The sequence below is a fragment of the Lolium perenne genome, chromosome 1 (genome assembly GCF_019359855.2).
Source record: "Lolium perenne isolate Kyuss_39 chromosome 1, Kyuss_2.0, whole genome shotgun sequence".
NCBI lineage: Eukaryota > Viridiplantae > Streptophyta > Magnoliopsida > Poales > Poaceae > Lolium > Lolium perenne.
The window spans coordinates 83214249-83285960 of NC_067244.2; the positions used below are offsets into that span (position 1 = coordinate 83214249).

The 71712-nt window shown below is 43.8% G+C and overlaps 3 protein-coding genes across 9 annotated transcripts; all 3 read left to right on the forward strand.

Moving 5' to 3' along the window:
- Positions 1 to 8094: 8094 nt before the first annotated feature.
- Positions 8095 to 21480, forward strand: LOC127303640 (uncharacterized). Of its 3 annotated transcripts, XM_071828450.1 has the most exons (13): positions 8095 to 8781; positions 8898 to 8934; positions 9340 to 9490; positions 9570 to 9670; positions 10701 to 10762; positions 10963 to 11029; positions 11112 to 11182; positions 11262 to 11427; positions 12359 to 14336; positions 14613 to 14802; positions 15881 to 16054; positions 16305 to 16494; positions 21057 to 21480. In XM_071828450.1, exons 9-11 carry the CDS (start codon positions 12834 to 12836, stop codon positions 16006 to 16008), a joined length of 1821 nt encoding a protein of 606 aa, XP_071684551.1. In that variant the 5' UTR covers positions 8095 to 8781; positions 8898 to 8934; positions 9340 to 9490; positions 9570 to 9670; positions 10701 to 10762; positions 10963 to 11029; positions 11112 to 11182; positions 11262 to 11427; positions 12359 to 12833; the 3' UTR covers positions 16009 to 16054; positions 16305 to 16494; positions 21057 to 21480. The 3 variants fall into 3 exon arrangements, with proteins under 3 accessions (XP_071684551.1, XP_071684552.1, XP_051190310.1); XM_071828451.1 differs by adding an exon at positions 12118 to 12188 and having other exon boundaries at positions 9340 to 10762; XM_051334350.2 differs by having other exon boundaries at positions 8095 to 8514; positions 8700 to 8781; positions 9340 to 10762.
- A 23371-nt stretch (positions 21481 to 44851) lies between these two features.
- On the forward strand, positions 44852 to 49403 carry LOC127303680 (probable cinnamyl alcohol dehydrogenase 1). Its single transcript, XM_051334392.2, has 7 exons — positions 44852 to 45033; positions 45203 to 45302; positions 47065 to 47178; positions 47314 to 47541; positions 47730 to 48015; positions 48662 to 48812; positions 48999 to 49403. The coding sequence occupies exons 2-7, from the start codon at positions 45214 to 45216 to the stop codon at positions 49193 to 49195; spliced, it is 1065 nt and encodes a 354-aa protein (XP_051190352.1). The 5' UTR covers positions 44852 to 45033; positions 45203 to 45213; the 3' UTR covers positions 49196 to 49403.
- A 2768-nt stretch (positions 49404 to 52171) lies between these two features.
- On the forward strand, positions 52172 to 57182 carry LOC127303648 (protein DETOXIFICATION 29). Of its 5 annotated transcripts, XM_051334366.2 has the most exons (9): positions 52189 to 52587; positions 52690 to 52901; positions 52988 to 53532; positions 53644 to 53730; positions 53890 to 53946; positions 54034 to 54272; positions 55055 to 55173; positions 55270 to 55356; positions 56873 to 57182. In XM_051334366.2, exons 2-9 carry the CDS (start codon positions 52704 to 52706, stop codon positions 57023 to 57025), a joined length of 1485 nt encoding a protein of 494 aa, XP_051190326.1. In that variant the 5' UTR covers positions 52189 to 52587; positions 52690 to 52703; the 3' UTR covers positions 57026 to 57182. The 5 variants fall into 5 exon arrangements, with proteins under 5 accessions (XP_051190333.1, XP_051190338.1, XP_051190326.1 ...); XM_051334373.2 differs by having other exon boundaries at positions 52172 to 52901; positions 56860 to 57182; XM_051334378.2 differs by having other exon boundaries at positions 52173 to 52901; positions 55270 to 55363.
- Positions 57183 to 71712: the final 14530 nt, after the last annotated feature.

Below are 71712 nucleotides of genomic sequence, written 5' to 3' on the forward strand. Positions count from 1 at the left end.
AGAGCTTAGAACCCCCTTACTATAGTTGATAGTATTTACCTTAGTATTAGTTTGCGAGTAATTTAAAGTACTCATGGCTGTGTCCCTGGCTATTCAAATGGCCAGACTATGAAGACGAGTACCAGAACCCGGAAGAAGGACAGCAGGACGTCTACGACAACTAGGATCACTCCTGACGTCAATGATTGCTGTGGAATAGATGGACTACTACTACGCTACTTTCGCTTCCGCTATGTGTTATGTAATGAATAAATAGAACTTCTATTATTGTAATGAGACTGGATCATGTGATCCTTTATTTGTAAGACGATTATGGTATGTAATGAATGATGTGTTGTGATATCAATCTATTATGTCTCGCAAAAACAATATTCCTGGGATTGCGATGAATGGCATAATAGGCATCTGGACTTAAAAATCCGGGTGTTGACAGTAGGTTACTAATGAAATCATCAAACTCTAGCATTTCTTGTTTCACTTTTAGACTAGCGGGGTCAACCCCTAGATCATTAGCAATGTTAGGCATAGAGGGGTTAGGAGATGATACCTCGGAAGATTTAGCCATGAGGCAACTTTCTTCCTCCACATGAATGATCTCATTGGGAGATTCACTTGTTGATGAAGAGTTAGTAGAGAGGGAGGCAAGGGCAACCAATCCATTTGAGGTTGCATCTTCTTCATCATCAACATCTTCTTCTCCGGAGGTATACTCTTCTTGAGTTGATAGCACAATAGATGTGTCCAAGGTGGACCTTGCCATGAAGCAATGTGCATTCTTGCGTTGAGGGTTCTCATTGGGTGAATCAAAGAGAGATGAAGAGGGAATGTTGGTGGTGACAATGGCGGCCACTTCTCTTGAGCTTTCCTCTTCATCATCACTAGCACTTGCAATCTCATCGGAAGAGTATTCTTCATTAGCTACTAGCACAATCCTTGAGGGCCTCTTGCCCTTCTTGTTCTTGTTATAGAATTTCTTGTTGGGGGGCTTTGAATATTTGCCCTTTGAGTCTTTGCTCTTGTCCTTGGGGATGAGCCTTCCACCATTAGTCTCCCTATTCTCATAGGGACATTCGGCAATGAAATGGCGCTTGTCATTGCAATTGTAGCAAGATCTTGTTCTTGGGCCCGAGCTTGAGGGACCCCTTGAGTTGTTTCTCTTGATGTTGTCCTCCTTGGCCTTGGAAGGATCAATCCAAAAGGTGTTTGCATGGAATGCCATGTGGTCATGGTAGTGGTGTTCCAAGTCTTCCGGATAGGTCATGCTCCAAGATGCCCTATAAGATTCTTGAGGAATCACTTCTTGCACGAGGTTGACCACCAAGGCAAGGTTGGACCCTTTTGTCATCCCAATGGCACGATTGCGGGAATCATGATAATTTTGCTCAAGGACCTTGAGAGCTTGCATCTCGTGCACGGCTTGTTGAGAGGTGAGGGAGGCATATCATTCTCTTCCGACAAGAGTCTTGACATCAATAGGCTCGAAAGGCATCATGCACTCAATGTACTTCTCCTTGATCCAAGAGTCATTAATGTGAGAGGCTCCAACAATCCGGAAAGCGTCGGCAACGGTGAGAAGTCTTCCATACATGTCTTCATGATCTTCATCCGGAAGCCTCATGAATCCTTCGGCTTTATTCCGAAGAGCATTATACTTGTTCCTTCTTGTGCTCTCACTTCCAATGCAACCATGACCAAAGCATCCCAAGCATCCTTGGCGGTGGTGAAATGCCGAACACGAGACAACTCCTTTGTCCCCACGGCGGTTTGAATCATGTGCAAGGCGGTGTTGTTGAGTTGACTATCAACCGCTTCTCTTCTAGTCAACTTCTTGGGGTTGTAAGGATTGAAGCCTTCCTCGATGATTCTCCAAAGTTCATTGGAGGCACTGCGAACATGAGAGCTAAACTCAAATTGCCAAGTATCGTAATCATTAACGGAAAACTTAGGTGGGTCGCACCGGATGTTTATATGAGGATGGGGAACCGGTATATCAGGTGATTGGAAAGGTGGAGCTACTCGATTGTAGCTCTCACTTCCACTAGTTCCCTTGGGAGATGCAATGGGGGGTTTGATAGTGGTTAAGTTATCACCATTCATGGGTGCGGTAGCGGAGGGTAATACCGAAGTATCACCCTCTACAACCGCATCCGTGATATTAACCTCTATGGTGGGAGCCACGGGACGAGGAGGGGTCAAAAGCTCGGAAATCATTTTTCTCATGCTTTCCGTTTGAGCATCAATGTATGACTTCAACGAATTGATATCATCCATGGTGACCGGCCTAGTCTCCCCTTCCGATGGTCCATCCTCCGGCATACTCTTAGGCGGTTAAGCCCGAAATAAGAGCCGAGGCTCTGATACCAATTGAAAGGATCGTATGCCGCACCTAGAGGGGGGGGGGGGTGAATAGGTGCTAACCAATTTTTAGTTCTTTTTCAATTTAGGCTTGACACAAAAGGTAAATTCTCTAGATATGCAACTAAGTGAATTTACCTATATGACAAGGCTAACAACTAAGCAAGATATAGCTAGGCAATATAAGAGATAGAATAGGATAGAGGTAACCGAGAGTGGAGCACGCGATGACACGGAGATGATTCCCGTAGTTCCCTTCCTTTGCAAGAAGGTACGTCTACGTTTGGAGGAGTGTGGTTGCTACGAAAGCCAAACCAACAGCCACGAAGGCTTCACTCAAATCTCCGGTGAGCAACGCCACGAAGGCCTAGCCCACTTCCACTAAGGGATTTCCTCGAGGCGGAAACCGGGCCTTTACAAGGTTCTTGGGGCACACATCCACAACCGAATTGGAGGCTCCCAAATCTGTTACAACACAACAATCAACAACAATACATCAACACAAATCAACTAGGGAACCAAATAGGAACACTAGCATGAGATCCCTCAAACAAGAGATGGGGAAATGAGAATCGCTTCGGTGAGGATGTAGATCGGTGTCTTCTCCTTCGAATCTCCAAAGATCAAGAGCTTTGGTTGGGGGAGGAAGGAGATCTTGCAAATCTTGAGTTTCTTGAGGTGGCTCTAATGGAGGTGGCTTGGCAGATTTCTTGTGCAATGATTGAGCAAGCAACCAAGGTAGAAGAAGGGGGGTATTTATACCCCCCCACAAAAATGAGCCGTTGCAGCTTCCGGGGGGCCGGATATTCCGGCCTAAGTAAGGGCCGGATAATCCGCCACCCCCCCCCGGATAATCCGGCCTTCGGGACAAAACCATGACATTATCCGGCCAAATGTCCGGCCCTATGCCAGACTTGTTTTTCTTCCAGTCCTTAGCCAAATTCGAGGGGGCAGATATTTCCAAAATATCCGGCCCGGATATTCCGGCCCTGGTACAATACCGGGACAATATCCGGGCAAATGTCCGGCCCCTATCTTTATGGCTACTTTCCTCATTTGACTTAGCCGAAAACTGGGGGCCGGATATTTCAACAATATCCGGCCCGGATTATCCGGCCTGACCAACTTTGCTGTTTTTCTTTTGACAGACCGACCATATCCAACACACAAGAATATGTATCTATGTAATCCCTGTACCACTTAAACAAACATTAGTGTATCACATATATTGACATCAAACACACAAAACATAATGTGAGAGATGTTCTTTCAGCCCCACAACTCCCAAACGACCGTTAGCCCAGTCCATCTTCTGTGCCGACGGCCAAACCATCGGCCCAGTCGCCTCGCTCGGACAGCCAGCGCCTGCCACGCGTCCCCTGTCCATCTTCTGTGCCGACGGCCAAGCCGTCGGCCCAGGTTCATCGGCCCAGCCGCGTCGCAGCCGCTCCACCCAGCTGCTGGGCGCCACCTTCCTGTGCCGTCGGCTATGCCGTCGGCATAACCGTCGGCACAGCTCCTGCCATTTGGCACGTCCAGGGGGCCATCGGCACAGACCATGCCATTTGGTTTTCCGCGTTATTTTCTGGCACATCACATCAAGCACAGCAAAAAATAGCAGTAATATACATTGAAATGCATCACAAATGTTGCACAACACATAATCATCATCGCCATCATATCAAATGTAGCAACAACATCATCGTTATCATATCAAATGTAGCAACAACATCATCGTTATCATATCAAATGTAGCAACAACATCATCGTGATACAAATATGTGGCATGTAGCACACACGATCATCATACATCGTCGACACATGGCACACACGATCAACGCACACCCGCTAGACACCTAGCTAAGGGAAACTAAGATCAGGGGAACCAACCAACTTCCTGACTCATCCATTCAGGCGTCCGGCCTTTGTCGAGGTAGACTGAGGTAGAACCATGGCCTGAACCATCGCTAGCAGGAGAAACCCTGAAGCACCGGGAGAATGGCGGCCAAGGTGCACCGGTGTGCCCTCGCGCGACGAACCAGGAGAGGATCGGTTCCGCGAACTTCCCGTGCCCTACATGTTTGACAAGAGTTAGCATCTTAGACATGAGAAAGGAAAGTCGTGACTGTTTAGGCACATGACTTACCGGAGTTCGTGCGTAGTATGTGGCCGCGAAAGTTTCCCTTGATGGGCACACTGGAGTCAGCCCCGGTCTAGGTGGCTCCTCTTCCGGAAGTGCGATCCTCTCTCTAGTCTGGAAGAACGTACTGAGCGCCTGCAAGATAGTTTAGATGTCAAGCGCTGCAGAAATAAAATAAATGGGAGGTGAGACTTGTCATGTCTTTGAACCATAAAAGATTGGAACTTACACGACTCGTCTCCTCCTGGTACTCTTCCTAAGCCGCTCTCTTGAGGTCCCAGTCTGCTACAACCGTCAAATACTTCTCATAAGTGGCCGCGTAGGCGGCCTCAAAGTTAGCCTACAATTTCCAAGAAAAGGAGTCATGTCAATTTAGCCATTCAGGAATGAATGTTGGAAAGAAGATGGAAATGAGAAAACTTATATCCGTACGACGGTGTCGAGGAGGCGCGATCGATGGGTCGCCCCTGGTGAGGGTAGACCTGATCTGCGTGAGGGTCCTCTACGGCTTGATCACCCCACTAAGAAGCTTCGTGCGGCCATGCTCCGCGCCGCTCCCCGCCACCATAATCATCGTCAAGTCGGTCTCCCGCTGAATAAGATCATCCACCTGCGGATGAAGACCCTTGAACACCGAGCAGTACTTCTCCAACTCCTCTTCGGCATAGCCGAAGTACTCGGGCAACGAGGGCTGAGGCTGGCTCAGATCGGGTTGTTTCAGCTTCATCTTCTGCCACCCTCCCACCTCGGTGAGAGGCTCCCCGAGTTCCGCCTCCTGCACAGCAAGAGAAATGTTATGTGTATCAAGTAGTAATATGAGGGGAAATAAATGCAAGTTGTTCCATGTATATATGTACCTTGTGCTTCCTGTAGCGCTCAGTGCTGCGGCTTCCCGCACTATGTGTTCCTTCGGTGCCCCGGTTTGCCTTGTTGCGCGCGCTTTTGGCGTTGAAGTCGGCGTCTTCGCCAACCCACCTCGCTACCAAGGCCTCAAATGCGTCTTCCTTATTCTCGCACCATAGGGGCATAACCTGAAAAACCAAAACTCATTTGAAGAACAAATAATGCAATCCCAACTATGCAGCAACATAGAGTCTCATTGAATATTTACTTACCTTCAAGTAATCTTCCTTCGTCAGCTGAGTATCGTCCCTGATATTGTCAGCTTTCTTGACCCTCGTGCCCTACTCAGCCTTGAAGTGCCCGATGCAGGTATGCTTCTGATTGTACCACTATTGCCTTGTCAACCTCTGACAAGCCCTAGTCAGTACCGCCTTCCCTTGCTCAACCATATCATCAAGCACTTTATAATGGGTCTGCAATCATGCATAAGAATAATTGTGAGAGAGACATTTTAGATGATTTTAGAGAGGGAGTCTCCCACCATCAAGAAACGGTGAAGACGTCCAAATTCGAAAACGTAATAGAAGATGCATGCGGATTCCGTTTTCGATGAACTTGGGCTTGTTGTAAAGATAGCAACAAGCTCAAGAACCTCACACAGAGAAACACCAAGAAGCAATAAGGATATGCAAAGTATGCAAAGGATTGAGCTCCCTAAGACGATGTGATCAAATTACCCAACCGAAAGCCCCTCTTAATAGTGCGGCTATCTATCCTATAATCCGGCCTCTCATAAACCACCTTGAGACCGGTAAAAGGAAAACCTATCAAGGCCATACCTTTTCCTTGCGCATCCCGCTTGATCTTGATGATAACTCTTCAAGCTTCACTCAAGCCGGAATGCCTCACTTGATCAATGTTGCTTCGTGAAGACTCACAAATGCTCCCCATACACTATGATGGGAAAGCCCAATTGATGCACATCTTCACATGTCCATTATCACCAAATGTACGGCAAGCTTCAAGCATGTTATCCACTTGAGATGCTCATCTTGAACTTGCCCAACTCAACCTTGTATCTTCTCATACTCTCATAAGATAGAGCATGGCTAATATTGAGTTCCACATAAGAACTCCATCTTCATTTCTTCTTCTTGATCATATCACATATATGTCTTCAAACCGATGATCTTGATGCCAATACACAAGATGTATCTTTATTTACATGGCATCCATACTTGAATCCAACACATGGAATACAAGTAGAAACTATGGAATATTCTTTCATATAAACTCAATGAAAACATTAGTCCATAGGGGTTGTCATTAATTACCAAAACCACACATAGGGGCAATGTACCCTTACATAGTGGTTACTAGGACACATAAAATGACACCACACGGCTCCGCGCGATTTTATGACTTCGTTTACCTCGCCAACTGTGCAAAACGGGGCCGTCGGGACATGCGGTATGGCCGTACCGGGCGCGCGCTTGCACCCGTCCGCCAACGCGCTAAACGGAAAACATTTAGAACATAAAATGATGCGTCATAGACCTAAATTTTTTTCCCGGCATTTATTGAGCGAAGGAAAGTGTGGCCCAAGTTCAAATCCGGTCAGTTTCCAGCGGATTCGGCGGGCACCGCAGGAAGCGAGGGGGGGGGGGGGGGTATCCCAGATGGCTACAGCGCGCATATGGCATGTGATAGGTGGTGCGTAGGAGGTATCCTAACACTGCGCGGAGGTCTCGCGCAATATTGAAATGCGCACCATGTAGCTGCTTCACAAAAAGGCCTTCCGGAACCCCGAAAATGGAAACACCGTCGCCCGTGGGTCGGATTGGAAATCCGCGACTGGGACCTTGCTTCCCATCCTAGGGCCCACGCACGTGCCAAATATGGCCTCGTTCCGACAAACTATGTGGTGCAACGGGCCGTTTTCTACTCATTTCCCCTAAAAGCCATAGAACAATGGACTTACAGCAGATCTACCCCTATAGGTTTTTCCGTGTGACGATGTAACAATGGATTTTTTTATTTGCTTTAGGACATATGTATATGGAAACCATAGGTTGGGCTTACTTTACCATAAAATAGGCTCCGTTTGAGTCGTACCAGGAGTTTCCACGTACAGATCCTGGATTTTCACCAAGTGCTGGCCCATGTCTGCGAAAACCGTCAACGCCGGGTACATGCAAGGTTAGCCAAACCCTACATCACACTTGTGCACATATCCTAGGGACATATGCAAGTTTTTGAGCGGTTCCGACGCCCCGGTGATCTGTATCTTCGGAAACCCTAGGGCGGTGGTCTGTATCTTTTTTATTTGTTTTTCTGTTTTGTTTTATGTTTATTTTTCTTTTTGTTCAAAATCGAAAAAGTTTAAATTTGAAAGTAGTTCAAATGCAAAAAACTTTGAAATATGAACAGTGTTCAAAGTTAAAAATTGTTCGTATTTGAAAATGTTCATAATAAAAAAATGTACAAATTTAAAATATATTCGAATTTTGGAAAACATCGATTTTTTAAATGTTCAAATTTTTAAAATGTTCAAATTTTTTAAAAATCCTCTAAGAAAATTATTTTTTAATGAAAAAGACAAGAAAAATCAAAACTTCCGTATGAAAAAACGGATTTATCTTTTTATTTTTTTAAAATTAAAATATTTAAGCAGAAAAGAAAAAGAAACATAATATCTCTACTACTTATAAAGACACGAAGTTGTGTAGGAAAATACAATCTAGACCGTCTATCCTGGTACATCACACGGTCACAAATCATTTGTTCTCCCCACCCTCCACCCAAAATTTCCGCGTGCAATCATCATCTTTCCCCATGTTTCACGCTCCCCTTCCTCATAGACGGTTGCATACTTGCATCTCATCCTTCCACCTCACGCGCACGACCCTCCACCCCGGGCACCTCACCTCCAAGTGCCGCAGCCAGGCCTGGCCGCAGCACAAGTAGAGCCGCCGCGGCTGGTGGTGCACTGGATGAAGGATCACCATTGTGAGGCGGTGGGGTTGCCGGGCGCATCCGAGGCGCTGCCTGGGCCGAGCTGCCCTTACCAACGGCGCCGTCTCCATCGTTCCATTGGGGTATGGCTCGAGCAGCTTCCTTTCCTCGAGAGAACAGACGATCTCAGATCTGCCCCGCAGAAGAAATAGAGAAAGCAGGTATGTGTTCAGTTTGAAATTGTTGATTCACTGAGTGATCTCTCCATGAGCAACACCTGCGCATCTTCATCCAGTTTAGGTGATTAGTTGGGAAATTCCCTCAATGCTTTATTTGCTTGAAATAAATACACGATCCTTATGAATTGTGATGTATATTCGAAGAGAGTGACATATTGCTTACATAGAATCCGAACTACCTGGATTACCCCAAGTTTCTTTTGTATGTTCTACCGAGGCAAGATGTTGCTTCACGCATGGCTACTGCAGGTGATTAGTACTATTCTTAGCACGTTACTTTCTGAAGGCATGTGTCTTAATTGTTTCTTCATCAGCTGAATCATAACTAAATGGGTTTCTTATTTACTTGTTTGTATTCCTCACAGCAATGTTGCCTGGGCCATCTATCCAAGACCGTCTCAGGTATATAATATACCGTGCAAAGTATGCACGCTGCCGTGTACTGCTTACATCCAGTATCGTATTAACTTGGTCACATCTATCCCATTTTTACAGAATTACAGTGTCTGATATTTATAATTTCAAAATTCTTACTGTTTCTCTTGAGGTTGTTCTTTCGTTGCAAATCTGAGTACGTTCTCATGTACTACCTTATTTCGGTGATTTTATTCACGCCGAGTAATCGTAACATGCTTGCCCTTTTTGGTATGGCAAATTAATTTATTATCCCAATTTTTGGGAAGGACGTATAAAGCAAACCAAATTATTGGATGCCTGCTTGTTACAGCTGGTGTGGTTCTATCTGTAGGAAGGTATGTATTGGAACAACTAGCTAGCTTTGTTTTGACTACTCATTGTATTGGCCAGATGCCTCGAAGAACCGCTGCTGGATGGCGGACCGTCTTGGCCGTCGAGGTTTGCCTTGCCCGGCGGCTTGCCCCCTATGCGGCCAAGAGCCAGAGACGCTTCAACACTTGCTCTTTGGGTGTCTGGTGGCGAGGGAGAACATCAAGGCAGAGTATGATTGGTGGCGTCTCGCCAAGCTGTTTCGCGGCACTTCTTTCTCTTTTCCTGATCCTCTAGATCTACCGTGGCAGGCGGGAGAAGTAGGCTTCGGGGGAAGCCGCCACCTCCTTGTTGGCGCGACAAACTTTGCCTTCTTTGGCTTTCTTCTATGTGACTGATACACTTTTTCAAGGTGTATTCTCACAAAAACTTCTACATTCACAAGGTTTAGTTTTTCCATTAAAGAACTGCAACTGAACTGGATTTTCTTCCGAAAAGTTAGTAGCAGGATGTTCCTGACTAATTTATATTATACAAATTTTAACAAAGTTTCTTTCTTCATTCCAACTTCTCGGTAGCATTGTACGAAATGATGCCTACCAGTGAGCACAAAGATATGATTACTGAATCTCCGTATGAAACATTGGCAGATAAATGGTCTAGAGCTGTGTCAGCTATGGGCTGCAGCTGAGAAAAGACTATACACAAAGTTTTCGTATGAATTTTTTTGGAGGTTGTGGATGAGACCTTGGTTTGATGATGTCTGCATGATAACGTGAATAAGGGATCAACCCTTGCATATGGGACCATAAATGACCGCAAGATAGTTTTTTGATTTTCCAATATGCAATTAATTGCATTTTTTTTAAAATTATATTATTTGCTCTGAATATTCCGAGAAATATTTTCTATATTTGAATGATATTGAATAGTTATTGATTTGAATTCATAATTTTTTCACTATAGAAGTGTGCCTAATGCAGGAGATAAACTTGATTTGAGAAAAAGTGGACAACCTTAGTCTCAAATTTAGTGTTTTGACTTAAAAAGTAGGTATGGTAATTTTTTGGTTCAAACTAGATATATAATACAAAAATAATAATTGTATTGTGGAGACGTGTGTTGCACGGGCATACTAACTATAGTCTATTGGTAGACATAGTGTTGGAAGCATTTATTTTTTTACTCATTTTTCTGAACAATAATGCGTTTTGTTCCAGTAGTATGCTTCCATTGGCTGTTTTGACAAGACTCTTAAGTCAGCACTGAATTCATTATGTTCCCGAAAGATTGTTACGTGGTTAATGTTTATTTTTCAGATAGAATTTTACTTTATCATCAAAAGTGTGTAAGCAATTGGAGATTTTAAGGATGTTATAATTTGGTGATATTACACGCTTTGACAATTCAGATTTCAACTTGAGCACACTGATTATTTGCAGGGCCTTGAAAATTTGGATTCAGCACAGAAGCTAAAAATCTCAACTCTACTGTCATATTTACGGTGTGTTTAATATCTGATCTCAAGCTCCATCATGCTAATGAGATATCCCCTTTATTTATTTTTTCCAGATTCATACATTATGTGTCATAACATGGCGCTAGAAGATATTTGGATCTCCTACAAACGAGTGGCTGCATGAACCTATCATTTTGATCTACTATGTTTCTATCAGTCACTATTTTCTTTTGCCTTTTTGGCAGGGTGTATTTTTTTGGATTCAAGGCTTGTAATCAGACAGGAAAGAGGGAAACTCTGGAGAATGATTGTGTATGTTGCCTGTCCGGTCTAGCTCTGCAATTTTTATGTTTTGATGATTTATTGATGCCAAGAATTCATTGAACATGTACAGTCTAAGAGCACCTCGATGGTGCACATCAAGGTTGATAAGGGGCATCGATGGTAGAGATTTTGGAGGGCAAGGTTTGTGTTTCAATAATGATGCCTTTCATGAATGCATGATACCATCTTATTGACTTACATGGTTATCTTTTCTATGCAGAAAGTCTCATCTTGGAACAAAATACACCTGTTGTATGACTTCTTTGTCGGGAAGACTGCTACTTATAAAATGACTTTCATCTACTGCTGCTCATATTCAGATCTCTCTGGGGTGTGTTCTATGTTCCAAGTGTAATCAACCGCTGAAAGGCTCTTGGATGACAAAGGTAACAAGCATTTAAAGGTTGAAGTTTTAGAACGACAGTAGTACTATTATCTTCAGTTAACACTAGAAAGTCATTTTTTCAATTCATTTCATCTGGTGATCCTCCGGGTCCTCTTTGAGAATGTAATATCATCTGGGTTCCTTTCAAAATATCTCCTTTCCTTTTTCTTCACATTGCTTGTATTGAAACACCCCAATCTTTGACCCCAGTCTTGACGTAGGGGCTGTTTGTTGCTGCACGCTGGTGAGAACGGCGTGGAAAAGTCTGAACTCCTTTTTTTTGCTTATGAGATGCTCGATAGAACGACACGTTTAGGACCCAGTATCTGGGAATCGGCAAGCCATCAGTAGGTTCTGTGCCATATATTTTTCAGATGAAATTTTATGCTATAAGCTTGCATATTTTTCTTTGTAATAGCTATTGGATGGGAAGGTAAGTCGCTAGCTTAGAATAAATCATCCTTGTACTTTCATGAGCTAAGTGATATTTTTGGAAATTTTATGATACCAGCACCAGATAGCTTGTGCAACTTGTCCTTGCATTGGATGTTGATGCCAGAGTTTTCACAATCTAGAATTGAAGAAAGCACAACGAGTTTTCCGTTTATTCTCATATAAGAGATAGCCTCCTGTGTACAATTGTTTTGAGTTAGTAGAAACTGAGTTGTTTCTTTATTTTATTTTTTCTTAGAGGTAAGTGCAAGTTTTGGGACATCCTTGGTTAAAAACCAATTCTATAGAGTGCATTCTGGAGCAATTCAGGTTATTGGAACTTCCGTGTGGTACTTGTCTATTTGTTATTTGCTGGCTCTTGGGTTCTTGTTATGTAGTTTGTGATTTCCAAGCTTCAGTATTCATCTTTATTTCATTTTTGTGTGTGTATTACTGTGTCTTTACAAAGTAAATTTTGGCTCATGCATCTTAATTTTCAGAAATTTGGTTAGGATTGGAGGCTCCTAAATCAGGAGCTGCGGGGCTGCTGAAGCTTTTTGCCATCGACAAGAATGGGAGAACTCGGATTTTTTCAAGAAGAGAGATCTCTATATACAGTGGAGTAGCAAAATGGGTGAAGTTTGCCCGCTCATAGCTAAAAGATTGAAGTTCAGACATGTATCATGTTGATTGAAAATGATACGGAATTGCATATTCTAAGAAAATATTGCACATATTATTGAATTGATTAGTTAAGACGCGCGTGCGCGTGCATAGCTACTAGTAATAAGAAAAACAAAAACAAAAACGAACTTACCTGATGGGCCGAGGCTCACTACACAACCGCCGGGTTGGTGTGTGCGGCATCCCGTCCAACCGACCCGGTCCGTGTATAGGTGGTCCCCGCCGAGTCGAACCATCCCCAGCATTCCATCCCCTTCTTTGCCGGAACCGGAAGAGAACACTTCCCCCGAGATGCTCCTCCTCCGCTCCCACCGCCCCCCTTGCCGCCTTCCTCTCCTCCACCGCATCACCATGTCGTCCTCCTCCTCCACGACCCCGCCGCCGGCCTCGTCAGCGGCAGCGGACTACCACTGCCGCACCAAGCACAGCCTCACCGCCGGCTACGCGCGCGGCCCGGGCCGCCTCGACTGGGCCAACCAGCCCAACCCCTTCCTCCGCTTCTCCCCTTCCTCGCTAATCGCTCTCCCCAACCCACCTCCGCCTCTCTCCCCCGTCCCCTACCCGGCCCTCTTCCACTCCCCGCCGCCTCCGCCGCGGCCGCTCTCGCTCGACTCCCTCTCCGACCTCCTCTTCCACTCGCTCGCCCTCTCCGCCTGGAAGTCCGCCGGCGCCTCCACCTGGTCCCTCCGCGTCAACCCCAGCAGCGGCAACCTGCACCCCACCGAGGCCCACCTCCTCTTCCACCACCCGGAGCAGGAGCCCCGCCGTCTCGTCCTCGCCCACTACGCGCCCCGCGACCACCTCCTCGAGATTCGCACCACAGGCCCCACTCCCAACCCTTCCGCTCTACTGCCACCGCCCGCGACCGCGCTCCTCGCGCTCTCGTCCATCTTCTGGCGGGAGGCTTGGAAGTACGGCGAACGCGCGCTGCGCTACTGCAACCACGACGTGGGCCACGCGCTGGCCGCCGTCGCGGTTGCCGCCGCCACGCTTGGCTGGGACGCCCGCTTGCTGGACGGCTTGTCCGACCAGGACCTTGGCAGGCTAGTGGGGGTGGACAAAGGCTGCCCTGCTCCTCCTCCGGACAATGATGTGGTGACGAGCAGGGGCAAGGCGCCGTGGGTCGAGAGGCATCACCCGGACTGCGCTCTTCTTCTGTTCCCCGTGGGCTCAGAGCCGGAGGTGGACTATGCCAGGATAAGCGATGCTCTGAGGGGATTTGATGGGTTGGAGTGGGCGGGCAAGGCAAATGGGCTCAGCAAGAATCACGTGGTGTGGGACGTCATCTACCGCACGGCCGAGGCGGTCAAGAAGCATCATCCCGAGCCCGGCGAGCAGTTCTCGGTGAACCCATGGCGCAAGAGTGCGGAGTTATCGGAAGGGCTGTATAAGGAACGCACGGTGCAGGAGGTGGTGCGGCAGCGGAGGAGTGCGGTTGACATGGATGGGACGCACGTGATGTCCAAGGAACAGTTTTACCAGATGCTCTTGCATTGCTTGCCTTCAGGCGAGGTTGGCCCGGGGGAGCGACAGGGACCGCAGAGCGCTCTACCATTCCGCGTGTTGCCGTGGGATGCAGAGGTGCATGCTGCGCTGTTCGTGCACCGTGTCTCAGGGCTGCCCAAGGGGCTGTACTTCTTGGTGAGGAACGAGGACCATTTTGATACGTTACGACATGCTATGAGACAGGACTTCGAGTGGGCTCGACCAGAGGGGTGCCCTGATGGCCTCCCACTGTATAGACTGTTGAAAGGAGACTGCGAGAGGTTGGCAATGCAGATTTCATGCTTGCAGGTATGTGAATATGTCAACTGTTAGAAGTTATGGTTTTTTGTTAACATAAGTTATATTTTTGTGGCCGTGTAACAATTATATCAAGGATTTATAATATCCTGTTAGCCTTTACTGTGCTCAAACTGTAGAGACTACCTTTTGTTTATCTAGTTCATCTTTCCTTAGTTATATTATATGGAGCTAATCTGAACACTCAAAATATCAGTTCTATAGTTTATCAGGGAACAGGGGATGACATGCTCTGACCTTGTTATGCATTGCTGATTCTTGATGCAGGATATTGCCTCACACGGATGCTTTAGCCTTGGGATGATTGCACGATTTGAAGCTGTGCTGCGTGACAAAGGTGAATGGATGTATCCTCGTTTATTCTGGGAGACTGGTGTCCTTGGTCAAGTTCTCTACCTTGAGGCGCATGCTGTAGGAATATCTGCCACAGGGATTGGTTGCTACTTTGATGATGCCGGTAAGTTGATGTAGAAATATAAAAAGATCAAGTAGCAATTGAAATGCATCATTTAATTATTTGCTCCATTAACCATACATGATTAAAAAGTCTTACGAGCTTTGTTTGGTGAGCAGTCAGGCCTTTCTTTTTTTGCTGGCATGAAATTTTCCTTCTAAACAACTCATTTTACTGAACACACTTGTGCTCATTATCATTGTGGTAAAAACCAAGCCATAAAGTTGCATTTGTTATGTCCAGACTTGCAGTTAACTTAGCAAGAGTAATCAAAAGATCTGATTGTTAGGTGGACTAACTAAGCTCTCTTTATGGCCCGTTTGCTTAATATCTTGTAAATGCCACACTAAAGTGCACGAAATTTCATGGGTGAGTGAGTACAAGAATCAGCTTTTCAATAGAAAATGAGTCCATGGATTCTGCAAATCTTGATGCTTTATTGGTTTTGGTCACTAAAATGTTATGTGAATAAGCTTTCATCTTGAAAAGAAGAACAAACAGTGCTGGAGTAATATTATTTCCTGGTTTGTTCATTGAAGTAATGGCCCAATCAATTTGATGTTATTTCTACAAGATTCAGTTTTTAAATAATATAAATTTCCATGTACGTTTGAGGCTTGAAACTCATGAAGTATTATGTGGTTGAAAGATCTCGTTTCCAAAAACTTACTAACTCCTTAACTCATTTGAGTTCTTCATTATTTTTTGCACTTGTAATTATTACCTGTAATTTAGTTCTTTTCTTATTCTCCGTATAGACAAGCATGCCTTGCACCCTAATATATGTTTGTTCTTGACAAAACATGTCATCATGTAGTGCCTGCATTTTTCTCAGTTGTTCCTGAATTTGCAGTTTTTTCGTCACATTGTTGTCATCTGCTATAGAATAAATTTTGTGGTCTTTGACTCTGGGGTCGCCTACATTATCATCACTTGAGAGAGAAAACATTTCTGATATTTATATGGAATGCATAGTTACTTTTATGAGAATGCACCCTCCCTGAAATTGGATGATCCATCACCCCAGATGCCTTATAAGCTATTACGGCAATTGAATATATTTCCTTCCATTGTTGTGCAGTTCATGAGGTACTTGGTTTGAAAGATTTGGAGTTTCAAAGCCTGTACCATTTTACCGTTGGCGCCCCTGTACTTGACAAGCGGATTATGAGTCTCCCTGCATACCCAGGTCCAGGGATTGATGCATGATTCGTTCAGAGAGTGATGATTCAGGCCTACAGATCAATGCTTGCACGTATGTTACCAATTAGTTTTTTTTGTTAACATATTTTTGTGGCTGTGCAACAATTTTACCAAGGATTTATAATAGCCTGTTAGACTTTACTGTGCTAACTGTAGAGCCTACCTTTTGTTCATGTAGTTCATCGTTCACTAGTTAATTTATGGAGTTAATGTGAGCACTCAAAATATCAATCTTATAGTTTATCAAGGAACAGGGGATGACATGCTTTGACCTTGTTATGCATTGCTGATTCCTGATGCAGGATGGTGCTTCACATGGATGTTTTAGCCTTGGGATTATTGCACGATTTGAAGCTGTACTGCCTGACAAAGGTGAATGCATGTATCCTTGTTTATTCTGGGAGACTGGTGTTCTTGGTCAAGTTCTCTACCTCGAGGCGCATGCTGTAGGAATATCCACCACATGGATTGGTTACTACTTTAATGATGTCGGTAAGTTGATGCAGAAGTTTTAAATGATCATTTAGTTAAACTGCTTCATTTGTATTTTATCCATTAACCATACTAGGGGGACAATACTATTCCAAAGAAACTCAGATGCATGACAAAACAAAAACATCAGTAATCTATCCACCGAAAACTATTTAATCAGAGCTTAATAGGATGGATCAGAAATCCAGTTCTAACTGAGTTGAATATTCGATATTTCTTGGAGCAATGCGTTAGGGTGCTCCTCCCTCACACATCTGGCCATCACGTTGTGGTCGTCCTCGCAGAAGGGCAGGCCAATCCTCTCTTGCTCGTAGCTCATCAACCTTGCCAGCCCCCCTGTGCCAAAATCAAACCCTACGCCGAAGTTCCGCCAGGGTGACAGACCAAGATCATATCCAAGTAAGCGCTGCTGCAGCATGTCCATGTTTGGTTGGTTAGACACCTGATCCTTGGCATGCTGGATCAAGGTCTATGATGTTTCCATTTGCTACCATGCCACTCTTCGCCGTGACAAGGTGTATGGTTACGCGGTTACCGTAAAAACCCTCCTTGCCCCCCGCATATCTGTGTGCATTAAACATGAAAAGAGCGTGACGAGGGCACCCTGGTCAGAGAAGATTGCGCGCGTCCGGCACCGCTATTGCACCGCAGTCACTGCCCCGAACACCTAGCATGGCTGCCCTTGACTCGTCAAGCACATATGCTTGATGTGGTTGCTTAAACTAGATGGCACAGTGATGTTGAGGAAGGCCCTCGGGGATGGTTGCAGGGTAGCCACAAACCGCATAAAGTCTGGAAAATGGAGGCAAACGGTTTGCACAAACCTAACTCGAGGGAATCCCCCTCTCTGACTGGGATGATAGATGGTGATGTTAGCCCATGGGCAAGCTCGCCCACCACCTGGAAGAACTGCATGAGCCCACTGCCATCACAGAGACGGTGGTTGCATGTTAGCCCCACGATGAACCCGCCACAAGAAAAGACAGTCACCTGCATCAACATCAATGGCTCGGAGTGGCTGAAACCCACATACGGGTAGAGGGCGAGCTCTTCTTGCAGCGATGGGTCGCACAACTCCGGGACGTCCTTGATTGCAAAGTTAGCATGCTGCCGGGTACCCCCTCCCCGGTGCATTTGATGATGACCTAGCCGGAGGTTGCTCCAACAGTGAGGCGGCCCGTGATAGGGTAGTAATGGACGAGTGTCTGTGAGAGGCCCCTTCTTACAGTCTCGGCAGGCTCATGGATGGGATTCTTGAACACAAAGAAGGCTGTGACGGGGCCAGCGAATATTTGGTCATACAACCAAAGAGGACTTGCTGATCAGCCCTATGGTCACACTGTTAGCCTCTGCTTCTTATGTACAGCTGTGGTACTTCTTTTTGAGAGATTATGAGTAGCTATGGTTTCTTTTGAGAGTTCCTGGCAGCCTTGTTGTGTTTATATAGACGAGAGGCGAGCTTTTATATGAAACCTGGGTACCGTTATGTGATGCCCCAAAACCGGTACTATGCAGATTCAAGTGTTCCCGCCCACACGTGTGCTCACAGACAGAGCAGTAGAACGGCGGCCATGGTCAGCGACATGGTCGGGGACGGAGAGTCGCCGCCAGTGTCGGAGGGGGGCTGCTGGCTGGGCCTTTCTGGGCCTGGCCGGTGGGGAGTCTCTCCCTTTTTTATAAACAGTTTTACTTTTATTTATTTTTTCTATTTTCTTTTAAAACCATTTCAAATAGTTTTTATATAGGAACATAAGCAGAGAAAAAAATATTTTCATTTGAGACAAAAAGAGGGGGCTAATTTTAGCAATAAAATAAGGTTTTGTAAAATAATTTTATGGACAAAAATATGCATGATGTCATGATGATGCATAAAAGAAAAAAATAACAAACAAAATCTAATATGGGGATTTTCCTGGGCCGCTACACGTTACATTCTACTGTAGAAAGAGATAGATTAGGAAAGCAAGTGCTGATGGGGAGGTATTAGTAGGTACCGTTAAATCCTAGCGTAGAAAGAGGTAGATTAGGAAAGCAAGTTCTGATGGGGAGGTATCAGGAGCTACCGGTACCTCCTAGTGTACAAAGAGGTAGACTAGGCAAGTAAATGCTGATGATGCAACGGGAGATGATGATTTACCTCCTAGTGTACAAAGAGGTAGACTAGGCAAGTAAATGCTGATGATGCAACGGGAGATGATGATTTACCTCCTAGTGTACAAAGAGGTAGACTAGGCAAGTAAATGCTGATGATGCAACGGGAGATGATGATTTCTCCTCCTTTTATGCTAACCGGGGGTGGCTACAATATCGTGTCAAGAGCAGTATTATCTATGTGCTTACATTGCTTAACACTGGCAAAGAGCCCGGGCGTTGGTACGGAACTTACTAAAATCACCATGATTAGTTGGTCGGAGTATATAACTTATATTTTACAAATAATTCTAAAATCATGAAAATTCACATAGGTACGTGAGTGGTATATCTACACGATATTCTTGGGAGGTACCTCCTCATGTAGAAGGAGGTAGTACCTGTTAAATTTGTAAGTTGATGTCATCCTTAAGTCCTTGCTGTGTTCATATAGACCAGATGCGAGCTTTTCTACGGCACTTGAGAGGTAATTGCCTGTTCCTCCTCATGTAGGAGGTAGATTCGGAAAGCGAGTGTTGATGGGGAGGTATCAGGAGGTACCGCTACCTCCTAGTGTAGAAAGAGGTAGATTAGGAAAGCAAATGCTGATGGTGCAGTGGGAGATGATGATTTCTCCTTTTATGCTAACCGGGGATGGCTACAATAGCATGCCAAGAACAGTATAATTCGTGTCCTTACATGGTTTAACATTTTTCTAAGCAAAAAGGAAATCTACTTGAAAATATGTGGATGGGTGATGTGGGTGACTGAGCACCACATAGTTCAAGAGGAACGTGAAAAGTGTGGCTAACTTAGCTGATGACCAAAACATGATGAAGTTACTAATCAAGCCCCGCGAAGTCTTCAAGGTAGCATAATAACCTGATAGACGATCAAATATCCTTTAGTGTCGTGTTAGCCTAGGTTGCTAATGGTTATCTCTATGTCAGGATTTCATGGTTGTGTTTGAATAAACCACACTATGTGTATAGTGTGGTTTTCAGTCTGATGTTTGCTGAGTTTCACTCTTACCAAACTTTACAGTTTCGATGCATATCAATTGGTGAGATTAAAATTTTCCTTTCTGTTACAAAGGCATTTCCAAGCAAGGCATTACCAAGCAGAGTTCCATTTGTTGTTAACTTAGCTAACGACCAAAATGTGATGAAGCTATCAATGAAGAACCACAAAGTCTTCGAGGTGGCTTAACAACCAAAACAACTAATGTGTGTACGGTTAAACATGAGAAACTTGTGTTAGCCTAGGTTGCTAATGGTGATCCCATTGTCATGTTTTTTGCACAACTGTGTTCAAATCAATCACGCTATTTATGGTTTTCAACCCTTTACTAAACTTTACAATTCAATGCATATCAATGGGTGCGATAAAATTTGCCTCTTAATCAGAAAAGTTTTTCAAGTGGAGTTCCTTTTGTTGTTAACAATTTTTCTAATTAAGTACATGATCAATAAATGGTTAACAAAACTAGCTATAATTTTTTGTAGTTATCCGATTGGGATAACCGTACCTCAATTAAACAACGTATGAAATGGAGTAGTAAATACATGTACCATGGCAAGGTTAGAAGCAACGTAACCAAAACTAACACCACTGTTGTCCAGTTCACTTTCATGCTGTTTCCAAATAAAAGGATATTATATTTTGCAAACCCAGCAACCCTTTTTTCTACCAAAGATCATATCTGGGAGTTACATTTCCATCCACGGTGGACAGACTAAGGGGTACCACAAAACACTAACCATCCCCACCTTCCGCGTTGAAAGATCTCATGTGATGTTGATACTGACACCCGAAAATTAATGAAGTCAATGTGACTTACCAACTAAAAGATGGACTTGCATGATAAAGTTTTGCAACAACTGAGAATAAGACTTTCCATCTTGAATAACAGAACTCACAGTCCCAGGGTAATGTCATTGCCCAGTTTTTTCATTGATTAATGGTCCCAAATCAATTGGATGTTATTTCTGCAAGATTCAGTTTAAAAAATATATAAATTTTACAATATGTTTTGAGGCTTGATATTCGTGAATTATTGTGTGGCTGAAAGATCCCGTTTCCAAAATATAGACAAGCATGCCTTATACAATATATAAGTTTGTTCTTGAAAAATCATGTCATGTAGTTGCCTGCATTTCTCTCAGTTGTGTCTGAATTTGCCATTCTTTGTGCTATTTTGTGGCAAAGGTTTTAAATGTAGCTGTCTGTTAGGGACTAGTAAATCTTGTGGTCTTTGACTCTGGGGCGGTCTACATTATCATCAATTGCGCGAGAAAATAATTGTGATATTTACACCGATGTATGGTCACTATTATGGAAATGCACCCTCTGTCAAAATTAATGATCCATTATCCCAGATGACTTGTAAGCTATTACGACAATTGAATTTGTTTCCTTCATTTGTTGTGCAGTTCATGAGGTACTTGGTTTGAAAGATCTGGAGTTTCAAAGCCTGTGCCATTTTACCGTGTGTGCCCCTGTGCTTAACAAGCGGATCGAGAGTATCCCTGCCTACCCAGGTACAGGGATTGATGCGTAGTTCGTGGGTCGAGAGAGTGATGATTCAGGGCTACCGCCTACGGATCAACATCCAAATGTCTGGATGAAACGAGGAGTCAGCAGCATGTTTTTTCTTACCACTACCCTGGATGTTTTGTATAGTTGTCGTCTTCTGAGTAAAGGAGCCTTATGACACACAACGGCAAATGCTCCTATGAGCCAAAGTGAATATCCGGTGGCAATTTGGCTCATAGGAGCAAATGCTCTCATTATATAAAATAATTAAAAAACAATTTTAAAAATGTTAAAAAATTCTGATATAAATTTGTTGGTGTACATCGTGACATTCTATGTTAGTGCACAAATTTTTGTGTAGAAACAACATTTTATATGGCGTGTACAAAAAAGACAAAAAAAATATCTTGTACGTAGTCGTGTTATAGCATCAAAACTTGTCTTTTTTACAGGAGCCACAATTGTTTTTAGTTTTTTTTTGAAAACTTGTGTACGAACATAAAATATATAGATGTACATAGAAAATTTTATTTTACAAATTTTTGACACTTCAAAATGTTGATTCACACAACGAGAGCAAATGCTCCTATGAGCCAAAGTGAATATCCCCTTACGATGACAAGATGGAGTGTAATCTGATCTTCGTACATGATCAGCAATCAGGATGGTATTAATCGTGTGAGCATGAGAAACAAAAGGGATGCTCATAGATAGAATTAATCTTTTCATGGATGAATTAGAGCCGGAATTACCTGCCACTGGCCTATCGTAGTGCAGATTGCCGCTCTCCTCCCCGTCGCATCTCCGTTGCGATGTCCTCTGATGAGGCTCTTGGAAGCACCTTCCCTAAACGATGGGAACACCTCCGGAACAAGATTCAGTCAGTGACTGCCCTACAGCAAGTCACGCGGTACCTGGATCTCTTATGTGCCTCACATTGTTCATCCAATGGTTGCAATTGAATGATCCCAAAATTTTGCTAAATTTGTCTTTTTTGATGCGCCTAAAATACAAATCATTTTTCATTGAAATATTTTCGTATTTACAACATGATTCGTTGACAACATGTATATTTTTAGTTTTGATTTTTTTGATGATTTTCAAAAACGAAAATTCAAAATCATCAAAAAATTTAAAATTAAAAATGTACATGGTGCCAACGAATCATGTTGTAAGTATGAAAATGTTTCAACGAAAAATACTTTATATTTTAGGTGCAGTAAAAAAACAAATTTGACAAAATTGTGAAATCGGTTGATTTGAGCCGTTGGATGGACAATGTGGGGCGGATGAGAGGTCCAGTTACCACGTGACTTGCTGTAGTCCAGTCACTGAATCTTCATCCAACGCCTCCACCCTCCATGGCAGCATCCCTCCCTCCCCTTGAAAGTGTTGTAAGTAATCGGGAGAGAATCGAGTGAGAGAGATAATGAATCAACTGTGTTGTTTATTCCATTGACAATCAACTATTTATACAAGGTGAACCGTCGCCTCAACAAACCGACATAAGGAGGCGGAGTTTCGGGAGAAACCGTAGGGGACGGTTATACAATCGTGGGAGCGTCGTGACTGTTGCCAAAGCAACCGCACACAACATTACATAGGATGGATTACATATTTAATTAAGTAAACTAATTAAATCCTAACACTCCCCCTAATACTTCCTTGTACTTGCGATTGAACATCCTTGGAATAATCTTCTCCAAAAACCCTGTGGGAAAAATGTGAGAAGTAGTGTAGGATATGCTGGTAAAACTCCTTCAAACCCTGTGGGAAAATAAGGAGAAAATGATCCAACATATAATGATTATTGCCTCCGTTAACTCGATATGAAGTATATTCATAGAATTTAGAGGGCAATAAATATGTCGTGTATGCTTTCCTAAAAACCCCGGTGGGGAAAACAGAAAATATGACATATAATCTTATGTTGATATTACCTCATTAAAAACCTTTATGAGAACCTGTAAAGTAAACCCACTAAGGGAAAAAGAGTATAATATGATGCTTTGAACAGGAGTAGTTCATGAAGATACTCCCCCTGAATCTTGCAAATCTCGGAGTCGTCGCATACCAATTCCATGAATATATTTCTGGAACGTTGAAGTTGGTAGAGACTTTGTGAATAGATCAGCGAGGTTATCGCATGATTTGACTTGCAAGATGTTTATTTCCCCACTCTTTTGGAGTTCATGGGGATAAAACAACTTAGGGGCAATATGCTTAGTGATATTGCTCTTGACGTATCTTGTTTGCATCTGTGCAACACAAGCTGCATTATCTTCGTAGATAATGGTAGATGATTCGATAGAACCAATTCCACATGATTGTTGTATGTGGTTTATCATCCTGCGAAGCCACACACATTCGCGTGATGCCTCATATAATGCGATTATTTCAGAATGATTGGTGGATGTTGCAACTAGAGTCTGTTTCGAAGACTTCCATGATATTGCAGTTCCACCATGTAGGAACACAAAGCCGGTTTGTGATCTGGCATTATGGGGATCAGATAAATAGCCAGCATCTGTGTATCCAATCATATTGGTGTCCAGATTTCTCTGAAACTGAAAGAATAGGCCAAGATCCTTTGTGCCTTGGAGATATCTAAAGACATTCTTTACTCCCGACCAATGGCGTTTGGTAGGAGCTGCGCTGTGTCTAGCAAGTAGATTCACTGCAAATGCGAGGTCAGGTCTCGTATAATTTGCAAGATACATAAGCGCTCCAATGGCACTGAGATATGGAACCTTGGGTCCCAACATCTCTTCTCCATCATCCCTCGGCATGAACGGATCTTTCTCTACGTCTAGAGATCGAACCACCATGGGAGTTTTAGACGGATAGGATTTGTCCATATTGAATTTCTCCAATATTTTCTGGATATAGGCAGATCGGTGTACCATTATTCCTGAGGGAAGGTGCTCGAGTTGGAGACCCAAGCAAAATTTGGTTTGACCCAAATCCTTCATCTCAAATTCTGTCTTTAGATGATTGCGTGCTTCATCAATATCTTGTGTGTTGCCAATGATGTTGAGATCATCGACGTACACTGAAATGATGCAAAATCCTGAAGAGGACTTCTTGATGAAGACACATGGGCAGTCATCACTGTTGGAGTAACCCTTGCGAAGAAGGAACTCACTAAGTCGATTGTACCACATCCGTCCCGACTGTTTCAAGCCGTATAGAGATTTGTTCAGTTTTACACAGTACATGTTGCGTTTTGCGCTTGCATCCGGGACAAAGATTCCATCTGGAACCTTCATGTAAATGTCCGAATCTAGTGAACCGTAAAGATATGCGGTCACGACGTCCATCAACTGCATAGATAGACGATTTTGCACTGCCAAAGATATTAGATACCGGAAAGTGATACCACTCATAACTGGAGAATATGTCTCATTGGAATCAATGCCGGGTCTCTGCGTGAAACCCTGTGCTACGAGCCTTGCTTTGTATCTCACCACCTCATTGTTCTCATTCCGTTTCCGGAGGAAAACCCATTTGAATCCCACAGGGAAAACATTGGGAGGTGTTGGTATTGCTTCTGTGAATACCTTCCTTTTATTAAGCGAGGCAAGTTCTGCTTGTATTGCATCCTTCCATTGAGGCCAGTCGGAGTGTTTTTCACACTCAACGATAGTCCTTGGATCATGATCATTAAGAAGGGTATTTACAATTGTAGCAGAAAAATAAGTGTCGACAATCGTAGACTTACGGTTAAATGATTCTCCAGAATCGATATAGTTGATGGATATCTCGTGCACCGTTGATAACTCTTCGTGATTTCCCAATACGCGTGAGTCTAGGTGTTCCGATATCCCAGCCAGTGTGTGCAAGCTGGAGCTGGGTTGTGGAGGTTGCCCTTCCACTGGGTGTATACTACCCATAAGGTGTGTGTCAACGTTGAGTTGACTTGCATTTACTGACTTTGAGGAGTTTCTCCTCACTCTCCTTTGCTGCTTGCGAGAAGCAGGATCCTGGTCAGAGGCTGTACTACTCCCCCTCTTTTTGGGAACGGGTAGTTGAGTGGTTTTAGTTGGTACCTCAACTCCTTCGGGCACATTTCTGGCCGGATTCAAGGATTTTGTGACACCTTTTAAATCAGTAAATGAATCTGGCAGATTATTTGCAAGATGTTGCAAGTTTATGATTTTCCGAACTTGGAGTTCGGTCTCTTGGGTACATGGATCAGAGGCTGAAATGGCGATAGTATTCCAATCAATTTTCGGGCATTCTTTCTGGTACTTGAAATCTCCCCTAATGCCGGAAAGTGTTCCTCGTCAAATATGCAGTCAGTGTGACGGGCTGTGAATAGATCTCCAGTAAGAGGTTCCAGGTACTTAATAATCGACGGCGATTTGTACCCCACATAGATCCCCAGTTTTCTGTGTGGGCCCATGGATGTCCGCTGAGGTGGTGAGATCGGGATGTATGTAGCACATCCGAACTTACGCAGATGGGAAATGCTAGGTGGATTTCCACGTACCAATTGCAGAGGGGAAGTACTGTGGTATGCAGTAGGTCGCAATTGGATTAAGTCAGCAGCGTGTAAAACTGCGTGACCCCAACAAGACGTTGGCAAGCTGCAATTCATCAACAAAGGTCTTGCAATGAGTTTGATCCTCTTAATAAGGGATTCAGCCAAACCATTTTGAGTATGGACATATGGAACAGAGTGCTGAACTTCAATCCCCAAGGCCATGCAATAGTCATTGAAGGCACGTGAAGAGAATTCTGCAGCATTGTCCATGCGAATTAATTTAATTCGACTTTCCGGATAATAGGCCTGTAACTTAATTACTTCCCTCATTATCTTGGCAAATGCATGGTTTCGTGTGGATAGAAGGCACACATGTGACCATCGTGTAGATGCGTCAATCAAAACCATGAAATACTGAAATCGTCCAGATAATGGTTGGATGGGACCACAAATGTCTCCTTGAATACGTTCAAGGAATTGAAGTGGTTTAGCTTGTATCTTGAGGTGTGAAGGCCTCAGAATAAGCTTTCCCGTGGCACATGACGTGCACACAAAATCGGATGACTGAGGAAATTTTGGACTCATGTAAATTGTGACCAATGGAATTGCTAGTAATCTTCCTCATCATCCCGATGCCGGGATGGCCTAGGCGATCATGCCAGGTTTGGAATGCGTCAACATTCTGGAAAATTACCTTGTAAGCAACATGTTCTACGGGCTTGATGTATGTATAGTACAATCCGGACGACAGAGAAGGAATTTTTTCAAGTGCTTGCTTGCCATATCCGTAATCTTTTGTGAAGAGTAGATACTCCTCTTTGTTGTCTTCATGGGTTTCGATGTGAAATCCATTCTTACGAATATCTCGATAACTGATTAAGGTACGTGAAGAATCGGGATACAATAATGCATCCTCAATTGTCACTTGTGTACCACCTGGGAGGGTAAATATGGCACGTCCAGTGCCAACAATTACCGTATCGCGTCCAGCGATAGTCAAAATATCACCATTCATCTTTTTCAGAGTTTGAAAATATTTCAACTCCCTCAGTATGGAGTTTGTGGTAGCACTGTCCACAAGGCATAATTCCTCTTCCATCGGATTGTCCCCGTAGATAGCTTTTCTTCTTGTTCTTGTTTCTTCCGATCTCGAAATCGCTCAGGATTGAGAGCACGTGTTGTAAGTAATCGGGAGAGAATCGAGCGAGAGAGATAATGAATCAACTGTGTTTTTTATTCCATTGACAATCTGAAAGTATAGAGATGGTAAACCTAGAGGGGGGGGGGGGGTGAATAGGTTTCTACAAATTTTAATTCTTTCTTTGCAATATTAGGCTTTGCGGAATATAAAGATGAGCCTAATGCAAACTAGGTGAAGCAACCTATATGAGGATACAACTAACTCGAGCACGAAGGCTCTCACAGGCAGTTAAATCACAAGTAAGGAGTTCGGTTAGAGATAACCGATAGCACGCGGAGACGAGGATGTATTCCCGTGTTCCCTTGCTTTGCAACAAGGTACGTCACGTTTGGAGGAGTGGAGGTCCCACGAAGGATTCCCCGCGCCACGAAGGCTCACCCTATTCTCCGGAGCCTATCCCACGAAGGAATAGCTCACTCACTTGTGGTAGACTTTGAGGTAGCCTCCAAACCTTCACAATCTTGCCCGGAGCAAATCCACGGCCGGATGTGGGACTCCTCTTGCCTACCTAGGGTTTCCAAGGAACCCTAGGAAGCAAGCTTCTCAATGAATACAAGGGGGAATGAGATTTGGCTTGGTAGAACGGTAGATCGGGTCCTCCTCTAATGATTCCCCGGAGGGATTTGAGTTTGGGTGGAGGAGGAGGGAGATCTGAGGCTTTTGGTGTTTCTAGCAATGGAGTAAGAGAGAGAGAGCTCAAGAACAGCTTGTAGTGTAGTGCCTAACTGTTCAGAGGTAGGAGAAGGCCTATTTATAGTGTTCTTCGAAAAATGGCCGTTGGTCAACTTGCCACATCAGATTTTCTTCGAGGAATCCGGTTGACCGGGTTTGGCGCCGGGCAGTGCGCCTGGCCCGTCGAGCCAAGACTCTCGGCCGGGCCGGCCGGTTTCAACCGGACGAGGGACCGGAGCTTGACCGAAGGGGCTTCGGGCATCTTGGAATGCGCCGGATGGCACAAGCGCCAAATCCGGTTGGCGCCAGGGCGGCGGTCGGCGGCCGGTCAACCGGGCCGGTGACCGGACGGGCCGGTCCTAACAGTGACCGGGCGGCGGCAGGAGGGCTTGCCCCCTTTCGGATCTGCCCGGATGGCACAAGCGCGAGCCGGTCTGACGGCTGGCGGTGCTGGCAGTCCAACCGGCAATCGCCGACACTGAGAAAATCCTGTTGATTCTTTCGTCGAATTGGGGGTCTCCATTGCCTTCTTCTTCCATTGATACACCTTTATACCTCTTTGGCTAATACGAGAATCATCTTGTAGCCATGTATTAGTCCAAATATACTAGCACGGTGTCATTGTTACCAAAATAATGGATAAGGGTAAAATACCCTTACAATCTCCCCCTTTTTGGTATACGATGACAAACCGAGCTAGAGTCACAAATAGATATTATGATAAGCTCTAAACCTTGATTCCATATAAGATATTACGAAAGCTCCCCCATAATGTGTGCACTTGGAGAATTTGCGTTTGAATGCAAAGTGCACCATTTGTGAAATATGAGAAGCTCCCCAATATCTTTAGGAAACAAGCATGGTATGGAGATGTGCATATCAAGATATATAAGCATAGCACACATAATCATCCTAACATAGAGTAGCACACATAATAGTCGTCCATACACATCCATACACGAATTATTGGAAATAGCAAATGGTTCTTGAAATACTCAAAGTAAACAAGCACAAGCCATATAAAATCCAAATAAAGCAACTCCCATGGCTTGTGGCAATCAAAGAAACACCCCGTGAATCCTAGACTCTACTCTCTTCTCCCCCTTTGGCATCGGAACACCAAAAGGCGAAGAAAAAGAGGAGAGATGCTAGCGCACCCATCGAAGATCTCATGCCCGGCGGAGTATGAGCTCTCGCCATCATCACGCGTATCGGTAGCACCTTCTTCATCATCATCATCGGTAGGGACACGAGCGGTGAGGAGGAGGAGGACCGCCAAAGCCGTACCATGTAGGATCAAAGTTGGAACATCTGATCGGTGAGAGGAGGCATCTCCCATTTAGGTGCATGAACAGGCTCCAACTCGGGGCCGGGAGGAGGAAAAGTGATATTAGAGTGGCCATGTACTCATTACGGCGCCTTCTCGTCTCTTGGGTCATAGAAAGGCTTTGATGTGCAACATCATTAGAATTCTTGCACATCTTCCACATGGAGGAGAAGAACCTAGAGATACCTTAGCGGGCGCCGAGTGAAGGCTGGAGCTAGTAGGGTCATGGCGTTCCTTGGACCGGCGCTCGGAGGTGTCATGTCGGGGACATCCAGGTCTATCACCTTGGACGGGAACCTTGAATGCTTCCATCTTGACCCGTTCACCATGCGTATTGAGAGGAGCAGGCACAACCTTGTTGATGAGGAGGCTGGATGTATTGAGCATAGTTCGGGGTCATCCTGTCGCGAACACATCTCCTCGGCTCGAGTAGATGAGATCACATCCATCAATGCGTCGCCGGTGCTCGGGGTTGCGATAATACATCAAGTTCAAGTGATATCCTCGGCATTCACTTGTATCGCGGACTTGCCGATGAGAGACTCTCTGAATAACTTGGCAAGCGGGAGATAGGAGTAGAACATGCCGAGATATGGTGGGAGGACGAGCGGTGGGCTCAGGGATAGCAGAAAGCAATGTCTCCTTTGTTGAACTTCTGCTGAGAGTAAAGCTTGAAACCGTGAGCACGACCTCCACCAAACCCAAGGGCTTCACACAAGTCAAGATAGTTGCAGGAGTACTTCTCTTTGCCTGTCATCCATGTCATGGTACGGGCTGGATCATCATGGAAGTACACAGTGCAGTGGAATTGCCTTACCAAGAGTGGGCAATAGCATCCATCAGAAGGCGTCAGACATACAAGCTCATACAGCCCCATGTTCTTCAAAGTCTCAACCACAAACCGATGTGTGGTGGTTGCATGCATCTCAATAACATCCTTGACTGCCTTGGGCATAACAATGCAGCCATTCTTCATGTGCTCTCGGGAGTCATAGTACTCATGCCACATCCTCTGCTGACTCTGGGTCCAGAAGAACTTGTCGCCCCCGGTGTAAGTGGGAGACTCAAAGCGATAGTGATTGGTTTCTCGAATCCTTTTCCATGCACCAATATGGACATCGCCAACATTGAAGTCTGGCAATTCCTCCTCATCTCCTTGTACAGCGTGCTTATCTTTCCTCTTCTGGGCAATGTGCTTGGTGCGGCCTCCAGATGAGCCGCCACCAGTAGTCTGAGGAGCACGACTAGTAGAGCGCCGTGGTGGAGCCCCTGAGTGCCTCCCTCGCTTGGCAACAGTGCCACGGTCCTCATCACTCCATTCATCACCTGTGAATCAGCAAAATAGAGCGAGGATAGCAAAGAGGTAAGTGTACATGTCATCAATGAGGGAGAAACCAGAAAGCATAGCATATATCCAAGTGTATTGATGAGATTGTGCGAAAAAGCGGCGACGCACAGCCGGTCAGCCGGACTGATCGCAGGGGGCGAGTGGTCGAAAATCCGGTTGGCCAAGACATGGCCGACCGGCCGGTTGAATGGCCGGTTGACCGGGCTGTGAACCGGGTGGTGATGATTTGTGATGTTTGCCCAGATTTTCTACCACAAATTCATGCAAAAACTCGAAAAACTTGAGTACATGCTATAGCAATAGAGTGGAGTATGTGCTTTGTGTTGAGAGACACTCTAAAGGCATGAGGACTTGCAAACCCTAACCCTAACCCTAAGATTTCCTCAAATTTTGGCAAGAACTTGCAATGTGTGAGGAGGACTAGAGATTAGGGAGGAAAGGAGAGTACATTACCCGAAGACATTGTCCTCCTTGATCAAGGGAGCAAGAAGAACACGAGGTAGGGCTTGAAAACCAAGAACTCCAAAAATTCCCAAACTAGTTGGAGAGGGATCAAATCCTTCGGTGTAGATGTTCCAAGGGGCCCGATCTATGGTGTGGTGGAGTTTGGGGAGGTTCTTGTGGTGGGAAGTGCCTAGATCATGGTGGAGGTGCTGAGGGCGCCGGCCATGGAGGTGTGGGAGTTGGGGAAGAATGAGGAAGAAGACCCCAAGGGGTATCCCCCTCAAACACATATCAAAGCCGCGCGCGGTCGGGAGTCTTGGCCGATCGGGCTGGAGTCACTGGTCTCCGGCGCAAAGGCCGGTCCAACCGGGCCAGAGACCGGCCAGGGCATTTTTTTTGCCCAGTTTTGTCTAGTTTGCCTCTTTTTGCCCCTATTCTTTGTGTAAATGTGTATGAATGCTCAGATGATGACATGTACATATAGATAGATAGACGATGATGAGATGAGCATAGACATGGGGTTGGAAAACACAAAGTTCTCTAGGCATACCCATTGGAGTGAAAATGCAAACAAGATACAAATAGCTACAATGGGCATGATTCGAAGTATATCAAGAATCATAAGAGCATTTTGAAATAGTTTTTGCAATAAGATCATTTGGCCTTATATAGTCAAATCAAGTTGTAATGAAGGCTCAATGAGGGGCGGGGGATTACTCCCCCTATGTGAAAGCGCAAATGTCATGAGACCTCGAAGAGACATGCTTGGGTCCATATAATGACATTGGGTCTATTTATGTTGCACACATAGGTATGCATCATACCAAGATATGGTAGAATGACTATCCCCATATGTGCTATGCCTCTAAGCTAGATAGCAAGATAAATGCAAGAATATAGTGCAAGAAGTTAATCAATCCAAGTTTTTAGGATCGAGAATACCAAGTTCTCCTCTCAAGTTAACAAAGCGGGCTTCATCCAAAGGCTTAGTGAAAATATCCGCCAATTGGTAGGTTGTTCCCACATGAGTGAGATCAATATCCTTATTGGCAACATGATCACGTAGGAAGTGATGGCGAATGTCAATATGTTTGGTGCGACAATGTTGAACCGGGTTGTTGGCGATCTTTATTGCACTTTCATTGTCACAAAGAAGAGGCACCGTACCAAGAGACACACCATAGTCTTTCAAGGTTTGCTTCATCCATAACAATTGAGTGCAACAAGATGCCGCGGATATGTATTCGGCTTCGGCGGTGGATAGGGCGGTGGAGTTTTGTTTATTGGATGACCAACTCACCAATGACCGGCCAATAAATTGGCAAGCCCCGGAGGTAGACTTCCGATCAACCTTATCACCGGCCCAGTCGGAATCCGAATAGCCAATGAGTTCAAAGGTTGACCCCTTTGGATACCATAGCCCGAGAGTAGGAGTGAGAACAAGGTATCTTAGTATCCGTTTGACCGCCACTAAATGGCTCTCCTTGGGAGCGGATTGAAAACGAGCACACATCCCTACACTTAGCATGATATCCGGCCTAGAGGCACAAAGGTAGAGCAAGGATCCTATCATGGAGCGGTATACCTTTATGTCCACATCCTTCTCACCGTCACATGAACCAAGTTGCCCCTTTACGGGCATGGGTGTCTTCATTGGACTCGCATTGGTCATGTTGAATTTCTTGAGCATGTCCTTCACATACTTTTCTTGAGAGATGAAGGTGCCTTTTGCAAGTTGCCTCACTTGGAAGCCTAGAAAGAACTTCAACTCTCCCATCATGGACATCTCAAATTTCCTAGTCATCAATAGCTCAAAAGCTTTGTTATGATTGGGGTTAGTTCCACCAAAAATAATATCATCAACATATATTTGACATATAAAGAGGCCACCCCCTTTAACCCGCTTGGTGAAAAGGGTGGAATCGACCGTACCCATGCAAAACCCATCATGTAGTAAGAAATCGCTAAGAAACTCATACCAAGCACGTGGAGCTTGCTTGAGACCGTAGAGTGCCTTATGGAGTAAATACACGTGGTTGGGTCGGCATGGGTCTTCGAAACCCGGGGGTTGAGCCACATATGCGGTTTCTTTTAGGGGACCATTCAAAAATGCACTTTTCACATCCATTTGATATAATTTGAAATTGTGGAAAGATGCAAATGCAAGCAAAAAGACGAATAGCTTCAAGGCAGACTCTGGCGCAAAGGTATCCTCAAAATCCATACCTTCTATTTGGGCAAACCCTTGCGCCACTAACCTTGCTTTGTTTCGTATAACAATGCCATTCTCATCTTGCTTGTTCTTGAATACCCATTTGGTCCCAATGACATTGATGCGATGATCCTTGGGTCTCTCAACTAGAGACCATACTTCATTACGAGTGAAACATTCCAATTCTTCTTGCATGGCAATTACCCAATCCGGATCGACCAAGGCTTCATGTACCTTAAGTGGTTCAAAACTAGACACAAAAGCATGATGTTGACAATAAGTGATAAGTAATGCATGGTGTCTACGAGTTACCACTCCTCTTGAGATGCTACCAAGGACTTGATCCACTTTCATGTCACTTGCTCTTGTAGCGGCCTTGATCTTCCGAACGGTTCCTTCATGATCAATGAATTCATCTCTTGCTAGTACTTGATCATGAGGGACCACTTGAGCTTGATCATGAGTTGAGGATGTTTCTTGATCGTCATCATGATCTTGCTCCATGGAATGAGGATCTTCTTCTTGTTCTTCGGATTGAGACTCATCTTGAGTAGAGGATGGTTCTTGAGTTGCACTTGATGGTTCGGCTTGAGTTGAGCTAGGCTCCACTTGTGGCGTGCTTGAAACATCTACTCCATCATCTTGATCATCATTATGAACCTCCATGGGCCGGATGTGTCCAATGCCCATATGCTTGATGGCACTAGATGGATCATCATCATTACCTGCAACACATGGAACAACTTGCTCCACTTGGGAGCCATTATCCTCCAAGAACACCACGTCACAAGATACTTCAATAGTCTCGGAGGACCGGTTGTAGTATCTATAGGCGTGAGAGTTCTCCGCATATCCAACAAATATACCCTCTATGGTTCTAGTTTCAAATTTACCGAGCTTTCCTTTGTTGTTCTTAACAAGGCATTTGCATCCAAAGACACGAATATACATGACATTAGGCTTGTTACTGGTAAGGAGCTCGTATGGGGTTTTGTTGTGGAGGGGACGGAGGAAGAGCCGGTTGGAGTAGTGGACGGCCGTAGAGATGGCTTCTCCCCAAAAGTTGTGGGGTGAGTTGAATTCACTCAACATGGTTCTTGCTATCTCAATGATAGTCCGGTTCTTCCTTTCAACAACACCGTTTTGTTGAGGAGTGTATGGCGCCGAAAACTCATGCTTGATGCCCTCATCATCAACAAACTCTTGCATAGTGTAGTTCTTGAACTCGGTGCCATTGTCGGTCCTAATTTCCTTGATCTCGGATTCATACATACGTTGAGCTTTCTTGGCCAAGGTGATGAACTCTCTATGGGTCTCGTCCTTAGACTTAAGGAGAAAGACCCAAGAGTATCTTGAGTAATCATCAACAATGACAAGTCCATACTTGCTCCCACCAAGAGTATCATAATGTGATGGCCCAAAGAGGTCCAAATGAAGGAGCTCCAAAGGCCTAGATGTGGTAACAATACTCTTGATGGGATGCTTCTTCTTGAGTTGCTTTAGGCTACACATGCACTACAAACACGATCTTTCTCAAAAGAAACGCCGGTTAGTCCCACAATATGCTCACCCTTTAGGAGTTGTTTAAGATTCCTCATGTTAACATGACCAAGGCGGCGATGCCACAACCATCCTTCGTCATGCTTGGCCGCCATTAGACATGTGGAGAAGGAGGGGCTCTCTTTCGAGAGGTCAACCACGTAAAGGTTGTTCTCCACATATCCAACAAGGACCAATTTGAGATTGTCACTCCTAAAGACTTGCACATAATATTTAGTGAAATATGAATTGTAACCGGCATCGGCAAGATGATATATAGAAAGTAAGTTATAGCCAAGGTGTTCAACAAGCATAACCGTCTCAAGGCACAAGTCCTTAGAGATTGCCACCTTGCCATACCCAAGTACCTTTCCCTTTGAGTTGTCACCAAAGGTAATGCTTGACTTCTTGTTGATATCTTCAATGAATTGATCAAGCACACCTTTTCCTCCGGTCATATGATTGGTGCATCCACTATCAAACACCCATTTTGGACCACCGGAGGAATACCCCTACAAAATCAAGTAGAGGATTTAGGAACCCATCGATTAATGGGTTCCTTTGCAATGGCAACAATATCTTTTGGTACCCAAATTGAGTACTCTCTATAAGCATAGCCATTAGGAGGGCCAACATAGTTAGCATAGACATCACCATAATAATCAACAAATAATGCATAGTGATCGTTTGGCCCCGTGCGGTCACCACTAGTGGCTTTGCCCTTTGAGGCTTTGCCATTGTTAGTGACCTTCTTGTTCTTATCTTGAGCGGGTTTCTCCTTCTTGTAGTTGTTCTTCTTGTGGGACTTGGGAGTATATCCAAGTCCATACTTTTGATTGTTTGACCTTTGCTTACTCAAGAGGTCATCCAATCCCATCTTGTTCTTGGCGGTGGTGAACTTTGCAAGTTCCTTTGTTAGCCTAACATTTTCCTCAAGAATAGATGCTTGCTCACAAGAAGATTCATTAGGATGATAGTCAAGACCATATTTGGTCACCAAGGACTCAAGATATGCATTGGTCTCAACATGCAAAGAAAGTTCCCCTTGTAAACGAACATGTTCCTCAACAAGTTTAGCATGCTCACTAGTAAAGGAAATGGAGGAACAAGCAAGCTTTTCAACATCAATGGGATCCTTCATTGATCCAAGAGCCCTTTTGTAGGATTCTTGAAGTAGATCATGATTCTCTCCAAGTTTCTTGAGCTCATCCTTGACAAGCTTGTTAGCTCTTTCAAGGTGGTCAAGATCCCTAGTGAGAGAAGCATGAGCAACTTCAAGTTCCTCCTTTGAGACATTGAGCTCTTGGGTCAATAATTGAGCCCTATCAATAGTTTCTAGGTCCTTAACTTTATCAAGTTCATAAGTTTCAATTTGTTGCTTAAGGCCTTGAGATATGCACCTTTCGGTTTTTAGCTCTTGTCTTAGGAGATTGAATCTCCGTTCCTTCTCATTCAATTGATATTCTAATTCCTCAATGGACTCATCCTTTTCTTTGAGTGAGTCCATCAAGAAATCAAACTTGACAAGAGCTTCACCACGAAGGGTGCATCTAACATCATAGAGTTCCTTAAGCATAATTAATTCTTCTTGATCTTTGTTTTCATCATCAAGAACACTAGATAGGGAAGGTGGAGGTTCCATTACCTTGGTTTCCCTTGCCATAAGACAAGAGCCAATGATTGGAGAGGAGGGAGAGTCATCGGAGTCATCATCTTGAGTTGTTCTTGCCATGAAGGAAGAGCCAACATCATTCTCCGTGGAGTAATCTTTGGAGTAGTCATATGTGAAGAGTGACCCGGGCTTAGAGTAAGCTAAACCGGCCACTCCGCCTCCTTCTCCTCATCTTCCTCTTCTTCATCGGACAAGTACTCGGCCCCAACAAAAGCTCTTCCCTTGTTCTTCTTGTACCGATCGTTGATTGGGTTCGGCTTCAATCTTGGCTTGACCCCTTTGATGAACTTTGGCTTGTCTACCCTTTTCTCATAAGGGCACTCATTTGCAAAGTGGTTATCTTCATCACAATTGTAGCAAGTTCTCTTCTTCTTCTTCTTGTCATTGAGGAGCATTGGGAACTTTGCCTTGTACTTCTTGGCAAAGAAAGCAAAGTCGGTAGCAATGTCACTAGTTGAAGTCATCTCTTCATCTTCTTCAATTTCATAGTCTTCTTTGCTTTCATGGTCGGCTCTAGCTTTGAGAGCAAGGTTGTGTGACGCTTCATGGTTGTGTGAGGCTTCATCAACACGGTTCATTGACTTGAGCCTCTTTCCGGCTTTGGCCATGCTTTCATTGGCGGCCACATAGGAGACTAGATCATCGGAGTTGAGATCGGCACTCTTGGTCATGATTTGCAAGTTGAGTGCAAGGTTGGTGTCTTCTTGTTTGACGGCAATCATAGCAATGACCTTGGATTTTATGAAGGCTTCGTTCATCTCGAAGCCGTCGTTGTACTTCTCAGCACCAAGTCCCTTGACCCTTACTTTCAGAGCACCAAGCCTAGCATAGGCATCGGATACGGATTCTCCATCTCGAATCATGAACTGGTGGGCCTCTTGCTTTGCGGTCTCATAGAGAGCTGATTGGATCAAATCGGTTCCCTCTTGGAGTACTACGATCCGATCCCACAACTCTTTAGCGGAGACAATGTCATCGACTTGATCAAGAAGCTTGCGGTTGATGCCACTTCTAATCTTGTCACGTGCGGATGCATTGAGTTGACGGTTGTAGAACTCGGTGGAGGTCAACCGAGTAGGATCTTGTGGCTCCCGATGTCCATGAACAATGAGCTCCCATAGCTCCACTGCTGCTGCGAATATGAGATTCCATAGCAGATTTCCAATGTGGAAAGTGAGTTCCATCGTAATGGGGAACGGTCCCACTATGGTTTATATGAGGCATGGGTGAAGTGTTTCTCGGGATAGTCATGGTTAACATCATGGTAGGTTTCCTTAGAGGCCGAAGCCCCACTAGAAGTTCCACCCGAGTTAGGTTCTTAAGCATGGCAGTCATTTCTGTCATTTGGTTTTGTAGCTCATCCTCCTTTTTCTTCTTCTCGGCATCATATGCCAAGAATCTAGATTTCATCTCTTTAACCGAAAGGTTAGAGTCGTCATCTAGACCCTCGAAGATTTTATCCATCTCACTCTTAAGGCGGTGAAGCCCTTAATAAGAGTCCGTGCTACGATACCAATTGAAAGTATAGAGATGGTAAACCTAGAGGGGGTGAATAGGTTTCTACAAATTTTAATTCTTTCTTTGCAATATTAGGCTTTGCGGAATATAAAGATGAGCCTAATGCAAACTAGGTGAAGCAACCTATATGAGGATACAACTAACTCGAGCACGAAGGCTCTCACGAGCGATTAAATCACAAGTAAGGAGTTCGGTTAGAGATAACCGATAGCACGCGGAGACGAGGATGTATTCCCGTGTTCCCTTGCTTTGCAACAAGGTACGTCACGTTTGGAGGAGTGGAGGTCCCACGAAGGATTCCCGCGCCACGAAGGCTCACCCTATTCTCCGGAGCCTATCCCACGAAGGAATAGCTCACTCACTTGTGGTAGACTTTGAGGTAGCCTCCAAACCTTCACAATCTTGCCGGAGCAAATCCACGGTCCAGGATGCTTGGGACTCCTCTTGCCTACCTAGGGTTTCCAAGGAACCCTAGGAAGCAAGCTTCTCAATGAATACAAGGGGGAATGAGATTTGGCTTGGTAGAACGGTAGATCGGGTCCTCCTCTAATGATTCCCGGAGGGATTTGAGTTTGGGTGGAGGAGGAGGGAGATCCGAGGCTTTTGGTGTTTCTAGCAATGGAGTAAGAGAGAGAGCTCAAGAACAGCTTGTAGTGTAGTGCCTAACTGTTCGAGAGGTAGGAGAAGGCCTATTTATAGTGTTCTTCGAAAAATGGCCGTTGGTCAACTTGCCACATCGATTTTCTTCGAGGAATCCGGTTGACCGGTTTGGCGCCGGCTGCCACGACAAAGCGGCCGGATCGGCTCTCGACCGGGCTGGCCGGTTTCAACCGGAGCAGTGGACCTGAGCTTGACCGAAGGGGCTTCGGCATACGGAATGCGCCGGATGGCACAAGCGCCAAATCCGGTTGGCACCGGCAGCGGCGGCAGCCGGCCCAACCGGCCGGTGACTTGACGGCCGGTCCCTAACCGGGCCGGGTGACCGGGCGGCGACCGAGGGCTTGCCCCCTTTATCGGATCCCCTGCCGGATGGCACAAGCGCCGAGCTGTCCCGACTGGCTGGCCGGTGCCAGGGCCGGTCCAACCGGGCCAGCGACCGGCCAGACACAGGAAAATCCTGTTGATTCTTTCGTCGAATTGGGGGGGTCTCCATTGCCTTCTTCTTCCATTGATACACCTTTATACCTCTTTGGCTAATACCTGAGAATCATCTTGTAGCCATGTATTAGTCCAAATACACTAGCACGGTGTCATTGTTACCAAAATAATGGATAAGGGTAAAATACCCTTACACAATCAACTATTTATACAAGGTGAACCGTCGCCTCAACAAACCGACATAAGGAGGCGGCATTTCGGGAGAAACCGTCGGGGACGGTTATACAATCGTGGGAGCGTCGTGACTGTTGCCAAAGCAACCGCACACAACATTACATAGGACTAGCACATTTGCCCGTGCGTTGCTACGGATAGACCACGTGTTCAACACATCTTTTTAGCAATCATCAAATGCAAGTGATTAACGAAAGCAGTTTTTATTGGATGTCAAACATGTTTGCTTTCTAGTTGTCAAAATAAGTACCCAACACTTCTAAATTGCTTCTATGAAAAGTTCTACATATTCAGCTTCAAGTGCACCATCTTGCTTGCCCCGGATTCAAAATGTAACTCTCTTTTAAGGTACATACTATATTACTTCTATACAAATGTAGAACATAGGATCTTCAAATCAGAGAAATCTAATCTACACAACATCACATGATAGTATCCCCCAATTAACTTGTGCATCAATTCTATATATCCATTTAAAAATTATGCATGTAATTATAGCTCCAACCTAAATATATGTACTTCTTCAGACAAATCAACTGCCACACAACTAAATATGATTTCAAGTTTTAAACTGAAAACACGTCAATATAATTTTATGATAACCATGAAGGGACTCTATAAAAAAAGGATGAAAAAGCGTGGGGGTAATGTTGGGTTTGAGAATTGAGCAAACACTAAGCACCACCCCGATGAGTTCTACATTATTTTCTACGGCTAGTAAAATCATTAGTAGAAACAACATAAGGAAGAGGCAGATGTTGTTGAAAAACAGAGATGGCATTTCGATCGTACCTTGAAGAAGGATTTGCTCGTCACCTGATGCTCCAGCGTGGTGCTCAGGACTTTTGAACCTGCGTCAGTTAGCGTTTATGGCCAAGCGTCTTCCAACCGAAGGAGGAGCTAGTCATTTCCAACACTGGCATTGCAATGCAGCTCCATGTGCGATGTTGAGCCTGAAACTTTTTTGTAGACACCAAGGGGCAGCTTGTGCTGTTTGCGGGAGCGGACATGGACATTGTCGAAGTCCTAATCTCTAATGTCAATTAGGTAGCTACAACAATAGAAAATTGCACTAATTTTGAAGCAACAATGTACAATGGATAATTAAAAAATCTTAACAATTTATTTTGGAAATAGCTAACCTGGAGTTTTCGGTCATAACAAAAGCAATATGCTTATGTGCATAAGAGAGATGTGCATATGAGAGAAATCCTTGATGGTGTCAAACTGCTTGAAAAACTTGCATTGTGACCAATTTCGTCCTTTATTTCTTCCATTGACTTCAAATAGCCAGGATTCAGTTACAGTTTTCTGGAACCAAGGTACAGTAGCTTCAACACCTTGAGGAGGATATAAATCGTCAATATTTTCGGCCATATGCTGATTCTGATTGAAGCCACTTTCATCAAATTCATAGTCAGGCTCTTCATCCCCATCATCATAGCAATGTTGTCTGCAGGACATACTTTAGTATTGAGTAATAAATTGGAACATGACATCACTTGCTTTAGATAATCAAAGAGGAAAAGGGCGGTGACATGCCTGAAGATTGCTTTGCGTGAACCACTGTGCTGCCAAAACATGATTTGTTGTCATCCGTGACGAAGACTTCATGTGCTCGAATAGGCCAGTGTAGCTAGCACCTGAAGGTTAGTGGCGACTTGGGTAGGCCCTGAACTGCAAAAAAAACTGACTTTTAGGAGATGCAACCTCGTTCCAGCACTCTGTTTGTGCAATGGAACCGTGCCTGCGCGCAGGGCATTGCCTCACTCACCTTCTCCAATGAGAGGGCAGGTCACTCCGTGGCTAGATCCGGAGCTACGGATATCGGATCCAGCCCTCAACCGGATCCGGAGCTAGGGATCTCGGATCCAGCCCTCAACCACCAGAATCGGCCTCTCCACGGCCAGATTGGATGGCGGCCGTCCCACCGCTTCCGCCTCCGGTGCAGCACCTTCGTTCCCATCGCAGCATCTTCTTCCCGTCGACGGAGAGAGTCAAGAATCAAGATGGAGGCGCGGATTTCGGAAGGAGGCAGAGCGCGAGCGGTCGTTCGTCGCCAGTGGAGGAGCTTGCCTTCTGTTCGTACGTTCGAACCGTTTGATAACTTAAGCGGTGGCATTCTTTGTAATTTCAACTGAGAAATAAGGGCAATGAAAAAACGGACGAAAATTTTGGGGAAAAACTTTCCTTCTTTTATTAGTAGGTACTAGGAAATTTGCCCGTGCGTTGCGACGGGTTAAATTTTACTGAATATGTTCTATGCCGTGAAGAAATTCACTTTAGCCAAAATACCCCTACATTGCAACGGTGGAGAAATAAATCAAGAATGGATGGGAAAGAAATAAATCAACTATTAGTAAAAAAATGTAAGCGCGAGGCAAAGTTTGCCCCAAAATCTATCAACTGATGTCTATTGCCAATCTAGAGGACCCATGTATATCTTAGTGGTATGTCAATAATATTTGATGCTGATTAAACAACGTTTTATTTAGACCAAATAGCTATAATTTACTTGCTCATATGTTTGCATCTGATTGCATAACACTCAATAAGCTATGGACTACGGAAATTAAGTTTCTTTTGAACATTGTGTGGCACTACTGCCCACGAATCGAATGCCTGATGCACCCCTCTCTTGCGTTTGTATACACCAGTACGGGCATTAACACAAACATGTGCATGCCACATATACAACAGAGCGGGGCATTACGTTTCTATCTCGATTCTCGAGCGTGCTTTCTACTAATGTTCAGTCGAGTAGGCTAACTGTTGTGTATTAATTGCTAATCTGCTCAGAGAAATTCGAATCTTGCCTTGCAAATTCAAGTTCTAGAACTTGTTCCACTACGTAGCAGGAGTGGAAACTACTGTGATCGGAGGGCATCGGGCGGCAAGCAGCAGGTTTAATGCAGACGAAGCTCGGGGCCTTTTACCGGTGTATTTCGTCTGCTGAAGTCAAGAGAACTTGTAACTGCGGAGCACGCCGGATCCCAGTTCCCGCTGAGACTCTTTGGTCCCATCTTCGCTGGACTCTGTGCGCGAGTACAGCCCCTGCCATACTTCAACGGTGCCCGGTGGTGGCCGATCGTTGGGGGCTCTGAGCTCCATGTACCGCGCGAAGTGCCTAAGTCCTCCTGGAAAGCACACGATAGGACAATGGCGTGTCGTAGGGGCCGTCAAGCCCACGCATGAAGCTCAAAATCGGCAAGCGTTTTGGGGCTGTGGCATGTCCTGGTTGACCAGGAAGGTCTTTTGGTGGTGCGTGTACATGATGGAGATCTCAGGTCATGTCCGATGCTGCCGGAGCCGATCGGCTGGGTCGCCAGCGCCGAGTACACACTATACGTCAATGCTGTGGAAGTAGTTCACTGTATCCTCATCGTGCGTCCCCATGAAGCCATCCTTCTTGAGCATGGTTTTGTATCTGTGTTCTGGACGATCGGGGCTCGTTATCTGTACAGCACACAAAAGCGGGCGTATATAGATCCAACTCTGCTTCGATTCGATGGAGGACGTGGGACAAACAAAAAAAAAACGTTTTTACTTATTGGTGGTATTGATAGTAATATGTAATTTGGTGGAAGGGCAAATCGGTCCAAAAAAAGTGTTAGACCAAGGAAACAATCCTCCCTTTATTATTAGGTATAGATAGATAGCGCAGATGCCCGTGCGTTGCGACGGGGCTAAAAATACAGATCTCAGTTAGACATGCCGTCACATCCTCATCTGCACGACAGCCAGTCAACCGATTCACATGCGACATCGAAGCCAAAAATCCGCTGTGGCCTCCTCCGTGTTTCTTGTCTGATATTTTGTCGAATCGCAAGATCGCGTATACAGTACATAGATTGGAACGATCAATTTCAACCGTATTTGATGGACGACAATCAATTGCTCTCATATTTAAAGGCTTCTAAGGCAAGAAGTGAATAAATGGAGGCTAATCGGGACACTTTGTGTGGTCTACCTTGTTGGATTTTCCGGAAACAATTTCTACGCAAGACAAAGAGAAAGGAAGACCCACCTATAGGCAAAGCCGCAAAGGTCGTTCACGGCTGGCCGCCTGGTTTGAAACGATTTTTCACTTACGGATGGCATAGGTGGGTAATTTTACCGAATTTTGGGGGTAGTTTGAAGTTGGACGTGCGTTGCCACTGTGCCAAAAACCAATGTCGGAGAAAGTAAAAGAAGGCATGATATTGCCATATGAGAATTGATAAGAGAAAACCGAAACAAAAAATTATCAATTCCTGATATCCATGGATTATATTTCGTTCTTTCAACGATTTACAAGCCTACAGTCAACTTAAGCCCTAGATTGTTTTTTATTAGTTTCTTGTGTTTTCTGTTGTGATATTTCAGATTTCTCATTTGCATTATTGTTGATTTACATTTTATGGTATTTAATAAAATTATGTTGAACACCTGGATGTAGTTGAATCTACCTATTTATACGTATTTCTATCATTCACAGATGTATATTTTCTTGCGAACCGTGTTTTTCTTTTTTGTCTTTGCAGAACATGCTCTTACAAAGAAAAAAACTAAATTCTCTACCAAATTATTCACTTTTCTTTTTGAGAGAAGGCTGAAATTTTCACATCTTTAATGCAGTATACATGTTGCCGGGCCAACTCAAAACCAAGTCGAAACTGTCGTGTGAATGGAGAACTGTGTTGCTATTGTAGGTGTTAATTCTCCAACCACACCTATTCATCTACATGTCTGTCCTTTGAATAAAGATCCAAATACGATCCCTTTTCTTCTCTCAAACATCCCATTTCTTCCCTCTTCTCACCAGCTTGCCTACCAAATCGAGCGGTCTGTCGTCAAGCTTGCAGGTCATGCTTTTGGAGGCGATTTCTGACCAAGTTGGGGATTTGACCTGGAGCTGCGCATCTGGAGCCACCCATCGAGTCCTGATTGAAATGCAGAGATTGTTCGCACGCTCCTGTGGGTGGTGGGCTCGGGGATGACTGGCTGCAGCGGAGGACAGCATCGGAGGTGAAGAAGATGAAGTCCAGTCGCTTGATCTCGTGTGCACCGGCTCGATTCCTTGAAGGGAGGGCGAGGACTTCCCGGTTTCCTCCATCGGAAATTCGTGGTGGGTGGCGTGAGCCTGATATTCCTCTGTGTGAGGCCCTCTATTCTGACTCCTGCCGCGGCGACTGATTCATCACATGGCTGCGGAGACCTTGGCTAGCCGCGCGCGAGGCACTGTCCCCGTCTCGGTTAAAGGAGGAGATTGATTTTGAGAAGGTCGCTGCGGAGATCTGGCTTGCCACGCGTGATACGCTGTTCTCGTCTCGGTTAAAGGGGGAGATGGATTTTGAGATGGAAGGTCATGTTGATCTGGAGCAGGATGGTCGCGTCAAGACCTCTTTCCGTCTAGCGCGCCGTCCGTCGCCGCTGCTCGGAGGATAAAGGAGCGAGGGGATCGAGTGGAGGTCAGGCATGTTGGACGACCAGGGTTGACGAACCAAGCTAATCAAAGCGAATCGTTATTTCATTTGTGCGGTGGCAGCAGCCGTAATTACCATTGAAAATCAGTGGCAATACAAAAACGGACGAAAAAACATGGGAGAAACCTTACTTCCTTTATTAGTAGGTAGAGATAGATGTATTACATATTTAATTAAGTAAACTAATTAAATCCTAACAGAAAGCACCTCGCTCGCATCACCGCCGCTTATCGCTAGGAGCAACGTCGACCAGTAGCACCTCCACCGCTTATCGCTAGGAGCTCCGCCGGACGTCGTTCGAGCACAACCGTCGGGAATTCTGCCAACTACACACAAACGTACATCCACGCTCGCGCGACGAACGCCAAACCTTCTGGCTTCTGGCCACGAGTCAAAGGTAGAGTCGATTCGCAAAAAAAAAAAAAAAAGTAGAGTCCAACCAAGCCACGTCACCACCCACCCCCGCCGCGCATCTCTCCCACCCGTGCCGGAAGATAACAACAGAGAACAACTCGAATACGCGTAACACGAGAGAACACGAGATCTATTGACAACTCCTCCTCCGCCGCACCCGCTCTTGGTTTTACTGGCACCGAAGATACAGAGGCGCCTCGTCGGCTGGTTCCTGGTTCTCCCAAATCCCGATCACCTTCCTCAGGTGCGAGTCAATCTCTAACCTATTGGCTCCATCGCTTCCACTTGTGCTGCTGTCTATCTCACCCTCACCGAGCATGTGTTTCATTTTTGTTATTGTTCGAGTATTGAATGGATTTGTCAAGTTAACCTCTTTCGTCGTCGATCTTGTACTGTTTCGGTTGGTTTGGCAGGTTTAGCTGGTATGGCTGTTGAATCGGAGAGCTGCAACTGCGATGCCTGGGCAGCAAGAGATCCTTCTGGAGTACTCTCCCCCTACAGATTCAGCCGTAGGTAAGTAAACCGCGTGACACTTCCTTGCGATGTGTCAACAAACTTTATCTTCTTCTCAATAATGCAATCAGTTGTAGCTAAAGATCCTTCTGGAACTGATAACTGTAGGCAGTTGAATTCTCTCTGTTTTGTGATGTGAAGAGGTCATCTTTGTTCTCTGAATGTGGACTTGTATGTGCCAGTTTCAGTTATTCATCGCTATAATCATGAATAGGGACTGCAGAGGATTTGCTTCTTGAATAACTGCTACATTATGTCCTCTAGCTTAACCCCAAAACACCCACACCATAAGGTTCATAGTTTTGTTTTTGTTTTTTGAAACGGAGGAAAAAGATTTACTTCATTCCATTAAATAAGAAGAAGAGTCATGGCATGACAAGGTAGCAAATAAAGTTACAAAAAAAGGGATTACTCTCCCGCTATTACATAACTCAAATTTTTGGCACCTGCCATGACCCAAAGCTTCATCTTGTTCTTGGTGATCTCGAGTAGGATGGTAGGAGGGGCAGACTAATTTTGGAAGACCCTAGCATTTCTCTCCTTCCATATCGTCCAACTAGTTAACATGGTGAGGGAGGCCATTGCCTTTTGGTTTGAAGAGTCCTTGCAAGATATTAAGGACCACCATTCGTCTATAGAAGAATCATTTGACCATTCTTGGATGCGGATGCAGGGAGACCGAGCCATTCCTTGATCATGCGGGTTTACCTGTGCGGCTGCGCAAGAGTTCACGGACTATCTCTTCCCTCCCACTTGTGGTTGCAAGTCATCATTAGAATCTTAGAAAGCTGTCTAGTCTAGTCACCTCCATGTACATGTAGTTAACTCCTGACATAGGCGCTTGCCGTCTAACATGGAGTATCGCAGGGCTCGTATGTAACCTGTACCAATTGTATTACCTGAGGGATATGCTAAGTAGCTTCCAAGGTTGATCCATGCAAATATGATTGAGCGGAGCTCATTATACAAATGCCTTAGATGTCTACTGAAAACAATGCACAACGGACTTCCATAGAAAAAGCGAACTGATAGGAGATACGAAGTTGAGAGAAGCTCACATAAAAAAGTTGTAATGCAATTATTTCTACTGTACATATGCAATTCTTTCTTGTTTGTGATGTGAATAGGTCGAATTTGTTTTCTGAATATACTTCTATGTACTAGTTCAGTTATTCATCGCTGTAATCATGAACCGATACCTTGCAGAGGATTTGCTTCTTGAATAACTGCTACATTAGAATTTTATTAGGGAGATGTCTGGCTTTCCATACTTTTGCACCAAGGCCATTACGTCTGCCTCCATTTTTGTATCACTGTAGCCCTCTTGAAATGTCCTCAAGAGTATCACCCTTCCGCCCAACCTATTCACACGGCTCACCCCAGAAATGATCCTATACAGGACAATTTTGTTTAATTTGAAGCGGATCACTTTCTGGTGATTCCAGAGTCAGTCTAGTTTAGTCACCTTGATGTACATGTCGATAGCGAACTCTTGACATAGGCGCTTGCCGTGTAACATGGAGTATCACAGGTAACAATTGTATTTCCTGAGGGAGATGCTAATTGGCTGAGAACAGCTTCATATTCCAAGGTTGATCAGTACAAACATGATTGAGCATAGCTTGTTTAGACAAAATGCATTAGACGTTTACTGAAGACAAATTGACAAAGGACTTCTGATTTAGATGATTGTATCTTGCAAAGTTAAGTTCCGTGTTACAACTAATTCTTATGCATACATGCTGCCCTGATTCATTACCAGGACTGTACAACATACCGATGTTTCTTTGAGAATCACGCATTGCGGAGTCTGTTATGCTGATGTTGTCTGGACGAGAAATAAGCACAATGACTCTGTGTACCCTTTGGTCCCTGGGTAAGCTTTTCAGATCCTTGTATTTGGGGAAAGAAATTAATGTATTTTTACCGTTGAATCCAGTTAGTTACTAGTGTACTGTATAAATAAAGGTTTGCATGCTAACTCGGGTGCCTACATTTCGATATGCTATAGGCATGAGATTGCTGGAGTTGTAACTGAGGTTGGTTCAGACGTTGATGGCTTTAAAGTGGGGGACCATGTGGCTGTTGGGACATATGTGAATTCATGCCGTGACTGCGAGAACTGCAATAGCTTCCTTGAGAACCACTGCTCAAAATTTGTTTTCACTTTCAATGGTGTTGATTCAGATGGTACTGTCACAAAGGGAGGATATTCCAGTCACATTGTAGTTCATGAACGGTATGAATGCATTTTCTTCTGGATGTTTTGAATAGACAAACTACTGCTATGCAACTTCTAAAATTGGTGACTGGCATAAACTGCAGAGTCGATCCAGAAATACTTTGGCATAGTTTTTTTGTTGGAGGACTGATAGTCTTGGCGTGTATAAGGATATTCCAGTTCCTGTTAATTCATTTTTGTTGCAGGTACTGCCACAAAATACCTGATGGGTACCCACTGGAAAAGGCAGCACCTTTAGTTTGTGCTGGAATCACTGTGTATACTCCAATGATGCGACATAACATGAATCAACCGGGAAAGTCACTTGGTGTCGTTGGGCTTGGTGGGTTGGGTCACATGGCAGTAAAATTTGGGAAAGCCTTTGGATTGAAGGTTACAGTTTTTAGTACAAGTGAATCAAAGAGAGATGAAGCTATAAGCCTTCTTGGTGCAGATAATTTTGTGATATCATCAGATGAAAAACAGATGGAGGTATAGAACATTCTAAATCTCCTTTTACGTGACTGCGAGACAACCTATTAGCAAACTGCCACATAAGTGTGTATCTCCTTACCTTACTTTGGATTCCAGTTGAGCCGTACTACAGTTTAGAACCTAGTTTGTGTACTTTTCTAATTCCAATAGTACAGTTAAATTAAAGCATGCAAGTAAATTTGTCCTCAGTTTGTGTGCTTTAATAATTTTTTCAATGTTTCCACTTAGCACTTTATCCACTCACTAATAATAATTTTCTACACATAATTGCCAAAGGATAGCAGAATTGCGGTAGCAAAGTGTGGCATCAATCCTAGTCATACAATATGTTTTACCATTTTGTATGTCAGCATTCTACTTTAAATGTCTCCCTTGTTTCTTAGAAGGGTTCTCTTGTTTTTGTTGTTTAAGATACCTTCCTTTAGTTTTTACTTGATAATAATTTTCACCAACACATGGCTTTTTTTTATATTATATGTACAATGTGTAACTTATGGCATGTGCATAGAGTTTCCCAGAAGTTATTTGCCACATTGTTCTAACAGCATCTATGGCAGAATGTCTCTCGCAAAATGAATTCATAGAGCTGAATTACATTTGTTATTCTTGGGTATGAAAATAATGAAATGTTTTATGTTTGCAGTCCCTTAAAAATTCCATGCACTTCATTGTTGATACTGCCTCTGGTAACCATCCATTCGACCCTTATCTTGCGCTTCTGAAAGTTGGTGGCGTAATGGTGCTAGTCGGCTTTCCAGGAGAAATCAGAGTGCAGCCTGCAACACTTAACCTAGGTAAAATACCCTTCTGTTACCAATGCAGCAAAATAGTTGCTGAGTGAAAGGTTTGCTTCATCAACAAGTAGTTAAGTTCTTCATCTCTGTGATTGTATGAGACTGCCATAATTACCTGTGTTTCATTATATTAATGAAACCAGATTTCGACCTTTCATCAAATAAAATTAATCTGAACTTCTGCAGGTGCACGGAGTTTATCTGGTAGTGTAACCGGAGGCACAAAGGATACCCAAGAGATGATAAACTTCTGTGCGGCAAACAAAATCTATCCAGATATTGAGTTGATAAAGATGGATTACATCAACGAGGCTCTCGAGAGGCTTGTTAACCGTGACGTCAGGTACCGGTTTGTAATCGACATAGAGAGCTCTTTCAGGTGATATCTTTGCAGTTGGCATTATTTGAATCTTTATTGAAGAATGTGGAATAAGTTGAATCTTCTAGGCTATGCGACTGGTTTGTAATAGAGGGCATCCTCTGTAATTTTCTGGTATACTTTTCCTTCCGTGCAATTCTAGTCATACTTTCCAAACTACGGATGCTTATATTATTTTGCGGCCACCAGAGAGCTCCTCTGCATTTCTCCTACTCACTCTGTCTCTAAATATATGGGCTACTCACTCTGTCTCTACATATATGAGGTATGCTCGTGATATGCAAAAAACAATTGACGTGTAAATTTAGTAAAAAGTCAAATGACTAAGTTTTTACCAAGTTTATACACAAATATAAAAATCTACAATACAAAATAAGTATCAATAGATCTACAATTAAAAAAAAATTCTAATGTATTTATTTAGCACCGTAGCTATTGATATTCGTTTGGTTAGATTTAGAAAGCATCGACTTCCTTGCTAAGTTATAATACACAGAGGAGAATGGATGCCTCTAATCGGGCGTAAATCTACGATGCACTACAAAACGGATGATGTTATGTAATCCCACTACAAAACGGATGATGTTATGTCCCTTCGTCTATAGATGTCTGAGATTTATCTAAATCTAAACGTATCTAGACACTAAATAACATCTAGATACATCTAGATTTAAGACTTAGAAAGCATCCACTTCCTTGCTAAGTTATAATACACAGAGGAGAATGAATGCCTCTAATCGGGCGTAAATCTACGATGCACTACAAAACGGATGATGTTATGTAATCCCTTCGTCTATAGATGTCTGAGATTTATCTAAATCTAAACGTATCTAGACACTAAATAACGTCTAGATACATCTAGATTTAAACAAATCTCATATGTCTATTTTTGGACAGGAGTAATATATAAAATGACAAATCTAAAAATTTAAAAAAATTAAAAAATCGCAATCGTCTTAACCGTTGATTTGTTGCGACGAGATCTTTTGTTGCGACGAGATCTCTTCCAAATTAGTTGATAATGTTTTGGATGACTCCTTTACATATTTAGGGTTTGTTTGAATTCGTACGATCGGAAAGTGGAGGAATAGGAAATAGAGGATTGCTACGACTTGCCCCCTTAAATCCTACGGGAAGGAAACATATGAAAATTGGTACAATTAGTTGTCTGATGGTAGTATAGAAAATTTCTATAAAGATTGAGTGCATTGCATATTTATCATAGACACACAAATTTTTCCAAGAGGTGTAACAGATTGTAATAAAGGAAAGCAATTCCTAATTTTTTTTTGGAGGATTCAATCCTTTGAATCAAACAGACTTTGTAATACAAATTCTACGGGTAAAAATTCTACAAGATTATAAATTATGTAGGATTTTCATCTTTAGAAATTTTTTCTATGTGCACCGTTTGATTTGTAAGATTGAATCCTTACGAATGCATAGACAAATTTTCTATAGGTTTGCATTGCAGCATATTTAGCAGGAAAGTTTTCATCCACTCAAACCTAATGTTACAATTCCTTTGATTTTCCATTAAATTAAACCCTACTTGAAAAAAAATCCTGTAGGATTCAAATGGATATGATATTGCAATCCTACGGTTTTCCTATTTCTATATTCTAAGAATCCTACGAAATCAAACAAGCCTTAAAAATTATCAGGCATTAACATGTGTGTTAGCGGGCTGTAATTGTAAGTTATAATCCCATCGATAATTACTTTTAGCTTCACATAGATCTCTTTCTGGGTTGCTCTATGTGTTTTTTAGCTTAAAGGTTACCACCTTCATACACCTTTCGCTTGTGTGATCATGCATAACTGATCACATAACATGATCATTGAGCATTAGCATGATTTCCCACACCTCCATAACCAAGGATGCAATTTCATGGTGACTTGGTTGAGCCACAATCTAGGGCATCTATCTTTGAGGAGTTCCTCTATATACACACTGGCTTCGCGGTCGCCCATATTCATGATCGTCTTCGAGCGGATTTGATTGAGCATCAGCGAGCATTAAGAGGTCACGAGAAGTAGTCATCCCATCTCATTCCGTTTGTTTAATTTTGAACTATGTTCTTCATAATTTATTTAGATGTATGCTATTTAAATTTATTTATTTGCAACATTATGTTTTCAAATAGATACAAGCCATTTAAGTTGAAAATAAGAGAATATTCAGTCAAAATAGCTAGACCAGACCAAATAGGTCGGATCGCTATGGCCTCCGACCTAGACAGATAAAGATGCCCCAACAGTTATTTTAGTGTCCGCGGCTCGATTAAAATAGACGCATTTACTTTTAGAAATACTCACTTTCTCCTAAATTAAGATTTTGGTCAAAGTTAAACATTGTAAACTTTGATTAAATATATAGAACATTATAGCAACATCTACAACATTATCTCAATGTTATTAGAATCATCATAAAATATATTTTTATATTATATGCATTTCATATTATAAAAGATAATATATTTTCATATATAGTTGGACCAACTTTGTGGGAGTGATGTTTTGGTACATGAGAGCGTATGCTCCCTTTATTTTAAAATGCATGTTAGATACATTTTGAAATGTTAAAAAATTTGACACAAAAAATTCGCATGTATATCTTCATGTGCTACGCACTCACAAAGTCGTTTCATGAAAAATCGACTTGTCGTGCGACGTGTGTAAAAAAACAAAATTCGGTGCTAAAACAAAGACTTGTCGCAATATAAATTTTCTCTTTTTTTTTACGTAGACTACAAAAAATATTATTTTTTTCGTGAAACTTGACGAACACATATATGAAGATGTACATGTAAAAAAATTTGTCGATGACGTGGGCTTAGCCCTGAAATTGTCACGCCAAGTCCCGCTTCTACTATATCAATAGTGTTCTAGTTCCTCCTAGATACTGTTTCATTCATTCAAAAAATTTTGTCAAATTTTTTTAACACTGAAAATATGTTTTTATGGCAGAGGGATCATACGCACCAGGAGTCGAATTGAGTTTCTGCAACTTCGTAAAATTTAACTTTAACTAAACCTAATATGCTTACTAAATTGGGGAGGAGGGAGTACCAGGCACTGAGCTAGTAGCCTTTCCATGTTAAAAAGGGAAAACCTGCACTGCTGCTAGCCCGCAGTTACATCATTCATTGCAGAGTGGCTCCCGCCGTCCCGCGTTAGATCGTGCTACTGTTCTTTGCCAGCGCCAGATCTACTGTTCGCGTTAATTTTTCAACAGTTAGCTTCTTTTCTAGGACCGTGGAATTTGTAGGAATACACCCGTATACTTGGTGTCTCCAAAACAGGACCGTATGGACATTTACTCCATCTCGTGTCTCTGGATCCCTCGAGCGCATTCACCAGATGCAGAAATGTAATGCTGCATACAGAAGCATGGTAATAGTTATGCAAACCCAGCTATGTGTACAGATTTATATGTGTACAGATTTATATATTGATAGACATAGCCGGCCGCATCTGTTGCTTTCACTCTTCAAGAGTGTTAGTTAGCAATGAAGAGGCTCGTCACGGAGAGCTGCAAAGAGTCGAAGCTGCTATGGCGCGTCGCCTTCCCGGCGGTCCTCACCGAGGTGTTCCAGTTCTCCATTGGCTTCGTCACGGCTAGCTTCGTCGGGCACATCGGCGTCGTGGAGCTCGCCGCGGTCACCGTCGTCGAGAGCATCCTGGAGGGCTTCGCCTACGGAGTCCTGGTAAATCGCAGCACCCACACAAGCCGAGAGATCAGATTAACCACCGTGCTAGAACTTCACTAACAATGGTGCGTGCGGCAGCGCAGTTCGGCATGGGATGCGCCCTGGACACGCTGTGCGGCCAGGCCGTGGGCGCCGGGAAGCTGGACGTGCTGGGCGTCTACGTCCAGCAGTCGTGGATCATCTGCGGCGCTACCGCAGTGGCGCTCACTCCGGCTTACGCCTTCGCCACACCCATCCTCGGGTCCCTCCTCCGCCAGCCCGCCGCCGTCGCGGTCGCCGCCGGGCCGTACGCGCGGTGGGCGATCCCGCGGCTGCTCGCCCACGCCGCCAACTTCCCGCTCCAGAAGTTCTTCCAGACCCAGAGCAAGGTCTGGGCCTTGACCGCCATCTCCGGCGTCGCCCTCGCCGTCCACATCGCCCTCACCTACGTCGCCGTCAACAGGCTCGGGTATGGCCTCCGCGGGGCAGCCGTTGCGGGGAACATCTCCTACTGGCTCATCGACGCAGCGCAGTTGGTCTACCTGGTCAGCGGCCGGTTCCCTGACGCATGGAAAGGGTTCTCCCTTCTTGCGTTCAGGAACCTCGGTGCCTTCGTCAAGCTCTCGCTCGTGTCAGCTGTCATGATCTGGTTTGTACAATTAATTATTTTTTTCCAATTATTGTCAGTACTAATCAACTTCGTCGATCAACAGTTTTAACTAAACTTTTCATTCATTTTTGCAAATTTATGTGTTTAAAGCTTGGAGTTTTGGTACTACGCTGCACTGCTAATTCTTGTGGGTCTCCTTAAGAATGGCCAGCTACAGCTTGATATCATGTCAGTCTGGTGAGTGTTTCCTGTTGTTGCACTTGTACGCCCACTCTATTTTCCTCTCACAATCACCAAAGGTTTGGAGACAGAAAGAAGAGTTCTGAACTTCTTGGATTACGATTTACGAACACCTTGTTTTTTGCATTCTTAAAAAACACCTTGTTAATTTGACAGCGTCAACTATCAGTTCTGGACGATGATGGTTGCGCTGGGCTTGAGTGAAGCAGTCAGGTGCGTGAACGATCTTGAACTTCATTAAAATAATGACTAATGCTCAAGCGCGCATAAATGCTGTATCGATGTCTACATATGATTCAGCGTTAGGGTGTCGAACGGGCTCGGAGCGAGCAGACCGAAGGAGGCCAAGTTCTCAGTGGCCGTGGCGGCTACAACATCGGCATTCATCGGGGCCATCTTCATGGCCGTCTTCTTCATTTGGAGGAGAAGCTTGCCTAGGCTCTTCAGCGACAGCGAGGAGGTGGTCGAGGGAGCGTCTAGACTGGGGTATCTGCTCGCTGTGACCGTCTTCTTCGGCAGTATCGGGCCAGTGCTCTCAGGTAATTAATTTTTCCTTCTAATTAAGGAACCTTTATCTCTTTGAAGGACAAGGCGTTCATGTAGTAGAGTAGAGTTGGCTTAGATTATGAAAAAGTATTGCAGGGATCGTTTTATAAAATATTGCCTACGTGGCACCATACAACATGCCACGTGGGCCAACTTGAGGAGCATCCACAGGGTTGCCAAAGGCCAATATGCCACGTAATGAAAAATGATTTTGTTGGCAAATGACCAAGTTTCCTACATTGTATAGATTGCCAAAAATCTACATTCTATATTTCTATGTCCTTAGCTTTACATGGTCCACGACAAAGAGAGACACTAGAGAGAAGAGAGAAAAACAATTTAGCTGTAGGAGCATCTACTTGCTCTCATCCATAATTTTTGGCTATGATAATGCCCTCCACAAACTAGAGAGGAAACCAATGCCAAAAGCCAAATTCACCATTTCGAACTACTTTTTGGCATACATGTAGATGCTCTAACAAAATTAGGTGGTCCAATACATTTAACGAACTATTAGAATTTGAACATGCATTTTCATAAAACTAGAACTTACTTGGCACAGCACAAATACTGCACCAATACTTTTAAGATCTCAGTTGCATTTTACTCATTAATTAATATTAGAGCACTTAGTTTCTCTTACATATTTCTTCTTTTTTCTCTTTAACATGTTATCAAAATCACCTCGAAGGCGTTACTCCTCTGTTAGTCGATGCATTACTAGTCATGTGGTCTTTTAGCAGCGACCATTCGTTTTGTTTTTGTATATTCGCAGGTGTGGCTGTCGGAGCGGGATGGCAAATTCCTGTAGCATTCGCAAACATCGGTTGCTACTACTTGGTGGGCATTCCCGTTGGGGTTCTGTTTGGATTCAAATTAAAGCTTGGTGCTTTGGTAAGCGAACTAAGAAATCAGTTTCGTTCAAACGGCAAGTTCAAATTAATCAGCATGGTATTCGACGCACAAGAAATGATTTGTTCAATATTGCAGGGGATATGGATGGGCATGCTAACAGGAACGTTGCTCCAGATGGCGATACTTCTTTTCATTATTAAGGGAACAGAGTGGGAGAAACAGGTACACGGTAAAATTTTAAAAATTATCCTGAATGAAATATATCTAGCTAACTTTTTTATAATCCTCGGACGCATGTAACGTGTGCAAATCTACCATAATGTGACCAAACCTTCTGCACCGGCGATCTCAATAGCACCCAAATAGCTATTTGGGACCAACATCGTTCTTTGAGTGTGTATCCGAGTTCAATAAAATCGCTGGCAACTCCGAGCCAGCCCCAATTCACAGGGCACTGAATGGACGCGTCGGCACCCCATGCCACGTCAGATTTCAGGGACTGGACCGACATGTTAGCGACTCCACGCTCGGCTCCATTTTTAAATGCCACGCCTCGGATGCTCTACGGTGGGTCACCATCTTTAATGAACCCGCCCGTTCCCCCGCGGAGCCGCCGCCGTAAATGCACACACCGGCCACCTCCGGCCGTTCTATTTAGTGCGTCCTCTCCGCTCACCTCCGCCACACTCGCCTCTACACCACCACCGTGCTCCCCTCCTCAGCCACACTTGCCTCCACACCACAATGCCGCGCCGGCTCGCCACCACCTACTCCACGCTAGGCAGGAAATGACCGCACCCCACTGGAGGCACCGTAGCCACCGACACAACCAGAGCCACCACAGCCGACAACGAGCTCGAGATGCCAGACTTCAACTTCAACGGCTTCTCCGACGAATCATTGTTTGACGAGTGGAACGAGGTGTCCATAACGGATGTTGATGCCAAGGTCACGGAGGAGCAAGTGTAGTGGGGTGGCGAGGAGTTCCAGAGCGACCCGGAGCAGGCGGTGAGCCTGGCCTCTTTCAACGCTCAATGCTATCGAAGGATCCGACAGCAAGTGCTCGAGGAGACCAACACCGCCAACTTCAAGCACGCCATCTAGATCTTGCGTGAGCGGGCAGCCACTAAGGAGGCAGGTCGCCTCCTCATGGCGGCCGAGAGACAGAGGCTGCTTGAGCTCAATGCTCAGCCAGGCCGAGGAGGCTGCCCGAGTTCAAGCGAGCCTCACCTAGAACGAGGAATCCCACCGGTGACGGGGGTCGATGAAGGTCCAGCGTCTCTGATAAGCCATGGTGACTGCTGCGGCGATATTGCACCGCCAGATGTGCGAATCAAGGGGCGGAGAGGCGGGCGCGGAAATCAGCGAAGGGGAAGAACGACGATGATGCAGGCCCATCGCACGCACCAATCGATGGCTAGTAGACTAGGCTTTATTTTAATTCAAATTCATTCAAAATTTGTAAATAAACCTAAATTTAAATAAAATTTCACAGTTTATTTAAATTTGTTTGTTCGATTTTCGTTTGGGATTCTTATTGGGGTAGTTCGTGTGTGCAACCTCTCCCCAAATAGGGGAGGAGGTGCCGCCGCCACCGCACTATCAGCGCACCTGCTAGCGTCTATTTAGAAAGCGTCGGTGAAGATGCTCTTACAGTGTTGACATTTCACACGTTTTGCAATACGAAGCTGTAATCTCTATCAGATACTGTAACAAGAAGAATAGTGTACAATTACAGGCCTTATTGGCAGCAGAGAGGATCAAGGTGGCTGGGGGAAAGAATGAGGGCCAGACATTGATGCCGGCGACATGTACAGAAGATGATCAGATAGATAGTTCAACTCTTGAAGTTCATATGCAAACATGCGAGAAGAATACAGAGTTAGTGTAGAAAGACAAGTATACAAATTCATCTATAATTGTGTAAATTTTGTGCATTTTCCCTCTGCCGTTGGAAAGCTCGATTTTTCATGGCTGTATGAAGTTGGCAAGATCAAAGCCTTTACCGACATGGTATTATTTCTCCATTAAGTTCCCATTTCGTCGAACTAGCGTATATTGCATCTTTTCCTCCTCAGGTTGGCGCCAATAATGCTGACATGGTTGTGCAATTCGGCTTGATGCTCGATGATGCCGAATAATTGATCGCATTTGCCAAGCATGATGTAAAAAAGGAAGACCAAGTTCTAGGTCAGCGCAAAGGTAAATGGACCCAAACTAAAAAACCACAGGACCAAGAAGGATGAAGCCGATCTATCTATACCTAATAATAAAGGAGCTAAGGTTTCTGCCAAAATTTTCGTCAACGATTTTTTTGGACCGTTTTGCCCTCCCACCAAAACGTATAATACCATTGTATACCGGTTGGTTCGTTTCGTTTTTCTTTTTTTCTCCGCTAGCCGAGAGCAGGCATAGAACTGCTCTGCGCGAAAGGAGACGACCCACGCGGTGCACACCGCGCCAGGCCCGCGCCGCCGGCGCTCCTCCTGCGCGGCTCCCGCCGTCGTAATGCATCCCGCCGCCAGGGACACTTCTTCCAGGCCCCCTCCGCCAGAGACCATTCTGCACGCCCTCCGGCCGCCGGCCGGGCGCTCGCCGACCGCCAGCGCCCCTCGTGCGAGATTCCCGCCGTTTCACGGTTGTCTTCTTTTATTCTTTCCGGCCTCCTCTCGCCGAACAATCCCCCCAGGTAATCCCCCCAAGAACAGGGATCAAGATCAAGATGGAAATTGGAGCCGCCAGATTGGGCTGGGCAAAGATTGGGGTTCAGCCCCAGTTTCTCGGACTGAGATCCGGTGCCTCGCCTTAAGCAAGGCACGCAGCGCCTTGAGGCACCGGATCAGCCGCTCAAATCTCATCCAATGGATAGAACGAAAAGTATCTGGTCAGCACTCAGTCAACAGCCCACTTCATCTCCTCACAGGAAAAAGAACGACGCGCGGCTCCTCCAGGGCAGAGCACTGCCTCCGCTCGCCGCCGCCGCCCGCCGCCGCCCGCCGCCGTTGCCCGCTCCCGCCGCCCGCTGCCGCCGTGAGAGCGCGAGGTTCTTTCCGACCTGCCTCCCTTCATCATGTGCTCGCTCCGCCTCTCCCATCCGGCGCCGATGGCTAGCACCTCCGGCTCACTCCGGCCGAATCCCATCCAGCGCCTGCCCTCTGGCCACCGCGACGGCCCCATCCTCCCTCCTCAGTCTGCTCCGTTCATCAATCCCAGAGCTCAACAGGAACAATGCAAGGAGGAGCAGCAAGTTTTACACAGGAATTGCAATTTCAGTTACGTAGAGGCAAATACAGACAACTACATATAACGAGAGAATGAGCAGATAGCTCTCAAACAATAATAATTGCACTAATGTTGTGCTAGGCAGGCCAATATTTTGTTGGTTCCAGCAATTAAGATCAAAGATAGCTAGTTTCTAAAGGAAAAAAAAAACATGCAATTGACGTAACATAACAAACTGCAAGGAAGTATTGCAGTACATATACCAGACAGATATTTACTTATAAGAACCAGTCCAAACTCAGAACGCAGTTACCCACCATGCAGGTTAGGAAATGAAATCTCAGGAAGTAACCATTGAGTAGGCAGAACAAGTGTAATGACATTAACCTTATAGCACAGGAAACAAAAGACCACGATTGGTGTCCTGATGCATACATTATATAAATTGAACAATAGACAAACTTTGTGGAATTTCACTTCGAAATCCCACAACAATCTGCTGTTACATACTCCTTGAAGTGCATAAACTTGGCCAATCTACTTGTACATTTAGGCCACAAAAGACTATAGTTAGCCCCAAAATCCAAAATACTATAGTCACCCTGTCCAAAATACTATACTAAGGTCAACCATGTCCAATACACTATCTAGCAAACTTGGACAAGTTAGAACATATCTTCACCATAAACACCATATGAGGGAGCTGTCAAGAGTTCCGTGAAACTCATAATCGGGTTACACTGATGAAGCTCCACATTTGCTCCTTTACCGCTGCCATCTTTCTTCTCCACTCCTACTTGAGGCTCTACACCATCATATTTCTTTTCTTGCTGCAATGAAAATTATAGTAAGCACTTTCGGAATGAATGGTAAGAACATATCATGTACAAATTGCTATGTACCTTTGCTCCTTTGTTTTTGGATGCGGAAAATCTAGTTGGCTTGCGCTTCCCCTTGAGTAACTTGTCAAGCCAAGTTTTCTTTCTCCTCAAATTCTTTGACGGAACTTCTTTTTTCTTTAGCTTTGCGGCACTAAGAAACTCATTTGTTTGTTGCACATTTGGATCATTATTTTCTTGATCATTGCATGGCCTATCCATAGCATTGTTAGTTGCATTGAGTTTATCTTCGATTTGGGGACCAACACAATCAAGTGCATTTTCTAACATCAAACAACACTCCACGGAGTTGGCTACTTTACGTGCCAAACTATGAAATTTGTGAGATATATTCTTGTACCGGAGTTGAGCTTCCAACTTTGGATTTTCTACCACATTTCTTCCATTTCTATCTTGTATGCTTCCATTGCGCGCTTCTCTAGTCCATCTCTTTAAGATATAGTGTGTTGGTAATGTCTTTATATTCATCAAATCAAGAACTTTGATACCATGTCCGCACAATATTCCCGTCCTATTGAACATTGCACAACTACATGAAGCAGTTTTAGTCAAAGGATCACCAATCACTATGCGCTCCTCCTCAAATTTTAAATCACCATGGAAACTTGCAATAGAAACCGCAAACTTGTTATCTTCATCCAAAACTCTAGTACACGCAGCCATGGATCTTTCATACTCACCTTGGAAAGCTTCAAAAATAATTGGAGTGTACTCTTTGCTTGCTTGCACCAACATAGGTGTGTGCATCTTGATTCTTGGTACATTCTTCCTTGCCTCAAATTCAGATTGCAATTCTTGTGTTCTTTTTACCTCCACTGTCCTCTCAAAATGCATCAAGAACCGAACAATATGAAAATCTGATTTCAAATGATTTTTCAATGAATTGTTGAAGCTCTCACTAAGTTGTGTACTTCGGACTCCCAAACTGAACACTTCTCTCATATAACATTCGGCCCACTTTTCTTTCAACTTGTAGATACTATCTAACCAAGTTTGCTTGTGCACTTTATGTCTCATATTATCAAATGCTTCTTGAAATTCTGCTTTGTCCTCATAGCCATACATGCATTCACTAAAATCTGTGAGAATATGAGACTCTTCCTCCTCTTCTTCCTCTTCCTCTTTCTCTTCATCTTTCTCTTTCCGTGAAGATAAATGTTTGACAGCATTTTGCATTATATGGAAGGTGCACAAACCATGATATGATTCCGTGAAGACTTTCCCTATAGCTTTCCCCATTGCGGCATCTTGATCTGTATAAATAGTTCTAGGCTGCCTCCCATTATGTGTAGCTAGAAATGTCTCAAACAGCCATACAAATGAGTCACATGTTTCATCAAATAGAAGTGCAGCACCAAAAATGGTGGTTTCTCTAAACTGATTAAGCCCAAGAAAAACACCAAAGGGCCTATATTCTTTGTTTGTGCCAAAAGTTGTATCAAATGTGACAACATCTCCAAAGTGTGCATAGTCTAGAACCATTTTAGCATCAGCCCAGCATATGTTGGATATATGCTCCTCACAATCATACTGCAAGTCATATTGGAAAGATGAGTTCTCCTGGATCTTGTCATGGAACTACAATACCTTATAGGAGTAGTTAATTAGTTCAACAAATAAATAGGTATGTACTTTAAGTTCACGTGTAAATGAATATAAAGATGACTGCACATAGCAATCAGCCACATTCAAGTGAACAACATAATTTTTGTTAGATATGAAAAAAATTCAATAAAAACTATGCCACTCAAAAGTTAAAAAAAGGGTTTGATGCGGGCGGCCATTGCGCGATGCAAAAGGAGGAGGGTCGAGAACGGAGCCATCGATGAAAAGGGGGATGGGGGCTCGGATTTGATCGCGTTTGTGTAAAAGAGGCGATGAGTCGGTGGAAGATTACTAGGGTCATCATGGAATTTTTGAAAAAACTCACCGATTAGGGATCTAGGTATGGGTTACAGTAGAGAGGTTCGTTTTCTGGAGGTGCTCATAGAGGTAGGGTGTGTGCGTTCATATTGCTGAGTGTATACACGTGTATGTGACCGTCTGCGTTTGTACTGTTTTTTTTAAATAGAATAAAGAGTGGTCAATTCTCAAAAAAAAAAATATATAAACGATAGCAATTCAAATTAGTGTGACACCGTAGCAACGCACGGGTTTTGTGCTAGTAGAGTACAGAAGGGGCAACAGTGTTCAAAAGAAACCAAAGTATAACCAATTCCACATAAAAAAATTGGTAAGCAAATAGGCCACCATGTCTTAATTGTGACGGATCAACAAGCACCAGGATAAAGCAATCTTATGGACACGGCTTAAATTAAACTCTCTTCGGCAAGGGAGATAGGCTCATGTCGCTGGAATCGTGGCAGTGATGTGTAGGGTTCATCGGCAATGGATGATCGGTGATTTGCTTTGAGGCCCCTCAACAGAAACAAACATGCATGCACATATAAATGGGAAATGTGCATTATGCTTTTAGAAACCACAAATTTCTTTCACAACATATTTAAAAATTTCACAACACAAGCATTACATCGAGAAAATCACCTTTTTTCATAATATAGACACCATCACATATGCAATGTCATCTTTACACATTTTAGTCACCCTGTCACAACATACGTAATGAGATGTCCACTTTCATTAATACAGTATAATTAGTGAAAGAAGACTATAATTCAAATATATAAAGGAAGACATAACAATATGCTTCTTGGTTACGTTGTTGCTTTAATGGAATGTCGTCCCAAAACCTACCCTTATGATTCGGGAGGTCATGCTCTGGGGTACGATGGTAAGGGGCACTCCGGCGAATGATTTCATTAGGTGGGCATAGTAGATCGTGTGGAGTACTTGGGAAAAATATGTGTGTGTGTGTGTGTGTGGGGGGGGGGGGGGGGATATTAGGATATTATAAGGCGAGGTTTCATGGGGGAGGAAGCTCACAATAAGGGTCCAAGAGGAGATATCAGCAGAAGAAATCTTGCAACATCTTAGGGTGTCTTGGGCGGTATCGCGAGAAAGGAGGGGGTGTGGCACTGGCCTGGGCCAAACATGGAGGCACACACCTAGACACGAAATCAAGCTCGGGTGGCGTAAAAATAACACTGGCAAAGGTCGTGCGACAATGTTAGGAGGTTTAAAATGACATACAAGATTCACCCACTTTTTGGTGTGAGAGGGAGGAGAGAGAAGACAAAACATGTGCGTGGAGCGATGTGGGGCTCTAGATTGATATGGAATAGTTCAAAACCCCCTTTAAGGTGCTGATACAATGAAAATGTATCTATGAACCTTCGTGATTTTGATACAGTATTATATGATACTTGCACGATATGTGAGGTTCTCTAGTTGTTTTATATTAATTTATGGGGATTTGTTACGAAGTCCCCTTTTATTGTTTTTTAATGCTACGGTACATACAATCTTATTTTGCTTATTTTTTTAGTTTTTCAAGTTTTATCAGAATATGAGCGAAGGAGATGGACAAGGGGCACGCGGGCTAGGAGATAGGCCCACGACGGGGCCTACCCCTGCCGACATTGTGGGGACACACCCCAACCCTCATGCACTATTTTTGCTCATTTTTAACACCATCCAATGCTTTTTGCCCTAAAATTGATTATATATATATAATCACGAAAGAGAGAGAGTTCCTGCTAATATTGAGAGGGGAAAGACCGCCAGAGTTGCCCCAGTTGCTCCTCCTCCTACATCATCACTATGACCACCACCATCCTGATGAAGAGGAAGTACTTCACCTTTTTACTATGGCTTTGTGGAAGTAGATTTTATCAATCTCTCCCTATGTTCTTCACTAAATAGTATTAGATGAGCTGCCAACATGATTGTGACCATATATGTAATGTTTTAATGGTGGATCTTTTGTTATGAGATGATTAATTGGTGCAATGACTATTTTGTGATTGATATACTGGTATATGCATATGTTACCTCACTCATGTTTGTTCTTGTAGAATTTTTTTATGCAAGAACCCATGTCGTGATGTGTGTGTTGTGTGGAGTAACTTGGTAATATGCATGTGGAAGTGACACAAATTCTTCTGCTATTATGTTTTTTTACCTTTCCATTGGTTACCTCAATAGGGAGAACAAAGATTATGTTCGGGTTCAAGATGATAATATGTAATCCAAGTCATGTCATAGTTTTTGCGAAAATACTTTGTTTATTATTTTTTCGATAAAGAGAATATATTAATATAAAAAACTACCAATTACACATAACATCTGCAACAACGCAACACCCTAATGGCAGTACGGATGCACACAACCAAAAATGAGAAAAGAAAACTAAAAAACAAAAGTCCCGCTACAGTATCCCAGGCCTAACAACGACAATACATCCACCACCAAGATAACACCTAAAATACAGCCTCTCCAAAAGCGACGCCTCCAAGAAGGGAACAGTGCTCCAGCACCGTCGTCGCCCGACGAACGATCTTAGGTTTTCACCCTGGAGATAGTCCCCGCACTCAAAACAATGCCTCCAACAAGGTTATTGCCAGGCACAACCAGTTAAGGCCAGACCTTAGGTTTTCACCTTGAAAGGTAGGACTCTGAACTTCACTAGTGTTGCCGCCCCCACTTTCATCCCACAGCTGTGAAGCCGGAAAACCAAGCAAGTCCCTCAACATCGCGGAGACGTGAACCTCCCTTAGCTAGTCCTCTACATACGGCCTTCATGATATTCTCTTCTTCTAACTTTCACCATGGATCCAATGTCACTTGGTGTCAACATAGAAAAGAGCTTCCCGCCGCTCCCTCCAGAACCAAACGATCGGAATAAAAGCATGGGTGCGCGCGATCGAATACCACCCGATCCATCAAACTCCAGGCTAAAGATGCGCTGTTCCATTCGCAGGCAGAGCCTTCCGGAACTCAACACTCCGGCCAGATGAAGAATAATCGGCATTTGGTAGGTCTTCATCTTCGCAGAAGAAGAACCCTAGGACCACCACCTTCAAACCCGAAGCAGACGAAAAGGCCCCCACACCGCCATCTTCTGGCCAATGACGACGAAGGAGGACTGGATGGACAGCGGCTGCCACAACCACACCATCCTCGCCCCAAAAATCACCGCCCCTTCCTCGCGCCACCGACTGAAGCCGACGATGGATCTCAGTAGGCACAAGATCCAACAACTGCCGCCACCATCCATTGTCGGAGGCCGTGAAGGAGGAGCCACCGCCGCTCATCTAGAGTCGCCGCCCTAGACACAGAGCTCATCGAAACCGGTGGCCTCCACCCCAGCCACCACCGCTGGTCGCCGCCTCCATCATCCCCCAGGGCACGTTTGGTGCCGGGGCCTTCCGCCACCGTGGCCAGCGCCGACGGCAGCGGCGGAAGGAGAGAGGATGTAGGGGGGAAGTGAAAGATCGAGATGTCGCCTAGAGGGGGGGGGGTGAATAGGCAATTACAAACTCTTGCGGATTTGTCTTGTATGAATGCGGAATTAAACTATCGTTTAGTTTACAAGCACAAACCCTAAATATGCTAAGCTCAACTAAGTGTAACAATAGCAACTAGAGCTAAGCAAGATAGGCACAAGATATATGTAGCACAAGTGATAGCAAGATATATGTACTTCAAGCACGATGGCTATCACAAGGAAAGAGAGCTCGGGTATAGAAATAACCGAGGCACGCGGAGACGAGGATGTATTCCCGTGTTCCCTTGCTTTGCAACAAGGTACGTCACGTTTGGAGGAGTGGAGGTCCCACGAAGGATTCCCCGCGCCACGAAGGCTCACCCTATTCTCCGAACCACACCCACGAAGGATAATGGCCCTTTCCTTATGGTTAGCTTTTCCTCCGCTCCGGAGATGGCAAGCTCCACAACCACTTCACAAGCTCCACGAAGGAGAAGCCCGGGCCTCTTCACAATCTTCTTGAAGAGATCACCGGAGCACCAATCACCAAGCCAACTAGGAGGTCACCCTCCAAGAGTAACAAGCTCACGGTCTCTCACTCGAACAAATCGTGGTGGAGAGCTCAACACTATGCAATGATGCAAAGCAAGAACACCGGAGGTGTTCAAGTCCTTCACACTCAAATCCCACCAAAGCAACGAATGCTAGGATGAGATTGGAGAGGAAGAACAAGGGGGAAAGTCAACCAAAGACTCCAAGATCTAGATCCCAAGAGATTCCCTCACTTAGAGAAGAAACGGTTTGGTGGAAGTGTAGATCTAGATCCCCTCTCCCAAATCCTCAAATATGAGCAAGAATGATTGAAGGAATCAAGGGGGAGAGCAAGTTCTTCAAATAGCAACAATGGAGGTGAGAGAATGGGAAGAACTACATCAGCCCAAGGTGGAAGAAGGGCTATTTATAGCCCAAGAGCAAATATAACCGTTGGGGAAAAGTTGGGCTGAGAAAACTGTCGAGGAAGCCGGTCAACCGGGCCTGGGGCCGGACAGTCCGGTCCAGGCCTGGCCAGACCGGGCCACAGACCGGACCAGCCGGTCCAAACCGGTCGATAGGCCGGACCTCGAGGTCACCTGGTTGGCGCCTGGTTGCCGCCCGGTTGACCGGACCGAGCGCCGGACACCCCGGTCTGCAGGCCGGCTGACCGGTCGGCAACCGGAACTGATGGCTCTTTGTTTGGAGCTCGGTTGCCGCCCGGTTGACCGGTCGGCATGCCGGGCAGGCCGGTTGAGAGGCCGGTCCGACCGGGTCCCTGACCGGGTGAGCAGGAAAACATGTTTATACAAAAACTGTGATAACTAATGCTCCCGAACTCCGATTGACATGAAACCAATTTTGTTGGAAAGATAACGATGAATAGAACCCCAACAAAAACTGGAAATATGGAGACTCCTCACAGAACATTTTAGATGATTTTAGAGAGGGAGTCTCCCACCGTCAAGAAACGGTAAAGACGTCCAAACTCGAAAACGCAATAGAAGATGCATGCGGATTCCGTTTTCGATGAACTTGGGCTTGTTGTAAAGCTAGCAACAAGCTCAAGAACCTCACACAGAGAAACACCAAGAATCAATAGGGATATGCAAAGTATGCAAAGGATTGAGCTCCCTAAGACGATGCGATCAAGTTACCAAACCGAAAGCCCCTCTTCATAGTGCGGCTATCTATCCTATAATCCGGTCTCCCAACAACCACCTTGAGACCGGTAAAAGGAAAACCTAGCAAGGCCATACCTTTGCCTTGCGCATCCCGCTTGATCTTGATGATAGCTCTTCAAGCTCCACTCAAGCCGGAATGCCTCACTTGATCATCATCGCTTCGTGAAGACTCACAAATGCTCCCCCATACACCATGATGGGAAAGCTCTATTGATGCACATCTTCACATGTCCATTATTACCAAATGGACGGCAAGCTTCAAGCATGTGATCCACTTGAGATGCTCATCTTGAACTTGCACGACTCAACCTTGTATCTTCTCATACTCACTTAAGATAGAGCATGGCTAATATTGAGTTCCACATAAGAACTCCATCTTCATTTCTTCTTCTTGATCATATCACATAAGTATCTTCATACCGATGATCTTGATGCCAATACACAAGATATACCTTTATCTTCATGGCATCCATACTTGAATCCAACATATGGAGTACAAGTAGTACCTATGGAATATTCCTTCATATAAACTTCAATGAAAACATTAGTCCATAGGGGTTGTCATTAATTACCAAAACCACACATAGGGGCAATGTACCCTTACAATCTCCCCCATTTTGGTAATTGATGACAATCACAATAAGAGGGTTTATATAATGAATATTAGTGACAAGTACGCAACTTATCCGAGAATAAGTTGTATACAAGAGGTTGTATTTGATATGGTCAAGTAACACAAAGCAACTAGTCCATATCAAAACCGGCTCTACTCACACAACTACAACAAATGCAATGGATGTGAGTAGAACCAATATATATAGAGAAAACTCCCCCACAATGTATGCGCGTGTGATGAACATGAATTCATTGCATACATTGTCAAGATTAACCTTTGGGATAGTTTCCACTATATATATATACGACCATGCAAGACATATAAATATGGAATGCATGAGAGGACAAAACACTTAAGCACAAACCAAACTTAAGTATAAAACCATTCCCTTAAACCCTCTAAACTTCTCCCCCATTGGCATCGATTGTCAAAATGGGTGAAAAATTTAGAAGGCCAATATAATGTGAGTTCCTCCCCAAGGTGTGCACTTCTCATAATTTGAGTGGAATCAAGTGCACATATCCAATGATGAATACTTGAAGGAAGTCAAACTATATTGAGGATCAAAGATTGCATAAAGATATCATGGTGAAGTGAGTTTCAACAAATAAAGCGAGCAATCAAAGATCCAATTGGACAAACAAAGATATCATGATAAGAGAGATATAGTGCTCTAAATAAAATAAGAAAGCTCCCCAAGGTTCGTGCACAATTTATAATGTTTGCATTTGAATACAATATGCACAAACATGGAATCCTCACTCCCTCTATATTATTTAGAACATACCCAAGATAAAAATAAAATGCTTATCAAAAATAACTTGAGTCCAACAATTTACGAGATATGAGTGCATGAAGAAAAACAAGTAAACCAAGCACTCATAAATCTTCTTTACCAACCCACTAAAAACAAAAAGGGTAAAAGATGGTCGGCAAAGAACAAGGATATCAAGATGATGGATTAACGCTCTTATGTATATGAGTTTCTAAAGTGGACAAGGTGATCCATAAAGAAACATGCACACACAAGAGGTTAACAAAATAGATAAGACGAGATATCCAAGATGAAGTCATAAAATATACCAAAAGATGTTTGCTTAAGAAGCATATATAGCCTATGGCTTCAATTTTCACTTATGGTATATGAATGAACTTCAACCAAGTTAAACCTCAAAAACAACACAACTAACAATAAGGGAAGTAGAGCTAGTTGGAGTGTTTTGGGAAAGGCAACAAGTATCACAAATACGGATTTATTTCACAAATTCATCAATATTGCACACAAGAGCTCTTTGAGGAATTGATATGCAATAAATTGCTAGAGGGCATATTTGTGATAGGTGAATCATAAAATATGATATATATATAACCTATCATATGCATCTTCTCAAATTACTCAAATGTTCAAAAAGAAGTTTTACTTTAAAAGGGTTTTTCAAGAACCGCAATATTTTCGAAATAAATAATTTCATGCCAAGATACGACCTACAAGAGGTTGGATGCTATATGAGAGTGCATGAATAAGATACTTGTTACCGAGATAGCAATGGCATGATGTAGTAGATAAGAGTTCATCGATCATCCTAGCTTGACTCCAATTTTCATATGGTGACAACACCTTCCTTATAGATAGGACAAGCCTCCATTGCATCTCCAATGTACCTAAAACAACATTCAAGTACATTTTGGTCCCCAAACTTATTGGGTTCAACATGGTTAGACAAACCACAATATATAGGATACACTCCATATCAATATGTGCATATTTATAAATGAAGTTGGAATTTCATGCACATCTTAGCCGTTTAGGATTTGATGGAGTATACCCTATATAATGGATCGAAGAAAGAAAGCATGCTATAAATATAAATAGATTACATATAAGCACGCACATAGACTTTTAAAGATCCAAGAAATATATACTTTGGACAAAACACCAAATGAATTGAATAAGGCATAAAAGGTGTGACCAAACAAATTTGTTGTCCAAATTATATCAAAGACGCAAATCACAAAAAAAATTTGTTCAACAAAGTTCAACAAATGAACTAAGAAGAAACCATTGAGCATAAAGGATGAAATAAAGTAAACATGCTCAAATATTTATCTCATTCAACAAATAAAGCATAGAAGAAGGAATGAGATAGCAAAACTCCCAAAAAGAGCAAGGTTCGAACAAATAAACCAAACCCTCTACACTTTTCACAATGGCACAATGTACCGTAAGGAAAAGGTTTGTCTTCCAAAACAACACTTGATATGAATCAAGAGAATTTATCAAAAGATTTTTCAAAGGGACAAAGAAGACACGTGGGAGCTACAAAGATTTCTTGGAAATAAAATAAGTAAATAAGAAGCAATCCAAGGTGAAGATGATCCATCAATTCAACCACATACAAGGTTATCAATTGTCAAGGACAATGAGTATATTGGAAATAATTTCCGGTGGTGAATTTACAATGATAGTAAGGATCAAATTCACAATAAAAGGCATAGGATAAGTATATAGAATTAAGCACTATGCACGTATGAAGATTCTTGATAGCTTCAATTAGTCAAACAATCACGCACGGCAATGATTAGAATAACTTGAAGCAAACGGTGTCCCAAATAAGATATAGAGATATGTATTTGAGGAAAAACCGCACCAAGAATTTCTTATTCAAACAAGAACCCACAAGATGAGTAATAAAAGATTTTTATTAGGAATGGAGCTTGTTTGAGCAAACATGCTACCTAGGAACAAGATAATTAAGAGCTTCAACTCTAAGTGGCATAACCTCATATGTTCACATTTTCTAGGCTTGTGATATGTACAAAACATATTACTCCCCCATGATGTGATAAAACATTTCTTCTAAACAAGAGGCAACTAAAATTCAACTAGAGATGATTAATGGACATTTAGAATCTGAATTTCTCATGAGTATGGCATACCACATAGTGACTAGATAATCTTGCAATATCAATACTAAGTGGTGATACCCATGTACACACATTTTTAGAGAAAGAGAGATGCATAATGCATATCACTCCCCCAAAATGGGATGTTCCATTAATCACTCAAAGAGAGCCAAATAAGATATCATCAAGATGCATTAGGCTCAAAACAATACACACGTATATGATGAACAAACATACTTGAATACACAAGATAGGTAAGTAAGGCACAACACATACACACAAATATTTGGTACAAAACCAAACATGCAAAGGGGCAAGTAACTTACAATAAATATGATGAGTTGAAGTATAAGTTACCGCAAAGAGGAACATTGGATATACGATATAGATGATAATCCATACGACTTGGCTTGGTCAAAATATAATATATGAAGGTCCCTTAATTCTTCATGAAGTAGCCAAGTCTCCAATGACCTCCATATGCACCTATTGATCAAGTTTGAGATTGTTGGTCCCCAACCAAGTTGGGTCCTAAGAGATTAGTCACAATAGGCTTGGCAACCCAAATGGTTCTTTTCTTGAAACCACTTTGAGTTCCAACAAACTTGGCAAACACATTGCCATCCTTATCCTTCCCTAGAGAATAATCATCATCAACAATTATAGGGTTAGATAAGGTACCACCTAAGCAAGAAGAAGCAAAGTGCCCCTTCTCACGGCATAAGTAGCAAGTGTTCCCCTTTCTCTTCTTTATTGATTTCTTCTCTTGGGGAACGATATCTTGATTCTTCTTGGGAAGTGCCCTATCTTCAACTTGAGGTCGAGCATGAGCTTGACCTTGACCTTGTGGCCGTTTCCCTTGTTGTTTCTCACTCAAGTGCTTCTTCTTCAATGGGCATGATCTAACATGATGCCCTTCAACCTTGCACTTGAAGCAAACCAACTTGGCCGGATCATTGATTTTATCTTGGCCCTTCTTCTTGTTGCTCTTGCTCTTGGACTTGTTCTTGTTGTTGGAGTTGAATCCAAGTCCACTCTTGTCATTGGGGGATTGTTGCACACTTAGCATCTTGTCAAGTGCGGATTTCCCTTCATGACGCTTTTCCAAGTCTTTCTTCAAAGAAAGGACTTGGGCCTCGAGCTCTTTTATTTCCTCTACATGGTTAGTAGAAATACAAGTACTAGAGGAAGTAGAAGCTTCATTGTTAGAGCAACAAGGCAAAGTGAGTAATCCAACACAAGGTGTATCACTAGTTTGACTAGATGGATTACAAGGACTAGCACATGAAGATATAGCATTTGTAGTAGAGATTGTGCTAATGTCCACATGAGGCTCACAAGATGTTACCTTAGTGATACTAGCCTCATGAGCTAACTTTAGCCCATCATAGGAAATTAGAAGTTCATCATGAGAGCTTGAGAGCTTTTTATGACTTTCTTCCAATTCCCTATAATTGCTAGTTAGCAACTCAAGTTGAGCCCTTAGCTCAACATTCTCCTTTAAGGTCGATGCTTCACAAGAATTAGAGTTAGTAGCACAAGCATCAACAATAGTTTTCTCATTTTCATGCATATAGGATTCAACTTTTTGTGTAAGCATGAAATTAGCATGCTTCTCATCTTTTAGCTCATGCTTGAGGAGAGTGAATCTCATTTCCTCATTTTCAACATGGGACTCCAACTTCACTATGGTTTCCTTATATTTATTCAAGATATCCATAGAGTATTCGAGATTAGCACGAGCTTCTTTATTACCATGAAGAGAAGCATATATCATTGCCATATTATGCACCAAGGTATTATATTCTTCATCATTATCATCATCATCACTCTCAT

Bases quoted from the DNA above. Each gene is read 5' to 3' on its own strand.
- LOC127303640 (XM_071828451.1), top strand. From the start codon at position 12,834: ATGCTCCTCCTCCGCTCCCACCGCCCCCCTTGCCGCCTTCCTCTCCTC. The intron at 14,337-14,612 runs GTATGTGAATAT...TTCTTGATGCAG, and splicing joins TGCAGATTTCATGCTTGCAG to GATATTGCCTCACACGGATG. The intron at 14,803-15,880 runs GTAAGTTGATGT...ATTGTTGTGCAG, and splicing joins TTGCTACTTTGATGATGCCG to TTCATGAGGTACTTGGTTTG.
- LOC127303680 (XM_051334392.2), top strand. From the start codon at position 45,214: ATGGCTGTTGAATCGGAGAGCTGCAACTGCGATGCCTGGGCAGCAAGA. The intron at 47,542-47,729 runs GTATGAATGCAT...TTTTTGTTGCAG, and splicing joins CACATTGTAGTTCATGAACG to GTACTGCCACAAAATACCTG. The intron at 48,016-48,661 runs GTATAGAACATT...TTATGTTTGCAG, and splicing joins CAGATGAAAAACAGATGGAG to TCCCTTAAAAATTCCATGCA.
- LOC127303648 (XM_051334358.2), top strand. From the start codon at position 52,704: ATGAAGAGGCTCGTCACGGAGAGCTGCAAAGAGTCGAAGCTGCTATGG. The intron at 53,947-54,033 runs GTGCGTGAACGA...CATATGATTCAG, and splicing joins GGCTTGAGTGAAGCAGTCAG to CGTTAGGGTGTCGAACGGGC. The intron at 54,273-55,054 runs GTAATTAATTTT...GTATATTCGCAG, and splicing joins TATCGGGCCAGTGCTCTCAG to GTGTGGCTGTCGGAGCGGGA.